A 72089-nucleotide genomic window follows, 5' to 3' on the forward strand; every position below is an offset into this window, starting at 1 on the left:
ATGCAATAATTAAGTAAATTATCCACTTTGTAAATGTGATTGGTTGAGGATTGATGAGAAAAGTCAAGATCTCAGTGATAAGTGGTGTATAATTTGATTCATACGTGGCTAAGAGTAAATTTAGAAATCATTGCTTAACCAAGTTTGTATTAAATGTTATGGTCAAGGTATATGGTTGCTAGTAGTGAAATATTCCCAAAGGACGATTTTGGCATACCAAAAAAAAGGTGAAATAGATATGTTGAAATTAATGTTCTGATAGAGTATGTGAGATAGAAAGCTAGTTTTGCAAATTGTGGTTTTCATGATCATGAAATATATGAACGTTATCAATATTTAGGCATATACTTTAAGTCGCATATTTTCTAATTCACATGCATCATGTGGAAGGAGATATCCCATAGAAGGATTTAGCTTAATTAGTGGTTACATGACTATAAGCTTGGCATGAGATTGAGAATGCCCTAACATGTATGAGGAGTGTGTTGTGAAAGGCCAAAAGTCATTAAGATGAACGATGGGTAGTGAGGATGGAGGCACATGATGCCATGACATTATAAAATGATAATTTGGCACAAATATAGACCATATGAGGTAAATTATGGAACTTGGGAAGGACGAATTCTTGATTTAATAAGTATTGTGAGTATAAAGTATGGAAAAAGATGAACTATTTTCATGATCTTGCACTATAAGTCACTAAACTATTTGAGTTACAAGACAAGAAAGACAATTAGTTATGGATAATAAAAATTGAGGGATGCCACAAATAATGAAGAATTATGTGTGTGGTGATATATATATATATATATTGTGAATTCATTACACAATATGGATAGGATGACCTAAGGTGGGACTTATTGATTGATGACAAGTGTTAAAGGATAATATGAGTTGAAAGCATTGACTTGGCCTAGTGCATATGATGAGCAAAGAGAAGATACACATGTTTATGGAAATTGTGGTATAGGCTTACAAGAAAACCATTTGGTTGAGAATGATTAGTGTAGTAGCCTTAAAAGTAGAAGAATTGCTTTCATAAAGTAAATTCCAGCAGTTGCAAAGTTACGAATCAGACTGCCCAACGTTGCAAGTCTAAGAACCTTTCATAGCTAGAAAGCGTTGGTCCCAACTAAATGTGCTAGAGTGGGGGTGAATAACACTTTTTGGCTCTTACTAAACTCGACTTCTAATTGGGGATAAATCAAGATAAAAAAAAATTTAAAGATGAATGAAAAACTAAAAACAGAGCAGACAATCACACAAGAATTTATAGGGGTTCGGTTGAAGACCTACATCCATTACCTTAATTATTCAACCAAGGATTTTCCAAACCAATCCATTATGAATGGTGAAATTCACAAGCTTTCACCAAGGTTTTACAATGGCTTTTACCAGGCTCAGCCAAAACCTCTCATAATGGTTTTTATCGGGATCAACCAAAACCCAACAACTAACTTTTCTAGGCTAAGTTAGAACCTGTACACCTAATCAAGCAATCCAAGCTTGAATAAATCCCTTAGAGTGTCTCACGCACTCTAAGTATACAAGGAGAAAAGAAATAAAGATGTACCTATGATCACTGACTTGATCTAAGTGGTACAAAGTGAAGTGCTTGAATCTTTTATAAGCATAAAAGTGAAGTGCAGAAAGTATGCTGAAGATTTTTGTAATTTTTGAGCTCTTTTGTTTTGGACTTGGAAGCCTTCATTACATTTTCTAGCTGTTGGGAGCCTCTTAAATATTTGAAAAATCAGGTTTGATAGGTGTTAAGTAGTTTTTGATCGTTGGAAACAGTTTAGTGGCTGTTCTGGCTATTAAATTTATCTTCTAGTGCTCAATTTAAATTTTCTGACAAAATGATCCTAGTTGACTAATAGCGCTTTTAGTCGACTAAGTTGTTTTTGTCTTTTGATCCCAGTTTCTGGTAGTGAGTACTTAGTCGACTAACTTTCTTCTTTGTCGATTAGGTTGTTTCTATCTTGAAGTCCAAATTTCTGGTAGTAGGCTCTTAGTTGACTAACTTACTTCTTGGTTGATTAAGTCTTCTTTGTCTCTCAAACCTCTTAAACCTGCCAACTTCTAATTTGAATTTTAGCTAACTAATACTCTTCATTATCCAACTAAGAGGCTTCTGTTTTATTGATTAATTGTAGCTCCCTTATTCATATAATTTTTTATATGTGCCTTTGAATGATTTATTTATTCTTGGCATATAATTTTTGTCTAGCACTCTTAAGGAGAGATATTAGACACAAATGAATGAGAATGTTTTATTATCATCAAAAACTATTCCTTGATTAACAGCATAGTGTCTATTTGTTCCTTTTTGTTATGCAAAAAATGAAGGTTTTCCTCCCTAAGTGTGTGCATATTTTATTATTCATTTCAGTAGGTTTTTGCTCATGTCATACAAAAAATGGCATGTATGGATTCAAACTTATGACAAAATATGTTTATGCAGACATATAGAATGATCAACAATAGGTGACTGGTTGACAAAATATCATCAATATTTCAGTTAATCGTCTGCCATCAGCATATTGTTTTCATATTTTATTTGAGCCATTTATCGTTCAACAGATATAGTAGAATCAACATCCATATACATTTTCAACCAAATTCCATTCACAATATCATAAAAAAAATTAATTATTAGCATAACAGCCTAATATCAGCACAAAAACTTTAAACAGCAGCAGTCAAAAATACCATAAACATCAAGAACAAATTTAAATGATTAACCAGTAGCAACTAAATAATATAAGCAGCTTAATAGCATCCCATTTCAACACAATAATATAAAAAACAAAGTTAAATTTAGATGTTCAACTGTCAACATAACAAAAACATCAGAAAAACAATAGTCATTATTTTATTCCTAAATTACCCCTAGATATTTCTACCCTCTATCTCTCTTAAGTTTTCTATAATTCTCCCCCTTTTTGTCATCATCAAATTCAAGGGTGCTCAATCAGCTTTTGAAGAGGCTGAAGGGGTAGATTCATCCGTGCCATAAAAATATTAAGGGGCTCAAGAGATGGTTCCGGAGGTGATTTCTATGGTGAGGGTTCAGGGGATAATTTATCAGAAATTTCAAGGGTGTCTTAAGGAGAAGAGATGGTTGATGGTCTAGATTTTTCGACTATTCGAGAGGATTTCCTTCTCTTGAGGAATTTAGTCTTGGTTGCCATTGTCTTCTTGTCTTTACCAGATGGTTTAGGCTTGGCTTGTGGAGCTGCAGCAACTTTTTCTTTTCCTTTCCCAAATTGTTCCTCTATAGCATAAACTAGTTCAGGGGATTCTCTTAGAGATACTGATTTTGGTGCTTTCCCTTTAGCTGCTTCCTTTTTAGCTTGTTCTTCTTTGACTATTTGGTGGAAGACATCCATTATTGAGATTTCCTATGAATTGGGGGAAGATGGCTGATCTTGCTACGGTTCATGATGAGATGGGGACTTTTCAAATGAGCCTAGTACTTTAATACCTTAATCTGATTCATCTTTATTCTAAGGCTTAGGAGTTGGAGATTTCCTTGGTTAATCAACTTCTGGTTCAGGACCCTCGGCTTGAATGACAAGACTTGCAGCCTGAAAAGTTGAACCTTATGCTTGGAAGGTAGGGCTTTCAACAGCCTGTCTTACTGATGCTGAGATATCTGCAACAATAGGCTCAAAAGTTGATTTCCCTTTTCCTTTTATCATATTTTCAAGTTCTTCCAACTTTTCTTCTATTTTTTGCATTCTCACAGCTTGGTCTATAAGCTTTCCATCAATTTGCATCGGTAAATTCAAAACCATCTCATTTAAGAACTGAGATGAGGGTGCTTCAAATTGAGCAGGGAGAGAAGATTTTTGTTCTGAAGTGACTTTTGGGGTTTTAACAAATATTTCTCCATCCATTTTACACCCTATCTTAGGCAGACTACCAAGATATATAACTTGATCCCTAGTTTTCACTAAATCCATTTCATACTTAGAATTCCATATTCCCTTCTTACTAACCAGTGAGGTGATCACATTTCCATATGGTAGATTTACCTTGTCAACTCTATAGGCTCCCCTCATTCTCTCTATCATGAATCGGCCTAGATTGAATGGAGCACCATTGAAAGCATGCTCTATCAGCCATAAGTCCTGAAGACTAACATAGCTGAAGCTGCCATTTCTTCCATGAATGTTTGCAACAACAAAGTAATGCAAAATTCTAATTTGGGGGCTTGTAATGAGAGTAGCATTACTTTTGGAAGAGTATATTTCTTTCTTTCCTATTATAATCTCTCATAGAGATGATGGATTGTAATTCTCAAGCATTTCAAAATCTCCCTCTTCATATTCAATTTTAAGCAAACTTCGTAAGTCTGTAGTAGTCACAACAAATTCCTTTCCATTTATGCAAACATTCATACCATCCTTAACAAAATCTTTAGGATCCTCCTGTTCATTTTCATCGACAGTTATGCTAGTATAAAATTCTCTTACTACGCTAAGACTGTAAGATCGGTTCTTGAAAGTGCTAAATTTTTTCAGTTTCATTTCCTTAAAGTAATCTGACAAAACTACTGGAATCTCAAGATTTTCATCGAAGCTCTTTCAGTCAATAAATTTTCAACAAGTAATCGGAGCATTATCGATGTTTTTAAACCCATCCTCATGGATTTTATTTTTGAACTTTGAGGATAGAACCTTACCTTGCTTGAAGGATTTTTCTTTTTCTTTCTTTTTCTCTGCTCTATGTTCCTTATCTTTTTGCTTTTTCTTAGTTTTCTCAACCTTAGAGGCAGACACAATCTTCTTTTTCTTTTTTTGAATTTTTTCTTATGGACTTTCCTCCATTGGCCTTTTGGCCTTCTTCTTTTCCAGAATTTCTTTTAACAGAGGGGATTTTGCCATTTGGTTTTTAGATGTTTCTGACTTAAGGTTTGAGGATTGGGAAGAAATAGGGTTTTCGTTTTGCAATGTATGGGTTTTTGGTAGGAGAAAATGGAGGATGTGGATGAGAAGTTATGAGAAACCGTCTAACTCCCCCTTAAATGCTGTCAATTTTTCTTCTTTTCAAAATTTAAAACTTTGTCTTTCATTTTTTATTTTTCAGTTAGGCAGCATTTGCTGCCCATTTTCTTCACCCGGTAGACTGTACCTTTTTATTATTTTATTCATTCTCTTTTTAACTGACTGAGTCTTATTATTTAAAGAGACAGAACACTTTTATGAAACCTCGACCTTCATAGATGTGTAACTCGAGGTGGAACTTATGTTTAAAGGTTTAATTTGAGCTAATGATGCTAGTTTTACGTTACTTATAATTATTTTATGTCGTTATAGGAGTAGGATCAAAAATAAATTTAATTGGTGAAGAAAGGTGCCTAATGAACAGTAGTGCTATTTGCATATGTTTCGGTTTTTCAAGTATATCTCCCACTATAGAAATTAAAATAACACGATTTTGGAATTATTAGAAAGTTAAGAGGCAAGGCTACAACTTTGGTGTTTACCACTTTGCCTAGTTTTGATGAGAAAGTTGTCAAAATCTTGTTGAAGTGAAAGGATAGTGCCAAAAAAACCAAAATTGGCAAAATGTTTGAGCGCCGTGGTGCTAGAAATTGAGAGTCGCGGCCCTCATCGTAAATTCTACAAATAACAAGATTTTGGGGTTTTTAAAGCTATGACTTTTGGGGGCTACTTAAGGGACCTCTTTCAGAGGATTTTGGACCTTTCCCTAGTGTCAAAAGAGTAAAAGATTTCACAAGAACAAGAGGAAGACAAGTGGCATTGCTAAGGGAATTATTGTAATTTTATGAACAATTGGATAAGTTTTAACTATAAATATCTTCATTCTCTAACACCTTCCTCAAATTTCCAGCACTTCATCTTCTTTTTCTTTCTCCCATCCCACATTTCTTGACCTTCCATGGGAGTACTCTTCAAGCTTCCATAACTCTCTCAAGTTAGCCTTCATATTCATGGTTTTGTGCATTTTTTTTATAGAACCTCTTATGCTCTTTCACTCTTTCACCTTAAAACCCTTGAAATGTCTTAGATCAATACTTTCTCTCACTAACTAGGGTTTTAGAGAGAGAAAGAAAAACCTTATATAATAGTTTAGGAATTCTTGAGGAGATATTCAGTTGTAAATCTAGTAAGGTGAGCATTGAAATTGAGTTGATATTTTAGTTGTTGAGAATGATTAATAGTTAGATTTATGAGTTTATTCATTTTGGTGCAATTATAATAGCGCAAATAAATAGCCACTTTATTGTAGTTGGAAGCTAGTTATGAATAACTAGTGGAACATGATTTAGGAGATAGCTTTTAGAATTATGGTTATGTGATTGAGTTGATTGTGATGCTAATGTGTGATAGGCTCCACTGAAACCCCACATCACCATTCGGGGCATTAGTGGAAGTTGGAGATACTTTAAGAATCAACAAAGACAAGTGAGTGAACTTGCATTTCAAAACTGTTTTGGGATATGTGAATATATTTGGACAAATATTTTAAATGATTTATCCAATTCTTCTTCAAAAAAAAAAAGTGCCTGGGAACAAGCCCTCACGAAATATCTTTATGTTGTGAAATGGAAAGTGTGATGAATCCATGTGTTTCGGTATAATGTTAATATATATATATATATATGTATAGTACATTGGTAGATAATATTGTGTAATGGATATAATTGTGTGTGTGCACGATGTAGGGTGATGCACATACCGGTAATGACGGTGGTGAGGTAAGCGAATGATGATATTACCCGTGTGCACAATGTTGGGGGATCTACACGACGGCATTAGATGTGCACGATGTGGGGGGATGCACATGAGCTGGGAGGCGCTAGATGTATATATGGACATATATGTTTGCATATGTTCACATGTATTAATGAAATAAAGATTTTATGAATAACATGTGTAACTATAATGTATGTGGAATTTTGCTTGCTAAACCTTGAGCATTTTTTCTAGTGTTCCAAATTGATTTGCATTGTAGTGAAATGGTTTATTTGGGATGAAAGGAAGTCTTTCTTATTGCTTTGTTTCTCGCTGCAGCGAGAATGAAACTTTCTGTTTCGCTTATCATTTGGTGGGTTTTTGCTATATTTTCCATTTCTCCAATTTCCTGTTGAATATGAATTATTTATCGTCACATGATTTATCAACCAAGGGTTCAATTGAGGGTTTTAATAAGGACTTAAGCTAAAGTGCATCGTTTTCAAATAAGTGCATTATGATTTCAAACTTTTCCTTACTATATTGCTTGTTCCCTTCATATGTTCACTCATTGGGTTTATGCTCATCGTTTTCAACTTCATGTTTTCATATCAAGAGGCAGCTGTTAACTAGGTCGAGGTGTCTTTGTATATTCAACCCTTAGTAGGAGTCTCGGCATTCAGCAGCTGTACATTCGTCTGAGTCTCTCCACTAAAAATTGAGTCTTCTTTTAATATGTATAGACAAACCTAATGTAAATTGTTAAGACATATATTTTAGACAATGTATGTATATTTGGATTGGTATGCCACTAAGAGTCGGAAATGGTTAGCATTATTTTGGTTCAAAATTACGAAATGTGACTTTAGTAACTTTGATGGAATAATGAGCAGGATAATATAGATAGGCTTGCTTGGGCTTAATGGACTATGTCCATTGAGTCCATGCGCCAGTCACGGCTTGGAAATCGGGTCGTGACAACTTTTAGTTAACTAAGAAATTCTTAATCAACCAAGTCCCTACTGTTTTGTGAATGGAAAATTCAAAAATTTTCTTACAGCTCCTACACATTAATCATCCCTAAATTTCTCCTACTTTCACAAACTCTATCCTCGTTTAGGGGTTTTGTCATGACCCAGAACCTCCCTCGGGCCCATGACAACTGCTGCGACGTCCCGATTGACACTCATTATCTAGAATGCCAATCGAAACCCCGTAAGGCTAACGAATCAGTTTCTTGCCTTTCCTGTAAGCAATTGTTGTTAAATATCGAGTTTTAAGAAAATATAAACTACTTTAGATCAAAAACAATCAAAATAAAATTTTCACCACATAGGGGTATTTTGGTCATTTTAACCAAAAAATTTTGAAACTTGATAAAAATACAACGTGTGGTAGAAAATATCCACTGTCGATTTAAAATAAATTTTTGTAATCTAAATCATCCATTTAGAGTGAAAAGTTGGCTAACTAGACTAAATAAAAATATTTGATAATATATTTCAGTTTCTTATAAACACAATTTTTATAGAACTATACATAAATAATTTTTGTAGTGTGAGAACAAAATAAATTCATACATACTATAATTTACAAAGTTATAATGTACAATAATAATTACAATGACAAGTGGCCCATGAATACCCCAAGTACTGGTGATAGTAACCTACTGTCTGTGAGTTAGAGATGTCAACTGGAATCCTCAACAAAATAGGGTATCTACAAGCTACCACAGGCCTAAAATGTTTGGAAAGGAGGTGGGTGAGATTTTGCAATCCCAATGAGTAAACAGCTATTATCATAAATATCTAAAGGTGAGTAAAATGGAGGTAAGTTTAAACAACAAACCACAAACCATTTCATAAGGTTTTCAATTTCTTTCTTAAACCATAAAACATTTGTAATTTACCAAAACAGTTGTCAAGGCTTATAACCTTTATTAAAAACATGGCTCAAGCCAAAATCTAGTCCTCGGGGATACCTTGGCTGAGGCATCTAATCGAGTCTGCCAAGATTGTTAAGATATTTATATGTTAAACACATTATAGTTTTGAAAACAAGTCGTTCCTTGCCGTTGGCCGAGTTACACATTCACGTGGGAGTTCGACATGAAGTGAACTCTAACACTACCCCGGAAGTTACCCTTCTTGCCTCTACAACCGGAGTAACTATGAAATCGGATTTACCGTGCCCCTCTAATAGGCAGTCCACGGAAACCCGTCACTGCAGTGACTAAACCCACCAATTTTAATAAAATTTCGATAGTATAACGTGGCTTTTACTTATGTACCCAGCCTGCATAATAAAAACAGCTTACATAGATTCCCAATGCAATTTATCAAATATGGCCACCTATAGTCATATTTTATAAGCTACTCATAGGAAAATATATATTTCAAAATAATTGTGAGCCTCCAAGTACTCAATTTCATAGTGAACACAATATATTTTTTATTTGTCATATTTATTTCTAAAACATCAAAAATCCCGTTTTAATCTCATTTTCATTTCATAAAATACATAAAGAGCATTTAAAAATAAACTCTAGATAATTTACAATAATAATAAGTTTACTCACCATTTGTACAGATGAAATGCTTCCTAGGTGCCCCGATCACTGTTGGTCGGGTACGACTTCCTAGTCTTTACCGGAAGGCTCTCCTCCTAGACACATTGCAAAATTTACCTAATTCACCACATTGATGCTAAATCACTATATAATTGACTTAAATCCTATATTAATGCATGGTATGAAATGCAATAGCCTAAAACGGCTTAAACGTGTTATTAACCTATTTTTGGCACTTTACCCGATAAATTGCTAACGCGCTCCATTTTAGCTCTAAATCGTCCCATTCTCTCTCCAACATTTCTAACCATTAAATATCAGCCAATAACCTTCTAAAATCACCAAAATCAGTTCACTTTCCTCCTTGGAGAAATTTGGCCAAAAATGGGACATTAACTCGGTAAATTTTCTACTTTGTTTTTCTATCACATTTAACCATTTTTCATCATTTTCTCTTCATTGCTCTTAGAATAAAAATCAGATCATCATCATTGTACCTCATTGCAGATTCACCCAAAGGTGGGTATTGTGAAAATTTAATGCTTTCTTGCCCAATTTAATTTCTAAACACATTTAACGAACTAAAACTATAAATTTAACTAAAAATCAAAACCTAAAAATTTTAATTTCTCCCCCCTTGAAATTAGTCCAGCCCTTGATGTCACTTTTAGATCTCTCTCCTCAAGCATGCTAAATGGAAACAAAGGCATAGGAAAGGTATAAATCAAGCTAAAGTCGAAAAATCTTACCGTTAGATGCGTAAACGGGCGAAAAACGCGAATTCCCCTTTGAATTTTCTTGTTTCTCTTTGGTTTTTCTTTTTTTCTTCCTTTCCTCTCTATTTTCGCTCTTGTTCTCCCTTATGGCCGGCCATCACTTAAAATGGAGTTTAAATGGGCTGACATTTCATTAAAATAATATTAAATCATTAAAATGTGCCATGTGTCACTTTCTCATTGGCCCATTTTTAAAATTTCATCCATTTGTTTTCAAATTTTCACCATATACTTGTCCCACATATCCATAGCTTAGATAAAATTCTCAGACTTATCCAAAGTCTTGGTGGAGAAATTTTTGAAATTTACACTTTTACCCCCGAAAAAGTGAAAAATTACATTGTTGCCCAAAAACTGAAAAATTGCCCATAGACATATTTTTCATCCCTTATGCTCATACCATTCCCCAATTTGTCAAATTTGGTCTAAATTCTCTCAAAATCTCAAATTTTGTCCACGGGTGGTAAAATTACGATTTTACCCCTAAACATCAAAATTTCCAATTTTATCCCAAATGAACCCTCGAACTCCGAACAATCATTTTTAGTCATTCCTATTCTATAAAATATTAAATTTCATCCTACAATTCCTATTTGAACTAGTTCGAGGTTAAATCAACTCAAGTGTACCGTTAGGTACGATACCAGGTTTCGTCTATTCTTAAGTGCTTTCCTAGCATAATAACATGCTACTCAGTGCATGTATGTCATGACATGTATTTATAGGGTCGGGTTTTACAATTCTACCCCCCTTAAAATAAAATTTTGACCTTAAAATTTCTCTTACCAGATTCGACAAATAGATGCGGGTATTGGTTCCTCATCTGATGCTCTACTTCGCATGTCATTTCCTCCATTCGAGCACTTTTCCACAACACTTTGACCATTGAAATACTCTTGTTCCTTAGTACTCGATCCTTTCGATCCAAGATACTCACAGGTTACACCTCAAACTTCAAATCGTCATGCAACTAGATCGGAGGTGCTTCGAGGATGTGAGAGGGATCTGGTACATATTTCTTAAGCATGGAGACATGGAAAACGTTGTGGATCCGATCTAACTCCGAAGGTAATTCTAACCTATAAGCCACTGGTCCAATTTTCTCAATGATTCGGAATGGTCCAATATACCTAAGGTTAAGCTTTCCTCGCTTTGTAAATCGAATTACACCTTTCATTATCCAACAAGATATCATAATTTACCATAATAATATAATCAAATAAAACTTAATACCACAAAGCATTCAAATTATTACCTTTCGAAAGGAGACACCTTAAGAAAAACTCTATCATCGACCTCAAACTCCAAGTCTTTTCTCCGTTTATCTGCATAGCTCTTCTGCCTATCCTGGGCTACCTTTAGCCTCTCTCGTATAACCTTGATCTTGTCATTAGTTAGCTCAATCAATTCCACACTAACTCACTTTCTTTCACCCACTTCATCCCAACAAAGTGGAGTACAACATTTCCTTCCATATAAAGCTTCGTACGGTGCCAAACCGATGCTAGATTGGAAGCTGTTGTTGTAAGCAAATTTCACTAACGGCAAGTGTCTATCCCAACTTCCAAGAAAATCCATGACACAAGCCCTCAACATATCCTCCATAGTCTAGATGGTCCTCTCTGACTGACCATCCATCTGTGGGTGAAAAGCAGTGCTAAATTTGAATTTGGTTTCGAAAGCTTCTTGAAATTTCAGCTAGAATCGAGAAGTGAATCGAGGATCTCGATCTGACACTATAGAAACGGGAACTCCATGTAGCCTCACAATCTCATCTATATAGAGCTAAGCTAGCTTCTCAATAGAGTATGTACTATGGACAGCTAAAACGTGAGCAGTCTTAGTCAACTGATCTACGATCACCCAAATTGCATCCTTTCCCCTCTGTGTCCGCGGTAGTCCCAAAACAAAATCCATAGTTACATGCTCCCATTTCCACTCGGGAACAGGTAAAGATTGAAGTGTACCTGCTGGCCTCTGATGCTCCGCCTTAACTTGCTAACATACGAGACACTTTGCTACGAATTCTGCTATCTCTCGCTTCATACCCGGCCACCAATAATTCTCCTTGATAGTCCTATACATCTTGGTGCCTCTAGGATGTAATGCATAGGCAGATGAATGGGCTTCTTCCACGATCGCCTGTCTTAGCTGGTTTCCCTTAGAAACACAAACGTGGTCTCTAAACATCAAGACGTTATCCTCTCTGAGTCTAAACTCACTAACTTTCCCATCGGTCAATTTTTGAATTTATTTTCTTAACTCATCATCAGACCTCTGAATGTCCTTGATTTGCTCAAGTAACGAAGGTTGCACTATGAAGCTTGCTAATAAGGATCCATCCTCACCATTTCTCAATTGGACCCTAAGAGATTTTATCTCTAATAATGTTGGAAAATAATAACTCTAAAGTGCGGCTAAAGATGATGAAGAGTTACGACTTAAGGCATCAGCTACAACATTCGCCTTTCTCAGATGATAGTCTATCACCAAGTCATAATCTTTTATCAACTCCAACCATCGCCTTTGCCTCAAATTAAGCTCTTTTTGAGTGAGCAAATATTTTAAACTCTTGTGATCTGTAAATATCCGACAATGCTCACCATACAAGTAATGCCTCTAAATTTTTAAAGCAAACACCACTGCTGCTAACTCTAAATCATGGGTAGGGTAATTTGCTTCATGCCTCTTTAGCTGTCTAGAAGCATAAGCCACAACTTTTTCATCTTGCATCAATATGCACCCCAACCTCAACTTTGAGGCATCACTATATACTACAAATCCCTTACCATTAACAGAAAGTGCTAAAACGGGAGCGAAGGTTAACCGGTTCTTTAGCTCCTGAAATCGATTCTCACAAACATCATCCCACTTAAACTTAACTCCCTTACGAGTTAGACGGGTCAAAGGAGCTGCTATTAAGGAAAACCCTTGAACAAACCTCCGATAATAACCGACTAGTCCGAGAAAACTACGAATATCCGTCATTGTCTTAGGTTGCTCCCATTGTAAAATTGCCTCTATCTTCTTGGGATCAACATATATTCCAGCTCTCGATGCTACGTGTCCCAAGAATACCACTTCCTATAACCAAAACTCACACTTAGAAAACTTTGCATACAATTGTCTTTCCCACAAAGTTTGTAATACTATACGCAAGTGGTTAGCATGCTCATCATTATCTCTCGCGTAAACTAGGATGTCATCAATGAACACAATAACAAACTTGTCCACGTAAGGGTGGAATACCCTGCTCATGAGATCCATAAAAGCTGCTGGTGCGTTAGTTAACCCAAAAGGCATGACCAAGAACTCATAATGACTATACCGAGTTCTGAACGCTGTCTTGGGTACATCCTGTTATTTAATCCTCAACTGATGATACCCAGACCTCAGATCAACCTTAGAAAACACTGTAGCTCCCTGTAATTGATCGAAAAGATCATCAATCCTCGGTAACGGATACTTGTTTTTAATGGTCATTCTGTTAAGCTGTCAGTAATCTATACATAATCGAAGTGTACTGTCTTTCTTTTTCACAAATAAAATCGATGCTTCCGACGGAGATATACTAAGGCGTATAAAACCCTTGTCCACTAACTCTTGCAATTGTACTTTCAACTCCTTCAACTCTACCGGAGCCATTCTATATGGAGGAATAGAGATAGGGGCAGTACCCGAAATTAAGTCAATGGTGAATTGAAACTCACGAGCGGGAGGAAGTCTCGATAATTCATCAGGAAATACATCAAGGAACTCACTTACTACGGGGACATTCTCTAACTTTGGTTCCTCCCTCGATATATCAATCACATGAGCCAAATATGTCGGATATCCCTTTTGCACCAATTTCAAAGCTTTGAAGGCCGAGATTACACAAAATGGTAATACTCGACGCTCCCCCGTAAATACAACTTCTGCTCCCTCTAAACTCTGGAGAATCACTTCTTTCTTAAAACAATCCACCTTTGCTTGATGAGTGGACAACCAATCCATACCCAAGATCAAATCAAAGTCCCAAATCTCCAAAGGGATTAAATCACCCATAAATTCTTCTTTCCCAACTTTAATACCACAATCCCTATAATAAGTATTTCTTACTAACCGCTCACATAGAGGAGTATGCACTACAATTTCTTCCTCTAATGGTGATAGGTTCCTATCTGAGAATGATGCAAATGATATGCTAACGTATGATCTATCAGAACCCGAATCTATCAAAACATGTGCGTCTTTATCAAACACAATCATAGTACTTGTCACTGTGCTAGGTCAAACTCGGGCTTCATCCTCAGTCACTGCAAAGACCCTGGTCAAAATCTAAGGCTACGATTTGGAAGATGGCTGCTCTGGGGTATTACTCCCCATGCCTGACCGTATCACTAGGCCCTATCTAGACTGTGATCTCGAAGTGTCTCTCCTCGGTATATTAGGACGAGTCGGAGGAGTAGAAGTAATTACTGTACCCAGTCTCAACTGAGGACAATCTCTCCTGATCTACCCTTGTTGGTCGCAATGAAAACACTTTACAAGTTGTTTACATGACCCAACATGAAATCCTTCGCAATTACGGCATCTGTCCAATGCTCCTGAAGTCCCCCCTTGTCTACTCATCATTGGCCGATTAAAGCTAGAAGATCTCAGCTGTGACTGCTGAGATGGAGGTCTAGTGGATACCACAGACGCTGAGGTAGTACTTCCTACAGTAGATGTCAAATCTCTGCCTCTCTTTGAAGACTGACCCGAGAACGTAGGGGGATTCCTTCTCTTTGCAAACTCAGCTCGGATCTGTCTATTCTCAGCCCATAAGGCCATCTGCAAGACTTCCTTATGTGGCTCCCTACCAGTCACTATCATCTATTCCCTGATCTCATTACGGAGCCCTTCCTCGAAATAATTGGCCTGATCTTGCTCAGATTTCACTAGATCCGGCACATATAACATCAACTCGTTAAAACGAGTCTCACACTCCTCTACAGTTAGATTTCCTTGTTTCAAGCTCAGAAATTTTCTTTTTTTTTCTTTCTGATGAAAGTAAGTAAAATGCTGACCATCAAATTCTCTAAGGAAGTCAGACCATGTCTGAGGAGTAGTGGAACGGGACTTCACCGAATTCCACCATGTACGAGCCCTCTTCTCTAGTAATCTAGTAGCCACCATTAACTTTATATCGTCATTTAATGTCATATCAGAAAGAGTCTCCAAAACTTGATTAACCCAATCCTTAGCTGCGGTCACATCCAATTCACCAGTAAACGAGATGCAACCCAATTGTCTAGCTTCCTTCAATTTCTTAGAAATGGAGACATTCGGTGTCTGGGGTGGAATAGGAGGTGGTGGTATTGGGATTGTTACAGGGGAATCAGCGGGTGGAACTGGACCAGCCTGAGCCTGGCCGGTAAGAGTAGTGAGAAAAGTCGTTAATGCTTGAGTTACCTCGGGTGACATGGCAAGTACCCTGGAGCAGCAACAGGTGATGGAAGAGGTACAGGAATGTCCGTAGACTCAGCAGTAGGAACTGCTCTAAAATAAGATACAGTGGACTCCTCTTCTATGGAATCCGATCGACTCTGTCTAAGGTGACCTCTTCCCCTACCGGTAGATCTAGTGATAGGTGGTAGCTCACATCGAGGAGGCATAATGATCTACAAGAAGAACGGAATTGGTTCAAACTACTTAAGACTCTATATGCAATTACATGCAACTAACTAATCTTAACTGGCCAAACTTACATTGTAAATTATTTTAAAATAACTTTAAATCCAAGAACTTTAAAAATCAAAAACTTCTTTCAAAACCATAAGTTTTAAACCAAAAGCTCTGATACCAACTGAATTGTCATGACCCGGAACCTCCCTCCGGCCCATGACAAACGCTGCAACGTCCCGATTAACACTTATTATCCGGAATGCCAATCGGAACCCCGCAAGGCTAACGAATCAGTTTCTTACCTTTCCTGTAAGCAATCGTTGTTAAATATAGAGTTTTAAGAAAATATAAACTATTTTAGATCGAAAACAATCAAAATAAAATTTTTGCCACATAGAGGTATTTTGGTCATTTTTACCAAAAAATTTTGAAACCTGATAAAATTACAAGATATGGTAGCAAATATCCACTACCGATTTAAAATAAATTTTTGTAATCTAAATCATCCATTTAGAGTGAAAAGTTGGGTAACTAGACTAAATAAAAATATTTGATAATATATTTTATTTTCTTATAAAACAATTTTTATAGAACTATACATAAATAAATTTTGTAGCGTGAGAACAAAATAAATTCATACATACTACAATTTACAAAGTTATAATGTACAATAATAATTACAATGACAAGTGGCCCATGAATACACCAAGTACTAGTTATAGTAACCTACTGTCTGTGAGGTAGAGATGTCAACTGGAATCCTCGACAAAATAGGGTATCTATAAGCTACCACAGGCTTAAAATGTTTGGAAAGGAGGTGGGTGAGCTTTTGCAATCCCAATGAGTAAATAGACATTATCATAAATATCTAAAGGCGAGTAAAATGGAGGCAAGTTTAAACAACAAATAACAAACCATTTCATAAAGTTTTCAATTTCTTTCTTAAACCATAAAAAATTTGTAATTTACCAAAACAGTTGTCAAAGCTTATAACCTTTATTAAAAACATGGCTCAAGCCAAAATCTAGTCCTATGGGATACCTTGGCAGAGGCATCTAACCGAGTCCGCCAAGGTTGTTAAGATATTTATATGTTAAACACATTCTAATTTTGAAAACGAGTCGTTCCTTAGCGTTAGCCGAGTTACACATTCATTTTGGGGTTCGACGTGAAGTGAACTCTAACACTACTCCGGGAGTTACCCTCCTCGCCTCTACAACCGGAGTAACTATGAAACCGGGTTTACCGTGCCACTTTAATAGGTAGTCCACGAAAACCCGTCACTGCAGTGATAAACCCACCAATTTTAATAAAATTTTGACAATATAACGTGGCTTTTATTTATTTACCCAGCCTGCATAATAAAAATAGCTTACATAAATTTCCAATGCAATTTATCAAATATAGCCACCTATACTCATATTTCATAAGCTATTCATAGGAAAATATATATTACAAAATAATTGTCAGCCTCCAATTACTCAATTTCTTAATCAACACAATATATTTTTTATTTGTCACATTTATTTCTAAAACATCAAAAATCCCATTTTAATCTCGTTTTCATTTCATAAAATACATAAAGAGCATTTAAAAATAAACTCTAGATAATTTACAATAATAATAAGTTTACTCACCGTTTGTACAGATGAAATGCTTCCTAGGTGCCCCGATCACTGTTGGTCGGGTACGACTTCCTTACCTTTACCGGAAGGTTCTTCTCCTAGACACATTGCAAAATTTACCCAATTCACCACATTGATGCTAAATCACTATATAATTGACTTAAATCCTATACTAATGCATGGTATGAAATACAATAGCCTAAAACGACTTAAACACGGTATTAACCTATTTTTGGCACTTTACCCGATAAATTGCTAACATGCTCCATTTTAACTCTAAATCGTCCCATTCTCTCTCCAACATTTCTAACCATTAAATATCAGCCAATAACCTTCCAAAATCAACAAAATCAGTTCACTTTCCTCTTTGGAAAATTCAGCCAAAAATGGGACATTAACTCTGTAAATTTTTTACTTTGTTTTTCTATCACATTTAACCATTTTTCATCATTTTCTCTTCATTTCTCTTAGAATAAAAATCAGATCATCATCATTGTACCTCATTGCAGATTCGGCCAAGGGTGGGTATTATGAAAATTTAATGCTTTCTTGCCCAATTTAATTTCTAAACACATTTAACTAACTAAAACTATCAATTTAACTAAAAATCCAAACCTAAAAATTTCAATTTTTCCCCCCTTGAAATTCGTCCAGCCCTTGATGTCACTTTTAGATCTCTCTCCTCAAGCATGCTAAATGGAAACAAAGGCATAGGAAAGGTAGAACTCAAGCTAAAGTAAAAAAATATTACCGTTAGATGCGTAAACAGGCAAAAAACGCGAATTCCCCTTTGAATTTTCTTGTTTCTCTTTGGTTTTTCTTTTTTTCTTCCTTTCCTCTCTATTTTCTCTCTTGTTCTCCCTTATGGCCAGCCATCACTTAAAATGGAGTTTAAATGGGCTGACTTTTCATTAAAATAATACTAAATCATTAAAAAGTGCCATGTGTCACTTTCCCATTGGCCTATTTTTAAAATTTCATCCATTTGTTTCCAAATTTTGACCATACACTTGTCCCACATATCCATAGCTTAGATAAAATTCTCAGACTTATCCAAAGTCTTGGTAGAGAAATTTTTGAAATTTTCACTTTTACCCCAGTAAAAGTGAAAAATTACATTTTTGCCCAAAAATTGAAAAACTGCCCATAGACATATTTTTCATCCCTTATACTCATACCATTCCCCAATTTGTCAAATTTGATCTAAATTCTCTCAAAATCTCAAATTTTGTCCGCGGGTGGCAAAATTACGATTTGACCCCTAAACATCAAAATTTCCAATTTTACCCCAAATGAACCCTCAAACTTCGAACAATCATATTTAGTCATTCCTAGACTATAAAATATTAAATTTCATCCTACAATTCCTATTTGAACTAGTTCGAGGTTAAATCAACTCAAATGTACCGTTAGGTACGATACCGGGTTTCGTCTATTCTTAAGTGCTTTCCTAGCATAATAACATGCTACTCAGTGCATGTATGTCATGACATGTATTTATAGGGTCGGGTTTTACAGGTTTAGTGAATACATCAGCTAATTGTTTCATGGTGCTAACAAACTCAATTTTAATGTCTCATTTAATTACATGATCTCTAATGAAGTGGTGTCTAATCCCAATATGCTTGGTCCTAGAGTGCTGTACAGGATTCTTTGAGATGTTGATGGCCCTTGTATTATCCCAGAATATTGGTACATTATGCAAGATTATTCCAAAGTCTTTTAATTGTTGTTTGATCCATAAAATCTGAGCACAACAACTACCTAAAGAAATATATTCAACTTCAGCTGTGGAGAGTGCAACTACGTTTTGGTTTTTACTCAACCAGGATACAAGCTTATCTCTTTGAAACTGACATGTTCCACCAGTGCTCCTTCTATCTATTTTGCTTCCAGCAAAGCTTGCATCTGAATATCCAATAAGATTGAAAGATGTTCCTCTAGGATACCACAATCCTAAATTTTGTGTGTCTATAAGGTACCTAAAGATTCTTTTTACTACAGTCAAGTGTGACTCTTTAGGTTGTGATTGAAATCGTGCACACAAACACACACTAAATTAAATATCAGGCCGGCTAGCAGTTAAGTACAGTAGGGATCCAATCATACCTCTATAGAGCTTTTGATCAACACTTTTTCCTTTTTCATCAGCATCAAGTTTGTTGGATAGACTCATTGGTGTACTAAAGGATTTTAGCTTCAGCATATCAAACTTTTTTAGCATGTCTTGAATGTATATTTCTTGGCTGATGAAGATTCCTTCCTCACTTTGTTTGATTTGAAGGCCAAGAAAGAATTTCAGCTCACCCATCATGCTCATTTCGAATTCACCCTACATCTCTTTAGCAAAGTTCTTGCAAAAAGCCTCATTAGTTGCACCAAACACAGTATCATCCACATAGATCTGAACAATAATTAAATCATTCAAGCATTTTTTGACAAATAGTGTAGTATCAATGTTTCCTCTACTATATCCTTTCTTAACTAGAAACCTAGAGAGTCTTTCATGCCAAGTTCTTGGAGCTTGTTTTAGTCCACACAAAGCCTTATGAAGTTTGAACACATAATCTGGTTTTTCATAGTCCTCAAATCCGGGGGGTTGTTCAACATATACTTAATTTTGAATGAAACCATTTAAAAATGCACTTTTTACATTCATTTGGAATAATTTAAAGTTCATGAAACAAGCAAATGCAAGCAACAATCTTATAGCTTCTATCCTAGCAACAGGTGCAAAGGTTTCATCATAGTTAATTCCTTTCTCTTGGTTTTACCTTTAAGCCATTAACCTAACTTTATTCCTAATAACATTTCCTTGCTCATCTACCTTATTTCTAAATACCCATTTTGTCCCAACAATGGGATGATTTAGTGGCTAGAAACTAGAGTCCATACTCAGTTTCTCTCAAATTGATCAAGCTCTTCTTGCATGGCCAATATCCAGCTTTCTTCTTTTTTTGCTTCCTCAAAGCTTTTAGGCTCAATTTGCGAGATGAAAGCTGCGAATTCATATGTTTCTCTAGTAACTCTTGTAGTCTTGACTTTTTGAGAAATATCACTTATGATTTGCTCTTGTGGATGATCCTTGATATACCTCTAACTCTTTGGAAGATCATTGTGTTAATTTTTAATCCTTTGCAAGGTTTATAAGGGTGGAGGTTCTGTTTCTGTTCTTGGGGAATTTTCTTCACTGTTTTTCTTGTCATCTAAGCTCATTTCTTGCATTTGTCTTCAAGCTCATTCGTATCATCTTCATCAGTAGGAAATTCCTTTTGCAAGGCATTGGATTCATCAAAAACTACATGGATTGACTCCTCAATGGTTAAAGATCTTTTGTTAAACACTCTATAAGCTTTTGAGTTCAATGCATATCCTAGAAATAGAGCCCCATCACTCTTAGCATCAAACTTTCCTAGAGGATGTTTTCCATTGTTCAACACAAAACATTTGAAGCCAAAGCTTCTAAGGTGAGAGATATTTGGTTTTTTACCTTTGTATAGTTCATATGGGGTCTTTGATATCATGGCTCTTATTCACACTCTATTAAAGATGTAAGCTACTGTGTTTACAACTTTTTCCCAAAAGTACTTTGGTAAATTGTTTTCATAAAGCATAGTTCAAGCCATCTTTTTTAAGGTTCGGTTTTTCCTTTCTACAACTCCATTTTGCTGGGGTGTTCTAGGTGCAGAAAAATTATGATCCAACCCCTTTTCATTGCAAAAGTTTTCAAATTCATCTCCCTTAAACTCACTTCCGTGATCACTCCTAATGCTTACTATGACAAGTCCTTTTTCATTTTCAACCTTCATACAATGATTTATAAATGCTGGTAGTGCATCATTCTTATGAGCAAGGAAGTAAACCCAAGTATACCTAGAGTAGTCATTAACTATCACAAAGCTATATGATTTTCCTCCTAGATTGGTTGTGCTAATTGGCCCAAATAGATCAATGTGCAACAATTCTAGTGGTCTAGATGTTGACACATTCTTCTTGCTTTTGAAAGATGTTCTAACTTGTTTTCCTAGTTGGCATGCATCACAAATTTGATCATATTCAAATTTAAGCTCAAATAATCCTATAACCAAATTTTTTCTTATCAATTTTGAAATGGTATGCATGCTTACATGACCAAGTCTCCTATGCCATAACTGGCCATCATTTTCAACATTTGCTATAAGACATGTTTCACAATTCACCTCAAGATCTTAAAGAAATATAACATACATATTCTTAATTCTTTTTCCTATAAATGAAACTTTGTTAGTACTTATATCTATCACTTCACATTTACTTGAGTCAAAGCATACCTTACAACCTTTATCACATAATTGGCTGATACTTAATAAATTGTGTTTCAAACCTTTAACCAGCAACACATGACTAATTCGAGCTTGAGAGTTCTTACCAATGGTTCCTCTACCATAAATTCTACCTTTTGAATCATCACCAAAAGAAACTGTACCTCCTTTTTTCTTGTCTAGTTGAGCAAACAACATTTCATTACTAGTTATGTGCCTTGAGCAACCACTGTCCATAAACCATGGTTCCTTCTCCTTTAGTTGAGCTCTTGAACATGTGTCTTTTAGGTTCGGCTCAACCTGCAAAATAAATTTTCAATTTTTCTTAATAGGTACTCATACCTTGATGGGTCTTTAAAGATTAGCTGCAATATAGGATCCTTTTGGAACCCAATTTTTTCTTGTTTTCTGCATGCTTCTATTTCTATAATAGTCATAAGATAAATGTCCAAGTTTTCCACAATTATAACATCTAGATGAAGCATTATCAGAATTTTTCTTATTACATGTGTTCCTTCTTGATGTTTTTTTCCTCAAACATTTAAGATTAGCATTTTCTTCAACTGCCTTTTGTAAAGCTTCTATACTATTTTCCAATTCAAATTTTAGAGTTTCAAAATCTCTTTTTAAATGCTCTAATTTGATTTGCAGAAAATTTCTTTGCTCAAAAACAGAATTGAAGTCATATTTTATCTTTTGCAAATCAGTCTCAAAAGATGCAATATTTCTTTTCAAAGTTTTATATTTTGATGCAAGTTTCTCAAATTCATCATAAAGACATTCATACTCCTCTTGTAATTCATCAATTGAAATATCACAAGGTGATGAAGATACCTCGGATTCATCATCCCTTGCCATCAGACATAAATTTGATCTTCCTTCAGCTTTTACTTCTTCATCATCAGAACTTGAAGTATCACTATTTGACCAAGTAGCAGCCACCATTGCCTTCTTTGATATTCTATTTTGCTTTGGAGTTTCCTCTTTCAACATGGGGCATTCAGACCTGAAATGTCCAAGCTTCTTGTATTCAAAGCATATAAGCTCTTCCTTCTTGTTGGACTCGATTTTATTTTTGGTTCTCCATGAAGAACCTTGATCTCTTCTATGCCCTCTCTTAGCCAATCTCCGGTTTCTTTGGCCCACAAGCTTCCTGAACCTTCTTGCAACCATAGCCAGTTCCTCATCATCATCACAAGATAGACTATCCAATTCTTCTTCTAGGATGCTTGTTTTTAAGGCAATCCTTTTCTTCTTTTCCTTTGCTTCTCTTTTGTCTTATTCTTCCTCTTCCTTGAGTTCTAACTCGCAAGTAAGAAGAGAACCACAAATTTCATCTAGAGTTATAACATTTAAGTCCTTGGCTTCAAGGATGGCAGTCACCTTTGGCTTCCAATTTTTGGGTAGGCTTCTAAGGAGTCTTTTAACAATTTCATGCTTATGAATTGGTTTGCCTAGCTGACTTAATTTATTTGTGATGTTTGTGCATTTATCTAGCATGCTGGTGATATCTTCACCAGGTTCCATCTTAAACATCTCATAATTGTGAGTTAAAAGAGCTATCTTAAACTCCTTGACTTGTGAAGTCCCTTCATGAATAATCCTTTATCCCACACTTGTTTAGTCATGGTACAGCTTGACACTTTGTTGAATCCAATGGGAGTTAAAGCACAATGCAGTGTATTGATTGCCTTAAAGTTTGTTTGGACTCTTTTGGTTTCAACTTCAGTCCATTCAGACCTTGGCGTAGGAGTAATCTCATTGGTTACAACATTTAAGGTTGAAGGAATAAAGGGACCATCAGTGATGACATCCCACATCTCATAATCTATTGCTCTAATGTATATTTTCATCATAGTACTCCAATATGGTTAATTTGAGCCATCAAAAAGAGGTGGTCTGTTTGTGGACTGTCCCTTAGCAACTACTGATTTTTGAAGAGCCATTTGGATCTTCCCAAAAGGTGTTAGATCTTAAGAACGGGGAACTTGCTCTGATACCACTTGTTGGTCCCAAGTAAATGTGTTAGAGGGGGGGTGAATAGCACTTTTTGGCTCTTACTGAAATTAACTTCTAATTAAGGACAAATGCAAGATAAAAACAAATTAAAGATGAATGAAAAACTAAAAACAGAGCAGACAATCACACAAGAATTTATAATGGTTCGATCCAAGACCTACATCGACTATCTTGATTATTCAACCAAGGATTTTCCAAACCAATACACTATCAACGGTGAAATTCACAAGCTTTCACTAAGCTTTTTCAATGGCTTTTACCAGGCTCAGCCAAAACCTTTCACAATGGTTTTTACTGGGATCAACCAGAACCCAACAACTAACTTTTCTAGGCTAAGTTAGAACCTGTACACCCATTCAAGCAATCCAAGCAGGAATAAATCCCTTAAAGTGTCTCGCACACTCTAAGTATACAAGGAGAAGAGAAATAAAGGTGTACCTATGATCACTGACTTGATTTAAGTGGTACAAAGTGAAGTGCTTGAATCTTTTACAAGGATAGGAGTGAAGTTCTCACAGCCCAATTTTCGGGCCATGACCGGCGCATGGACCCAATGGGCATAGCCCACTAAGCCCAAGCATGCCTATTTATTTTGTTATGTTGGAAGTTCTCCTAGGGCCCAACTACCTTGTAATTATTTTATTAATAATCAAAAAGTTAAGTACAAAGGGGAAGGGGACCGAAACCTTACCTCCAGAATTACATGAGCATATGACAGAATTGAAAAAACATTAAAAGTAGGGAAATCTAATTTACGTGCATAACTAGTGATGCTACAGTAAAATAGAGATCACCCACTATTACAAAAAAATAAGGAATTAAAATAACAAGAAAAATAAATAAGGAGTACTACTCTTTTACAATTATCTAAATCGAACATAAGGTAAATTCAGTCTATCTAACTTAAGCATACCATGCAATTCACCTTGTGCTTCAGTAATTACACAAAGATTCGGATGTGTGTATCCTTGGTTTGATAGGAAATCTGTAGCTTGGTTACCTTCTCGAAAAATGTGCAAGATTCTATAAGAAATACTACTCAGGCACTTTCTAATGGACGCCAACAAATATCGTATATCGTGGGACCCTTTCTGATATTGGTGGATCATCTGAGTCACCACCAACGCATCCATTTCTATCCATAGCCTCTCAATATGACATTCTTTACATATGAGTAATCCTCGGAGCGATGCACGTAGTTCTGCCTACAAAGAATTACAACGACCTATATTCTTTGAGAAACCAAAGACAAGCTTACCTATATGATCTCGGAGCAATCCCCCATTTGTTGCACTCTGACGATTCAAGGAACTACCATCTACATTCAATTTATATTCTCCTGTAAATGGTTTTACCCAATGAATAATTTGAGGAGTTGTACCATGTTTATGAGGAAACAGGAAACCCCATATAGCTGCTATATCTTTGTCTCTTTTCCACTGCCACTATTTCAAAATGGAACCATCATGTAACTGCCTTAGCAATTTCATAGTCTTCCACACCACTCTGTCCGGATACATGCCCACATGCCTGTGCTTAGCATCATTTCTTTCCAACCATAAAAACCAACATATGAATAAAGGAATTAAGATGTGGATATGACTTTTTTTTACATAATCACCAGAATAATACCATGCCCATATAATCTGAGAAATATGTTGAGGAGTCGAAACATAGATTTGAAAAAATTTTACAAAAAAATTCCAAACCTATTTCGCTATCGGATTATCCCAAAGAACATGAATTAGTGATTCCTTAGAAATACAGCATATGCATTTAGAAGCCAAATGAAAACCTTTTTCCTTCAGCCGAAGTTCAATCGGGAACCAATTGTTTAATGCTCTCCACAGGAAAAAGGAAATAGATAGTGGAATGCTTCTGTGCCAAATTAAGGATCCCACCACATTAGGGGATTTGTGCTGTCTTACTACCTCCCAAGCACTCCAAGTAGAGAATTCTCCATTCGAAGTAAAAACCCAGTAAGCAACATCCTCCTGTGATCTATCGAATGGAATCTGTAAAATCTCATCAACTAAATTCATAGGCAGGTATAATTTCAATTTATCCACGTCCCCAGTATCACCCATATAAAATTTGTTAACATAGGACATATAATTCTAGAATGAAGGGAAAGATGTTACCAAAGGATGGTCTCCCATCCAACAATCGTGCTAGAAAAGAAGCTCCCCTTTTCCTAACCTCCATCGAATATTTTGCAATGTCACAATTTGACCTCCGACCATCCATTTCCACATTTGAGAGTCATGTAATTTTGGTTGTATATAGTGAGGTATTCAGCCCTTACAGCATTTTGTTCTCAGAAACTATGTCCATAGGCTATTACCTGTTTGGAATCTCCACCATAATTTTAATGTAAAAGCCTCACATACATCATTCAGATTTCGAATATCAGGTCCCCCTTCAGAACATGGAAAAGTAGTTTTAGACCAAGCCACCCAATGCATTTTCTTGCTCTCAACAGAATCACCCCATAGGAAGCTATTGAAAAGTCACTATATTTTTGCAATCACTGTCGTCGGTGGTTTGAGGACTTGCAGTAAATACATAAGAAGCAAAAAGAGAACGCTTCTAAGCAATGTGATACAGCCTCCTAAAGATAAAACCTTATTCTCCCAACTAGAAATACGATCTCGAATCTTAGTAATTAAAAAAAAAAAACATTACCTTTTTCCATCCTTTGCATAGAGGAGCTCCAAGATAAGTAACAGGGAGTGTTTTATGCTGAAAACTAGTTGTATGAGATATGATTTACCTCCTGGAGAGTGGACAACTATTAGCTGTGATAAAGTAGCTTTTTTGATGATTAATCTACTACCAGGATACCTGTTCATATTCTTGTAAGAAACTCAAAACTTTCTACAAGGCTGAACGACATCCATAAGTGAAAAGCACAATATCAGCAGCAAACGCAAGGTGAGTAATGGGCATCAAGCATCTCGATAAATAATGCAATGAATTATATCGATTGAATAAATGATTAAGTCCCCTGGATAGATAATCTGCAGCCAAAATAAATAAAAAAAGGGAAACAGAATCACCTTGCCTTAGCCCCCTCTCAAACTTGAAATAACCCACCAGATTACCATTAATAATTAAGGATAACCAACAGTTAGAAATGCATGCCTTAATCATACTTATCCAATGTGCATTAAAACCAAAATGCTCCATCATTAAGTAAAGAAAGTCCTAATTCAAACGATCATATGCCTTGGCCATATCCAATTTTAAGACCACATTACTTCCCCTTGATTTTGCATCAATCCTACCATTTAGTTCTTGTGCAAGCAAGATATTGTCACTTATAAGCCAGCCATTGATGAAACCACTCTGATTTTCTGAAATGATGGATTGGAGAATTTTGGCTAGTCGATTCCCCAATAGTTTAGTTACTATTTTATTTAAGACAGTACATAAACTAATGGGATGAAAATCACTCCATTGACAGGCATTTGGCTTTTTCGGCAGTAGAACTAAGGTTGTTGAAGTAACACCACGTGGAAAGGAAGGATTGTTGACAAAATCTAGCACTGTGTCAAGAAGATCTTACTTGATTACATCCCAACAATGCTGATAAAATAATGACGAAAAACCATATGAACTAGCAACATTGTCCTTATTAATACTAAAATTGCATTCTTGACTTCCTGGAGAGATGGAACTGCACACAATAACTCATTATCAGTGGTGGAGATCATTCGAGGAATGAGAAATGAGTCGAACCTGGAAATATCGCAAGGTTATACCTTTAACAGATTTTGGAAAAAATCATTGGCAGAATGTTGGATTAAGTGTGGGTCTTCAAATACATTTCCATCCAAATCTTGGATCTGAAATATATTACTTCTCACTCTCTTTTTTCGCATCCTCATATGAAAGAATTTAGTATTATGTTCCACTTCAACCAGCCATTTCACTCCAGATTTTTGTTGCCAAAGGCTCCTCAATACTTAACTGACGCTTGAGTTTGGCATAAGCTTTGTGCATGAGATTTCTATTCAATGATGATGGATCCTATTGAAAAATTGTTTCTCTCATTTCTGCCTCTGCTTCCGCCAGCTTTAGCTTTTCAAAAATGTCTCCAAAAATCTGCTTATTCCACCACTTTAAATCCTATTTCAACCACTGTTGTTTGAACCAAAAAGCCATTAAACATGAACCTTGTAAAGGGGTTTGCCAATTTCTTTCAACAAAAGGCAGAAAATCATGGTGTTTTGTCCAAGCATGTAGGAAGCGAAGTGTAGATGGACCCTTTGGACATGTAGTAGAACAGGAAATTAAAAGGGGGCAATGATCGAACCTATTGCGATTCAAATGCTGCACTCGAGTACGTGAAAAACATTATGCCCATTTCGGGTTGTAAACCACCCTATTCAGCCTTTGGAACATATGATTGTTGGTCTAGGTAAAATTTTTCCCTTCAAAACCCGCATCAAGTAACCCACAATCAAGTAACATAGTAGCAAAGTCTTCCATTGACCCACCATAAGGAGGGGCACCATTCAACCTTTCAGCAACGCTCACAATGGCATTAAAGTCACCACCCACCATCCATGGTCCCTGCATATCCAAAGACAATAACCGTAGACTATTCCACAGCTCCATTTTCTCTTGTCTAGTACACTTAGCATATATAAAAGAGGTAAATACAGGGTGAGGCAGCCAAGGCAAAGATAATTTCACATGCAAGCATTGAAAATGATCCAGCAGCACTTCACAGCAAACTTCTACAGAAGAAAAAACCCATATTTTATGTGAACAATTACTAACTACGTTGCCAAAATCGAGTCTCCTTCTAACATATTCAGCTTTACTTATATTTACCATAGGCTCCAAGATTACCAGCAGTTTAACATTGTGCATCATTTTTTACTTTTTCAAACGTCGTTGAAAGTATGCCTATTTATATAACCTGTTCATCATTCTATCAAATGTTCCTAAAGTCACATTTCATAATTCCAACCTATAAGTACTTTAATAATATGCTACAGCAATCAAATACTTGCAATTATATTAACCCAAAATAATGTTAACCATTGCCAACTCATAGTGGCATTACTAATCAAAATATACATATATTGTCCAAGACATATATCTTAGTAATTTAGATCACGTTTATCTATACACAACAAAAAGACACTCGACTTCTAGGGGAGCAACCTTAGCGAGGTACAGCTATTGAATGTCGAGATACCTACCAAGGAGAAGAATCTACGTGGAGACCTTAACCTAAGTTTCAATTGCCTCCTGATCTGAAAACATGAAGTTGAAAACAGTGAGTATAAACCCAATGAGTGAACATAAGAAGGGAACAAGCAAACGATACGAAGAGATTTTGAAAACATGATGCATTTTAGTTACAAACAATGTACTTTAGTTTAATTTCTTGTAAAGCATTTTAATTCAACCCTTGATTATTTAATTCCTTAGCATTAAAAATCCATGATAAACCATAAAGTTGAAAAGAATGAAAATTTTAGCAAATGTCCACGTAAGACAAACAAAACAGAGGGTTTCTCGCTGCAGCGAAAAGAGATTCTCGCTGCAATGAAATTTGGACCAAAATTTCAAACCACCCGAGAGTTTCTCACTATAGTGAAAACAGAGCCAGTGCACACCCTCCCTCAACCCAAGACTTTCTCGTTGTAGCAAGATTCATTTTCGCTGCAAAGAGAATCTGGCTAGATGACGTTAGGGGAAATTTTCACTGCTACATAAATCCAATCTTGTTGCAACGAAAATCAGCTTAAACACATTTGACAATAATCAAGTTTCAACAATCAACACAATCACATATTAATTCCAAAACTCTCTATATAGTAAATATATATATATATAAGCATATACACCACCACCGCCTCACCCAGCTCATGTGCAATCCCACACCGCACATAGCCGAAGTCATTGTGTGCATCCCCCACATTGTGCACAGCTAACACAATCGTGTGCATCCCCCACATCGTGCACAGGTAATATCATCATCCACACTCCCGCACCCGTCATAACCAACATGTGCTCCCCCACATCGCACACATGTACGGCTATATTTATTACACAATATCACCTCTCAATGCACAACACATATATGTTTATGTCAACATAACAATGGAGTACATGGATTCATCACAGTCACATTTCATAGCACAACACCAAAAAAACGTTTCATCAAAGGCCTGTTCCCATGTGCATTTTGAATAATTATCAATTAAAATATTTCAAGTGATTCATTCAAACATATATACATTTACCCAAAACATTTTAATGCAAGTTCACTCATTTGTTTTTGTTAATGCTTTTGGATCAACTCCAACTTTAACTAATGCTCCAAATGAAGGTGTGGGGCCTCGTTAGAACTTATCACATACAATAATATCACAACCAACTCAATTTACATAAGTGTTACTCCAAAAGCTATTTTATAATTCAAACTTTACTGGTTATTCCTAACTAACTTCCAATTACCATTTGACTAGCTATCTATTCTCCCTACTCTGGTAACACTAGAAATAAATAAACAAACCTAAAAAAAATAAAATAACTCTCCAAAACAAAATAGCCCACAAATCAATTATTGACCTTCATCAACAATTTAGAAATAAACCGTAACTCATTACTCACCTTAGGGTTTCTTTGTAGTTGAATTCCTTTTCAAAAGCTTTCAAACTATTATGAAAAATCTCTCTTTTTCGTTGTAGAACATCCAACAAGTGAGAGAAAGTATTAAGGATAGGCTTTTGAGAGTTCTTGAGGTGTAGAAGTGGAAGAGCATGAAAACCCTATGAAAAAGTGTAGAAAAACATGAGAAATGGAGCTAATTTGAGAAAGTTATAAAGGTTTCAAGGAAGGCTTCCATGGAAGGTGCAAAGAAACATGAAATGGAGAGAAGAATGGAAAGAAGAAAAAGAGCTACTAGAAAAATGAGAAGAAGCTGTTGGAAAGTTAGCTATCTATGCCTAAAGTTTATCCAATTTCTCACGTAAATTACTAAAATGCTCTTAACAAGGTCACTTTGTCTTCCCCTTACCTTTATACAATCCTTTTACTTCTTTGACACTGAGACAAAATCCATAATAGTCTAGAAAAACTCGGGTTCATGAAAATGTAAAAATTTAAACTCGAGATGAAAAATGACCATTTTGCCTCTACCATGGAAATTATCGTTATTTCTATTTTCTTCATTTATTTCACTATTGTATGCATCACTCATTTATTCCTTTGGCCTACTTAGGTTTTAATAATATTAGAAAAGCCACTTCTCGGAGCTCACTAAGGAAAATGACAAAATTACCCTTAGTCCATGTTATCGCATCTACTTCTAGTTACGTATCTATGGAGGTCAAGGTTTCACATTCTCCCCCACTAAAAAAAATTCGACCCCCGAATTTAAATCTAATTATGAGGTAGCGTACCTTTATGTATTAAAGAGATGTGGATACTTTGTTCTCATCTTCTCTTCGGCTTCCCATGTTACCTCTTCACTTGTGTGGTTTTGCCACAACACTTTCACTGAGGCTACATCCTCTGAATAGAGCTTTTTGACTTGCCTATCAAGGATAGCCATCGGTTGCTCTTCATAGGTTAAGTCATCTCTCAACTGAATGGTTTCATACCGTATTATATGAGATGGATCCGGGTTATACTTCCTAAGCATTGACACATGAAACACTGGATGGATATTCGAGAGGTTTGGTGGTAGTGCTAAATGGTATGCTACTGCTCCAATCTTTTATAAGATCTTAAAGGGTCTTATATACCGAGGGCTTAATTTTCCTTTCTTGGCGAACCTCAATACCTTTTTTGTTGGTGAGACCTTAAAAAATACATGATCCCCACTCGAAACTCTAAGTCTCTCCACCTGTTATCAGCATATGACTTTTGTCTACTTTGTGCTGATAACATCCTCTGATGAATCACGCGTATTTTCTCGATGGCATCCTGTACTAATTTTGGCCCTAAGAGTTTCCTTTCTCCCACCTTTAGCCACCCAATGGGTGATCTGCACTTCTGTCCATATAATGCCTCAAATGGTGCCATTTGGATGTTAGCTTGGAAGCTATTGTTGTAAGCAAACTCCACTACGAGTAGATACTGATCCCACCTAACTCCAAGGTCTATTACACATGCCTTCAGCATATCTTCCAATGTTTGTATTGTTCATCCAGATTGCCCATCAGTCTGAGGGTGGAAAACTGTGTTGAAATCCAACTTAGTGCCCAACACTTTCTACAACTTTCCCCAGAACCTATTGGTGAACTGTGCTTCTTTGTCAGATACTATAGAAATGGGGATACCATGCAGTCGTACTATCTTATTCACATAAACTAGAGCGTACTAGCTAGCCCCGTAAGTAGTCTTAACTAGAAGAAAATGAGTTGACTTCGTTAACTGGTATACTATGATCCAAATCGAGCCATAACCCCTACTAGTTCGAGGCAAACCCGTTATAAAGTCCATTGTTACATGCTCCAATTTCCATTCGGGCACCAGCAATGGTTGTAGTAGCCTTATAGGCCTTTGGTGCTCGGCCTTCACCTACTGACACACCAAGCACTTGGAGACAAACTTTGCTACATCTTTCTTAAGTCTTTCCCACTAGTATACTTCCCTAAAATCTTGATACATCTTTGTAGCTTTTGGATGCACCACGTATGCTGCCATATGCACCTCCTCTAATATTTTTCTCCTTAATCCATCAGTATTAGGCACATAAAGTTTGGTTCCATACCTTAATACTCCATCTGTGCCTTTAGTAAATATTTTTCCTTTCCCTCCCTAAGGGTCCTCCAAGGCCTTGCCTATGAACTCATCTTTACTTTGGGCTTCCTTAATCTGGTCTATTAAGATAGGTTTAACTCTAAAATGTGCTAACAATGCATTTGCCTCTGAAACTTCAAAATGCACACCCATATGTCCTAATCCCTACATCTTCTGAATCAAAGACCTCCTATCCACAGATATATGTGCTAGACTCGCCATCGATTTCCAACTTAAGGCATCCGCCACTACATTAGCCTAACCAGGATGATAAAGATGTTAGTATAAGCCCTACAAGCCAATCTGTGGTTGTATGGGAATTGTAATTTTGAGATATTCATGTATGATATTTTGTTATTCATAATAACATTGAGGTAGTTCTTTATCAATAAGTTTGTGATTTAATTACTTTTTGTACTTATGTAGATAAAGCCCATGGAATATATATGCCTTACAAAGAAATTGTATTGGGATACAATTATGAGATCCTTATGCATTAAAGCATTGTTCCTAAAAGTTCCTGATCATTGTATTATTGAGACAAGGCATCAATAATGCTCAAAGGTTGGCACATGTTATGTTCCTTACTTGTGAAGTAAGCAATCATTCTCATAGGTTGAAGTATAGAGATACTTGGAACTAGCATGTGGGTGCTTGCCATAGGAGAGCGAGTTCACTGAACATGACCTGCCATGAGAAGTGCATTTAGTATTTCACTCAAGTGTTTATGCAATACTTCTCATGTGTCAGTTGTGTAAATACCCCCTAAACTTGAGATACCAGGTTGTCTTATGTGTGGAGTGCTATGCTTTGATTTCATCCCTTTGGGTGCCTAACCAAAGATGTCAAAACAGGATGCTTTTGGGTATAACATGAAGCATGTGAAGGCAAATGAGTGGTTAAGATAGGAATCATCACCCGAAGTGATTCAAGGGGAAATATCTCATTAGTTCTTAGTTGATATTAGCTTAATCAAATCCTTGGCCAAGTTGATTAGGAGATTATGAAATGAGTTTCATAAGTCTCCATAAAGCTAATGATCTAACTGCAAGAACAAATATGGAGATCAATAAGAGTAGGCACTACACCAAGCTCTTATCATCTTCGAGATATATGATGAGGGAATGAATTACACTGAAAAACTGTAGACTGAAAGGTTGTCAAAGAATCCTTTGACTCTCCTAACAATTGGGTGGCCATGATGCATTGCTAGATGCCAATCATGGTCTATGGAATTGAATTAGTTAATTTAAAATTGAATATGATTCATTTAAATTAATTAATTAATAATATTATAATTCAATTTCATTGCCCACATGTTAGGAACCTAATGGGTCACACACAAAGGTTGCAATTTGGATTAAATTGAGAGTGTGATGATTTAAGTTAGACTTAAATCAAATTCTAGGTTTTAACTATTAAGGACCTAATTAAAAGAGTTTATTTAGGTATTGGTTAACTATTATAATTTTTATAATATTAAGGACTTATTTTGCAAATTTTAATAAGTTAAACCTAGATATAAATATCACATTATAGCCACTCTTTTTTTTTTAGTGGAGAAGGATTTTTCTCTTGAGTGCTGCCACTTTTGAGACGTTTATTTTCTTTTGAAAAACTTCTCCTTTGATTCTTTGCTTAAAATCAAAGAAGAAAAGAGGACAAATCGTTGTCCACTTGCTAGCACAAGCCCGTGGCATAAAGCTCTCTCCTTGAGAAGGATTCGTTGCAATCGTGTGTGCATCATTGGAGGCCAAGCGATTGACTGGCTGGGATTCTTTTACACCAAAGGTGTTCTTGTTTTGTCACCAAAAGGAATCCATTTGATTATGATATCACTTGGAAAGGTACATTCTTTTTCTGATTTTTTGTGGTACATAATTTTGCATTAAACAACCAAGGTGATCCAAAGGTAGTAGGCATGGTTTTATTTTATTTCGCTGCGTTGATGCTCTAATCATGTCATTCCTAGCAAAAGAATGGTGCAGTTATAATCTTTAAGCAACTCCATCCATCCACGTTGCCGCAAGTTAAGATCCCTCTGTTGAAATATGTATTTTAAGCTCTTGTGGTCTATATAAATTTCACAAGTCTCACCATACAAATAATGTCTCCAAATCTTTAAGGCAAACACAATTGTTGCCATCTCCATATCGTGTGTGGGCTAATTTTGCACATGTCTTTTAAGTTGTCTTGATGCATATGCAATCACCTTCCCATGCTGCATTAATATACACACTAAACCAACCCCGTGATGCATCCCAAAATACTGTAAAACCCCCTGTGCTTTGCTGTAGGCTTAATATAGGAACTGTGGTGAGACAAGCCTTAAGCTTCTCAAAGCTATCCTCACAAGCATCCGACCATACAAATTTTGTATCCTTATGTGTCAGCTTAGTCAGAGGAGCAGTTATCTTAGAGAAATCCTTCACAAAATGACGATAATAGCTGGCCAAACCCAAAAAGCTTATAATTTCTGTAACTGAGGTTGGCCTTGGCCACTTTTCTACTACCCCAACTTTCTTTAGGTCAACTTGTACCCCATTCTTAAAGACCACATGTCCTAAGAATGCAACACTTTTGAGCCAGAATTCACACTTGAAAAACTTGGCATATAATTGATGTTCTCTTAAAGTTTGGAGCACTATCTTAAGGTGTTGCTCGTGTTCCACCCGGCTCGTCGAGTATATCAAGATGTCATCAATAAATACCACAACAAACTTGTCCAAATAAGGCTTGAACACTCGGTTCATTAAATCCATAAATGCTGTAGGGGCGTTTGTAAATCCAAATGACATCTGAAATACCCCATACTTTGATATGGTGATAAATAAAGTTGATCGAATGCAAATTGAGGTCAATTAAAATGTTTAGAAGTGATAAAAGACGAAAGGAGTAGTTTAGGATAAAATATTTCGCAAGTGAGAAAATAATAATAAAATAATAATAATTTTATCAGAGGAGAATTTGTGAGATAAAAGGTGATTTGGAAGTCAAGTGAGGCATAATAAGGTATTTTGGGTACCAAGGAGACAAGATAAAATTTTTAAAATAAAATAATATTTTATTAATAAAATAATATTAAAATATTAATATTTAGCCGGATGTCGAAGTCAATCAAGAAGAAGGATCATATGGTTGATCCAAGTGGGGGAGAAGATGACAAGCCCGACTCTACAAAAATATTTGTCATGACATACATGTGGTGGATAGCATGTTTGCATGCTAAGAGAGTCTTGAAAAATTTACAAAAGTTAGTATTGTACCTAAAGGTACAATAAAGTTGATTTAAGCCTTGAACTAGATCAAATAGAGAATTTACGATGAAATTAAGAATTTTAAAGTCCCAAAATGGTTTAATATGGTGATTCGGAGTTCGAGGATCAATTTAGAGTCAAACCGAAATTTTCACTATCTATGGGCAAAATGGTCATTTACCACCTGGGGACAAAATGAGAATTTTAGAAAAGATTTTTTTTGGCCCCATTTGACTTATTGGAGTATAATTTGACTCATTGGAGTAAGATTTGAGGTTTAGAAGTGAAAAATTTTAATTTCGGTATAATTTGGAGTAAAAGGGTAAAGTAGTAATTTTGCCACCCCAGGGGCAAAATTGTAATTTTCCACCACCAGGACATTTTTCCAGCACATGGTCTTCCTTTATCCTCATTTTGACCATTGACTAATTGTGTGGTGGAGATAAAAGGGATTAAAATTTTAAAAACGGGCCAATGACATGATGCCACGTGTCATGCCTTTATTAATTTATTATTTTCCTTTTTAAAAGGCACAAAATCAGCCCATCTTCCACCCCATGGCCGGCCAAACTAGCAAGAAGAGAGAGAAAATAAAAACAAAACCCTAGAGAGAGAAAATGAAAGAAAAGTGTGAATTTTCAAGGAAATTAAGTGAAAAAGGTGAGATTTTTTCTATTAAGCTTGAGTTTTCTTATTCCCAAGCATTTCTCTTTATTTTCCATGATTAAATTACATGTTTTCATGATGAATTCAATTCTGAAAAAATGGGTTAGGAGAGAGAAACTTGTTAGATTAATTTGATTTTAAGTTATGTTAGTGTTTTAAGTTAGTTTAGCATATTTAGAAACAAAACAACAAGAAAAGAACTTATTTTCTCCCACAATCATTAATGGCCGAATTTATCATGTGTTGAGTGAGGATAAATTTGATTTTCATTTTAGGAGAATTGGTTAAGAAATGATGAATTATGAACCTAGAAAAATAATGGAAATTTTCGGAGCAAAATTACGATTTTTACCCACTAGGGGTATTTTCATAATTTGCTACCGAGACTGATAAATTGAATCTCATGCACAGTCATGGAGGTAATTTAGTTATAATTAGAGTGTAGAAAGTGAGAAGAATTGATTTGGAGTTAAATTGGAGATAATAGGCCGAATTAGGTCAACACCGCATTTAAGCAGTAGTCGAATAAGTTGAATATCATATCATGCATATATACCGAGCCTAAATTGATTTTATAATAGTCAAGTATTGATGTGGTGAATTATGTATTGTACATTGTGGATAGGTGGTGAGCAAAGTACACTGGTAAAAGTACAGAGATTGTGCTTGGAGACTGGGATTAGGAGTACATCGACTCCTAGAACAGTGAGTGAACTTATTATCGTCTTAGTTATCTAGAGTAGTTTTATACAACTGTGTGATTTTATGGAAAATTGGTTTAAATGGTAAATTGCTATGTTTGAAGAGAAATTGTGATTTTATAAAATAATTTTATAAATTTTCTGGAAAATCGAATATTGGTTTTGAAAATATAGTAATTGGAGACTATTTGCTTGTGTTGCAAATTTATGGTTTTGAATTGAATGGCTTATGACAATAAATGAGCATGAATGGCTAAACTGATTTTGGTGTTATAATTATTTATACTGTGTATTCAACCTTGAGAGGCTAGGTTGCGATAAATTGCCATGTCATGCTAGAATGAATGTTATTGATTGGTGGATTATATATTAATTATTTACTGCAGAGGGGGGTTCCGTGGACCAGCCTATTAGAGGGGCACGATAAACTCCATTATATTATTACCTCGAACGAAGAGGCGCGTAGGATATCTCCTGGGGTAAAGCTTAGGGTTCACTTCATGCCAAACCACCACGTGAAGGGGAACTCAGCCAACGCCAAGGAAAGGCTGTGTTTTTCTCAAACTAAAAATATATTTTAAGTGTATACAAAATTTTAACAACCTTGGCGGACTTAGTTAGATGCCCTGTGCAAGGTATCACCGAGTATGAGTTTTGGCACGAGCCAAAGTTTTAAGAAATTCATAAGCCAAGTTGATTACTCAATTTTTATGGATTGATTTTATTTGGTTGAAATGAACTGAAAGGTAATGAAATTACAGTATGATGACTTATTTTAATTGTCTACATTTACTCGACTTTAGATAGTTTAGATGGTATCTGTTTACTCACTGAGATTTTATAATCTCACCACCCTCATTTGCTCACATTTCAGGCTCAGGAAATTCCATAGTTAGCTGACTTTGACAAGGACTTTCATTTGGACTCGAATCGGTAAAAGCTGTAGGTTTCCAGCTTCCGATGCATTTTGGATAGATGTGGGCCCACGTGTCACTGTAAAAGAAATTTTATGCTTTGGTTATTTGCTTTATAGTATATATGAATATAGTTATCTTTTATGCTATAAGAATTATGTACCGATAGTTTTATGAAAATTATTTTACAAGAAAATAGTTTATTTTGTTGAATATTTTTATTATATTCAAATGGTCAAATTTTCACTTCAAATGAACGTTTTAGATACTTAATTTTTTTAAATCATTAAATATATATTTTCGACGTACCTACTATATTTTTAGCAAGTTTCGAGGTTTTCGACAAAAATGACAAAAATGCCCCTGTGAGCCAAAAAAAAATATTATGTTATGATTTGAAAATGATTTGTAATCCTTCGTATTTTGATTATTTGATAACTATTGCTTACCGGGGAAGTGCGAAAGCTAATACGAGAGCCCTGCAAGGTTTCAATCGACATTCGGGGTGAAGAATGTTTGTCGAGGCTTCGCGGAGGTTGTCACGGGCTCGATGGAGAGTTTCGGGTCGTGACAACATCACTAAAAATTCATAAAGCCCATATCTTGTTCGAAATGCGATCTTGAGTATGTCCTCATTCCTGATCCTTAATTGATGGTACCCAGATTGTAGATCGATTTTTGAGAAACATTGTGCTCCTTGTAGTTGGTCAAATAAATCATCTATTCTCGGAAGAGGGTACTTATTCTTCACCGTCACTTTATTAAGCTGTCGGTAGTCAATACACAACCTAAGTGATCCATCTTTCTTCTTTACAAATAGCACCAATGCTCCCCATGGTGAGATGCTGGGGTGAATAAACCTTTATCCAACAAATCTTCTAGTTGATCCTTCAGTTCCTTGAGCTCCACAGGTGCCATTCTGTATAGTGGTATGGATATGGGTCTAGTATCTGGAATCAGGTCTATATAAAATTCAATCTCCCGCTTGAGAGGCAAACCTAGTAGTTCATCTAGAAATACATCTATAAACTCATTCACTACCGACACTTGGTTTATATCCCCGACCTCTGCTTGGGTATTTCTCACAATAACCAAGAAACCTGGACAACCCTGTCTTAATAGCCTTTTAGTAGACATAATTGATATAAAATTTGTCCGAGCATTACTGTTATTCCCCTGAATACTAAATGATAGCTCGCTCGGAAAATCAAATCTAACCAATTTACGGTAACAGTCCATGCTGGCATGGCAGGGCGATAACTAATCCATTCCCAAGATTACGTCAAAATCTAAGGTTTTTAATACCACAAGGTTTACCAAAGTGTCTTTGTCATTGACCCAAACTACACAGGACCTATATTCCCATTCTGCCACAAATACATCCCTTAAAGGGGTAGACACCACTAATTGTTCTTCTCTCATAACACGATCTTTACCCAAGCGAGATGCAAAACATGGAGAAATAAAAGAGTGGGTAGTACCAGGATCAAATAATATCCGAACATTCATATTACAAACTGAAAGAATACTTGAGACCACTACATTGGATGTTTGGGCCTATTGTGGTGTTAAAGTAAATACCCTTGTGTGACCCCTACCAGCAAAATTCTGACACCTAGACCCAGACTACTTACTCTGAGAGGAAGTACCAACACCTCTACCTCTTGATCAGCTAGCCTCCCGATCAGATGGGGTAGCTATTAAAGGAGCAGACGAAGCTAGCTGAGTAGAGTTATGAGCAGAATCTTGTAATTGATGAGCCATCGGGCAACCCCTCCATAGATGTCCAAGTTGACCACACTCATAACAAACTCTCATAGTACAGAAACATCTTCCTCTATGTCGTCCCCCACAAGTACTGCAATGACTGATAGCTTGACTACCCTGCCTTGAATCTTGCTACCTCCCCACACTAAAAGTTTTCTGTCCTGATCGAACGCTGGCACTAGTCAAGTCACTCCCCTATTGGGGTAACGATGAGTCCCTCTATGAGCCCTGATGACTAGAAGATGAAATACCACTACTGAAGTCTCTGCGACCTTGATGGCCCTTTATCTTGGCCCTCTTCACTCTATCCCTTGCAGTCATACTCTCACTACTCCTTATCTCAATCTGTTGAGTGCAATCTGTTGGGTAAGGGCTAATCATGCATCAAATGCAAATAAAATGCAGCGAAAATAAATTTAAAAAATTAAATTTACGCCTCACCCTCCTAGGATCTCTTTCATGCTAAATTGAGTACTAAATTAAATTAAAAATAAAAGTATATGATCATATCACTTTACCTAATATAACAAAGGTTGATGAATCCTTTGTTAAACCACCAATTCAGCCTTCGAAAAGCTCAACCACCTCAGTCCGGTTGTTGCAAACCAAAGTTGTCCAAGGAATCCTTGTGCAGCCTCTAATGGTGATCCACACCAATGAATAAGAAAATCCTTCTGTAAGGATTAGGAATGCTAAGCCTTGACAATGTGCTAGCAAAGATGAGTTTCATAAACTCAAAATCCACACAAAATTTGTGGGGCTAAACACACAAAACATATGAAGTGAATGAAAAACTATTTTTCTTCACAAAATGAATGGCAAGACAAAAAAAATTTCTAAAGTGCTGTTCACTCTTTTTTTTTTTCAGCTGTTTTCCATCCCCTTGTTTGGAGGCTATAGCAAGGTATTTATACTTTGGATTAATTTTAAACCCTAATTACAAAATTATTTTGTAATTACCAATTAATCCAATAATTTCATTAAATAATTTAATTAAGTCCTTAAGAAGCCCAATTAACTTAATTGTTTAATTTAATCAATTAGGCCCAATAACTTAAGTAAATAATTTAATTAATTAAGCCCAACAATTTAATGAAACAATTTTAATCAAGTTGGCCTAATGACTTAATTAAACAAATTCAATCAATTAGGCCCAATAACTTAATTATTTAATTTAATTAATTAGGCCCAATGACTTAATTAAACAATTTAATTAATTAGGCCTAATGATTTAATTAAACAATTTAGTTAATTAGGCACAACTTAATTAAACAATTTTAATCAAGTCCTTGAGAAGGTCATAACTTCTAATATGATTAAGTCTAACTTAATCACCTCTCTCATTTTATTTTCAACATTCATTTTAGGTGTGTGACCCATTAGGCTTCTAACATGTTGGCAATGAACTCAACATATAATTCTTAAGTTCAACTTAGAATTAGATAAATTTAAACCATTTTAAATTTATCATTAATCAAGTTAACTACCTAGAGTTCATAGACCAAGATTGGGATCTAGCAATTTATCATGGCCACCCAAATGTTAGAAGAGTCAAGATGGTTTGACTCAACCTTTCAGTGATCAGCCTTTCAACGTGACTCATTCCCTCATCATATATTCCAGAGATGATAAGAGTATGGTGCAGTGTCTACTCTTATTGATCTCCATATTCGTTCTTAAAGTTTGATCATCAGCTTTATAAAGACTTATGAAACTCCTTTCATAAACTTTAAGTCGCCTTGGCCAAGGACTTCTATAAGCTAATATCAACCAAGAATAGCGAGGATATGTCCCCTGCATCACTTGGGGTGATGATTCCTATCTTGACCACTCATTTGCCTTCACATGCTTCATGCTATACCCAAAAGCATCCTATTTAGGCATCCTTGGTTAGGCACCCATAGGGATGAAATCAAAGCATAGCACTCCACACATAAGACAACCTGGTGTCTCAAGTCTAGGGAGTATTTACACAACTGACACATGAGAAGTATTGCATAGACACTTAGTGAAATACCAAATGCACTTCTCTTGGCGGGTCATGTTCAGTGAACTTGCTCTCTTAGGCAAACACCTACATTCTAGTTCCAAGTATCTCTATACTTCAACCTATGAGATCGGTTGCTTACTTTTCAAGTAAAGAACATAAAATGTACTAGTCTCTAAGTATCATTGATGTCTAGTCTCAATGATACATTGACCAAGAACATTTTGAGATTATGCTTTGATGCATAAGGATCTCATAACTGCAACCCATTATAGTTCCCTTGCAAGGCATATTAATCTCATGGACTTCATCCAATTAGACTTATAACTTGTTATAATTGATGTCTTATTGATGAAGGAAAACCTTTAATCATTCAACATGAATGATGTTGTTGCATGATTGGAATTAAGCCTTAACCAATCCCAATTGGCTGTAGGGCTCATCCCAACATAATCCACGACTGCAGAGTAGGTATCAAAATCCTTGGATGCTACAACCCTAAACAATGGCTCCATTAGCCCATGCACAAATCTTTGAATTTTCATCTCCTCTGTAAAAACTAAATAAGGCGCATACTAAGGCAACTATGTGAATTTGATGTCATATTCTGACACCGTCATACTTCGGGTCTGTACTAGTACTTCAAACTCCCTAGCTCTTGCATTTTATACATTGCTGGGTAAGAATCGATTCAGGAACGTTGTACTGAACTCTTTCAAGTCAACGGTGTTGCATTTGCCAACCTACTATGACACTACTACCCTTGTATAGAAGTCAATATGACCTTATGAACGAGACAAAGGGTCAATGGATGCTGATTTGAGTGCCAAAGGATGAAGACGAGTGGAAAGAGTATTTTAAGAGAAAATATTCTGCGTGCAGAAAACTAAAAATAAAATAATAATATTTTTACCAAAGAAAAATTTTTGAGATAAAAGGTGATTCGGTGTGAATCGGATCAAAGTAAGATGTTTTGGAGTCCTAGAAGGCTAGTGGAAAATTTTGGAATAAAATAATAATAAAATATTAATATGTTATTTGAAGTTGAAATTTTTTATGAAGGAGAAATATATGGTCAATCTAAGTGGGGAGAAGAAGAAGGAGAAAATTTTGGAGATAAATGACATTAATGGGGCTCACGTGTCTTTATTAAATAAAGCTAGCGACGGTAAGTAAATATTTAAATATTTCGGTGAAATCGCGTTGGAGCATAAACTTGATATTTTATTGGTACAAGTGTTAAGGAAGAAAAATGGAAAGAAATTAGAATTAAAAGATTGTGGGAGGATACAATTAAAAAGGGTGAAAACCTTGGAGGGCAAAATGGTAATTTTACCATTTGCTTGGTCAAAACTTTCCAAGGAAGCTTTGACTCTTTTCTTTTCAGCCATGACCGTCCTTATCCTCTCCCACCAGATATTTTCTTCATCTTCCTCATCCTTCCCATGCCATTTATATTCCACTTCCATGAAAATCAAATTTTTCATGTGATTTTCCTTGTTTTTTTTTTCTTAATTGAGGGATGGGGGATTCGAACCTTACTCTTTAGGCAGGAGGATTATGCACCAACCAATGAGACAAATGCTCTGGTGCGTGATTTTCCTTGTTTTCTTTTCATTTTTTTTTTCTTACTCCTTTCTTCTCCAAACTTCTTGGGCAATAAGCCTACAACTTCTAACCCCAATTTACAACACTTCTAAACCCTATGAGAGAGAAAGAAAAATCTCTCTTTCTTTCCTTTATTTTCTATTTCTACTCCACTTTCAACAATACTTAGATTTTTGGCTTCAAATCTTCATTTTTAAGGCTAAAAGGTATATATTTCCAACTTTTTAAATTTTTGAATTTATGGTTATATTTTCGGATTTTATTTCCTAATTTTTTCATGTTATTTTTCTTGAAAATATTAGGTTTTTGTTGATCTTCATGCCTTCAAGCTCACCAAGGTAAAGAATCTTTACATTTGGAATAGTTGATATGATGGGTTTGAGAATTAGACTAGAAATTTAGGCTAACTGTTAGATTAGAGGGTAGATTGCCTAATGTAAATTTATTAGACTTATTGGATTTAATTTATGACTTGATTGAGGTTGTTATGGTTTATTGGTAAATATAGGTTTTAATGGTATTTCAGGATTGCCAGGATTAAGACTTTGTGGACATTAGTCTTGTGAGTTACCATTATTGAGGTGCGTGAACTTGCATTTAAATGTTTTGGGATATCAGCATGTGTGTTGAATGAATCACATGAAAGAATTTATTTATCTTTTCTTAAAAACATGCATGGGAACAAGCCCTTGATGAAATGTTTCTACGTTGTGAAATGTGACTGTGACGAATCCATGTGCTATTGTGTTATGTTGGTATATATATATATATGCTATGTGTTGATATTTATGACCATGCATGTGCGGTGTGGGAGTGCACATGCCGGTGATAACTGGGTGAGGGAGTGTGGATGATTGCCTATGTGCGCGATGTGGGGGGAGCACATGATGGCATTAGTTGTGCGCGATGTTGGGGTGCACACGATGATGATGATATATGCCATGTGCATGATGTGGGGGGAGCACATGATGGCAGTAGTTGTGCGTAATGTGGGGGTGTACACGATGACTTCGGCTCTGTGCGGTGTGGAGTGCACATGAGCTAGGTGAGGTGGTGGTTGTATACATGTTTGTATATATATATATGCTATAAATATGTTTTTATATGCTATAGAAAAGGTTGTGAAAATAATATATGCTTGTATTGAATGTTGAAAAATTGATTATTGTCAAATGTGTTCAATTTGTTTTTTGTTGCATCAGGAACGAATTTTTAATACAGCAAAAATCCCCCTAATTCCACTTGCCCTGAATTTCACTATAGCAAAATTCCATTTTCGCTGCGGTGAGAAATTTTTGAGTGTGGTAGACACTATTCTTGCTACAGCGAAATTCCATTTGCACCGCGACGAGAAACTTTCTATTTTGTGTGGATATTTGCAGTAATTTTCACTTTCCAACTTCATGGTTGATCATGGATTTTTTTTTTCAACATTAAAGGACTAAATAATCAAAAGGTAAATTATGGGATTTTAACAAGAAATTAAACTAAATTGCATTGGCTTTTAAAATAAGTGCATCATGTTTTCTAAACTTTATGTACTGCTTGCTTGTTCCCTTCTTATGTTCACTCACTAGTTTTATACTCACGTTTTTAAACTTCATGTTTTAGGTTTTCTGAGTTAAAGGTTACTGGGTCCTAGGACGAGGTGCTCCTCTCTATCCATTGCTCGGTAGGTTTACCATGACACTAAATGTTAGCAACCGTGCCCAAAGTCACTCCGCTGACGATCAAGGTCTAATTATGTGTATATGAATACTTGATGTGAAATACTAAGACTCATTTGTCAAGCTATATATGTATATTATGGTTGATGATGCCATTATGAATACATAATTGGGTCATATTAATAGTTTTCAAAGGAATTATATTTGAACATTACGAATTTTGAATTTTAAAGACATATGGAATAATGCAGAAGATTATATAATTAGGCTTGTTTGGGCTTGGTGGGCTAAGCCCATTGGACCCTTGCATTGATCATGGCCCGAAAATTAGGCTATAACAAACTTGGTATCAGAGCTCTAGGTTTAGTTGAATTCTAGGGATTCCTATGTTGTTAGTGGAGTTGTTGGAGTCCGTGTAGAGTCTTGTCCTTGGATTGTGGGTGCGCAACACAAGTGAAGGACGGGAGGCTACATAGGCCCTTAATTCTTTATAAACCTACATATTCTTATGGTGTATAAATGGCTAAGTGATTAATGCTTGGTTGCATATAGATTTGGAGGTGCGCCTGTTACATACGCCACGTCTAGAAGAGACGGTTGTCCCGATACCCCTCACAGTGCTAGCAAGGGATCGCTAGATTTCACTGCTAGGAGCCAATGATGCCTTGATCCAGGGAGTCAGGGAAGTGGCCAGTCTCGGATTCCTGTTACATGGATTCCATCTAAATCGGAAAAATTGTTTTGCAGTAAGGACAGTGTCAAAAGTAGTGAAAGCCTTGAAAGCAAAGATAGCTCTAATACTCAGAAAGGTGTGAACAAATTACTTGAGGTATGGTACAAGGAAAAGATGAAAGAGGCAATTGCAAAGGGAGATATCTGTCCTAGGAAAGTATCCGTAGTTCGACACTTTTCTCCTGGCTGTGAAATAGGTGCTGCATCTGTGAGAAGTGAGGAATGCAGAAGAATACAGTAAGCTTGGATTAAGGATAAAATGGAAAAATCTCAGGAGATACAAGAGGACTCGGAGGAGGATTGTCACGACCCAAATTCTAGGCCATGACCGATGCATGGGCCTAATGGATGTAGCTCACTAAGCCCAAGCAAGCCTCTTTACGTAATCTCGTTCACTATGCCATCAATTTTTCATCACCATTACTAGGCCACCATTTGTAATTTGCAACTAGACATATTTTCATAATACAACATAAATACCAAAAATTTACATTTGTATGATATCAAAATAAGGTTATTCATAGCCATCTCATAATGGCACCATCATTCCAAACTATACATGCATCGTTAGCAAAGTGATTCTTAGCAATTTACATTTAATGTACATGTACTCAGATAAAAGACTTCTGATGACCAGCGGAGTGACTTTGGTGAGGGTACAGCTATCGAATGCCATGATACCTACCAAGAGTGAATGTAAGTGAATGCCTTAGTCTCGGTCCCAACTATCTACGAATCTGAAAACATGCAATTTAAAAGAGTGAGTATAAAGTCAGTGACTGAACATAAGAAGGGAACAAGCAACGACAAGAAATGTTTTAGAAAACATAATGCACTTACGATAAACCATGCAATTTAGTCTAATTTTTTTGGTTAAAACCCCTCATTTCAAACTTTGAATGTTTAATCCCTTAATGTTACAAGATCCATGATGAACCATAAAGTTGAATAGAATGAAAATTTTAGCAATGATCCAAGCAAGACAAACAAACAAAGGGTTTTCTCGCTGCAGCAACAAGGCATTCTTAGTTTGCATATGCTTCGGTTTTTTCAAAAATATCTCCCACTACAGAAGTCTAATTGACATGATTTTTTAGTCATTAGAAAGCTAAGAGGCTGGGCTACAACTTTTATGTTTACCACTTTGCCCAGTTCTGATCGAAAGGTGGTCAAAATCTTTGTCAAAATGAAAGCACTACACTAGAATTTTGGAACCACCTGTGAGTTTCTCACTGCAGCGAAAAGCTTCAGGAAATTTCTCACTGAAGCGAGAACCAGGCCAGTGTAACCCCCGCACCCAAGACTTTCTCGCTGTAGCGAGATTCATTCTCTTATTAATTTAGTTTAAGACATTGCCAGTCAAAATATACATATATTGTCTAAGACATATATCTTAGTAATTTACATCGCGTTTATCTGTACACAACAAAAAGACACTCGACTTCCAGCGGAGTGACCTTGGCAAAGGTGCAGCTATTGAATGCTGAGATACCTACCAAGGAGATGAATCTACATGGATACCTTGACCTAGGATCCAACTGCCTCCAGATCTGAAAACATGAAGTTGAAAACAGTGAGTATAAACCCAGTGAGTGAACATACGAAGGGAACAAGCAAATGATATGAAGAGATTTTGAAAACATGATGCACTTTAGTTACAAACAATGCAATTTAGTTTAACTTCTTGTAAAGCCTCTTAATTCAACCCTTGGTTATTTAATTCCTTAGCATTGAAAATCTATGATAAACCATGAAGTTGAAAAGAATGAAAATTTCAAAAAATGTCCACGCAAGATAAGCAAAACAGAGGGTTTCTTGCTACAGCGGAAAGACATTCTTGTTGCAGCAAAATTGAAACCAAAATTTTGAACCACCCGAGAGTTTCTCGCTACAGCGAAAACAGAGCCAGTGCACACCCTCCCCCAACCCGAGACTTTCTTGCTACAATGAGATTCATTTTCGCTGCAGCGAGAATCTAGTAGGATGAAGTTAGGGGAAATTTTCACTACTACATAAATCCAATCCTGTTGCAACGAAAATCAGCTTAAACACATTTGACAATAATCAAGTTCCAACAGTCAATGCAGTCACATATTAATTCAAAACCTCTCTGTATAGTAAATATATATATAAGTTTATACACCACCACCGCCTCACCCTGCTCATGTGCACTCCCACACCGCACATAGCCAAAGTCATCATGTGCATCCCCCACATCGTGCACAGCTACTACCATCGTGTGCATCTCCCACATCGCACATAGGCAATATCGTCATCCACATTCCCACACCCGTCATCACCAGCATGTGCTCCCCCACACAGCGCACATCCACGACTATATTTATTACACAATATGAACTCTCAATGCAAAACACATATATGTTTATATCAACATAATAAAGGAGTACATGGATTCATCACAGTCACATTTCACAGCACAACACAAAAAAACCATGTTTCATCAAGAGCTTGTTCCTGTGTGCATTTTGAAGAAAATTCAATTAAAATATTTCAAGTGATTCATTTAAACATATATACATTTACCCAAAACATTTTAATGCAAGTTCATTCACTTGTTTTTGTTAATGCTTTGGGATCGACTCCAACTTCAACTAATGCTCCGAGTGAAGGTGTGGGGCCTCGTTGGAACCTATCACACACAATAATATCACAACCAACTAAATTTACATAAATGTTACTCCAAAAGCTATTTTCTAATTCAAACTTTACTGGTTATTCCTAACTAACTTCTAATTACCATTTGACTGGCTATCTATTCTCGTTACTCTAGTAACACTAGTAATAAATAAACAAACCTAAAAAAATTAAAACAATTGACAAATTAAATTATTGACCTTTATCAACAATTTAGAAATAAACCCTAACTCATTACTCACCTTAGGGTTTCTTTGTTGTTGAATTCCTTTTCAAAAGCTTTCAAACTATTGTGAAAAATCTCTCTTTCTCTCTCTAGAACATCCAACTAGTGAGAGAAAGTATTAAGGAAAGGCTTTTGAGGGTTCTTGAGGTGTAGAAGTGGAAGAGCATGAAAACCCTATGAACAGGTGTAGAAAAACATGAGAAATGGAGCTAATTTGGGAAAGTTATAAAGGTTTCAAGGAAGGCTTCCATGGAAGGTGCTAAGAAACATGAAATAGAGAGAAAGATGGAATGAAGAAGAAGAGTTGCTAGAAAAATGAAAAGAAGCTGCTGAAGAGTTAGATATTTATGCCTAAAGTTTATCCAATTTTTCACATAAATTACCAAAATGCCCTTAACAAGGTCACTTTGTCTTCCCGTTACCTTTATACAATCTTTTTACTTCTTTGACATTGAGACAAAGTCCATAATAGTCTAGAAATACTTGGGTTCACAAAAACGTAAAAATTTAAACTCAAGATGAAAAATGACCCATTTTCCCCTATCGTGAAAATTATCGTTATTTCTATTTTCTTCACTTATTTCATCATTGTATGCACCACTCATTTATTTCTTAGGCTTACTTAGGCCTTAATAATATCATATTAAGTTGACTAATGTCATGACCCAATTTTCGGGCCATGACCGGTGCATGGGCCTAATGGGCATAGCCCACCAAGCCCAAGCAAGCCTATTATATAATCTTGCTCAACTATTCTCAAGTCACCTTTCATAAGTCCAACTTATAATCACTTTAATAATGGGCTATAGCAATCAAGAATTTCATTAATATAAACCCAAAATGATGTTAACATTTCAACTCATTGTGGCATTAATAGTTAAAATATACATATTTTGTCTAGGACACGTATCTTAGTACTTTACGTCACATGAACGTATTCATAAAACAAAATGACTCCTGACTTCCAGCGGAGTGACGATAGTGAAGGTGCGGCTATTAAATGCCAAAATACCTACCAAAGAGACGAAACTACGTGGACACCTCGACCTAGGTTATAACTGCCTCCTGATCTGAAAACATGAAATTGAAAACAGTGAGTACAAACTCAGTGAGTGAACATAAGAAGGGAACTAGCAATCGATAGGAAGAATTTGGAAATCATGATGCATTTGTTTAAAAAACAATGCAATTGATTTAATTTCTTACTAAAAACCCCTACTTTCAAACTTTGACTAATAACCTCATAGTGTTGCAAAAAACCCATGATCAATCCATGAAATTAAATGGGTGAAAAATATGTCAAAATCAAGCAAGGTAGCGAGCATGGCAGCAAGTTTCTCGCTGCAGCGAGAAATAGTGTCAGTGTGTATGTGTTTTAGTTTTTCTATCATATCTCCCACTACAAAAGTCCAATTGACCTGATTTTTGAACCATTAGAAATATAAGAGGAAGGGCTACAACTTTTACGTTTACCACTTTTCTCAGTTCGGATGGGAATGTAGTCAAAATCTTCACTGAAGTGAAAGTACTACACCAAAACCTAAGAGTTTTTCGCTGCAGCGAGTTGTTGGCTGCCAAAACAGAAGTTTTCTTGCTGCAGTGAGAAGCAGGGCACCTAAGTGTAAAAAGAACCTCCTTTTTCACTAAAAATCCATTCGGTGTTGCAATAAAAATCAATTTGCAAGAAAATGGGAAATTCTCAAGATTCATCATGCCAAATTTCACATGCATTACAATCACATTTTTCAATCACACACATTCTATCACATATCTATAGATATAATCATATATAACACCTACACCACCCCGCCTTCCTCAGCTCTTGTGCACTCCCTACACGCACAAGAGAATACCACCATATGTGCACTCCCTACTCGCACATTTCAATGTCATCATGTGTGCACTCCCTACTCGCATACCTCATTATCATCATACAACATTATTTATCATTGCACAACATACATTCAAATATGTATACCAACACAATATAGGAGCACATGAATTCATCCTCTTTACACATTTCACACCTTTTACAACATCAAAGCATTTACCAAGGGCTTGTTCCCAGGCACCCATTTTTAATGAAAAGTTGGATAAAATCATGCAAATAATTTATCTCAACACAATTCTATTTTCCAAAACAATTTTGAAATGCAAGTTCACTCACTGGTATTGTTGAACCTCTAATTGACTTTAACCTCCACTAATGGTTCAAATGGGGTGTGTGGGGCCTCGTTGGAACCTATCACGCCCAAAAACATCACAACCAATCCAATTTACATTAATATCACTCCAAAGGCTAGTTCTAATTCAAGTTCTACTAGTCATTCTTAATTGGCTTCCAACTATATCAAATGGCTATTCCTTACACTACTCTAATCACACTAAAAATGAATAAACAACCTCAACAATAAAACAGCTCATAATCCCAATTACTAGCCATTATCAACAACTTAAAACCAAGCCTAGTTCGTCACTCACCTTATGGTTTCTTTGTAGCTTAATTCTCTTCTAATAGCTTCCAAACAAATGTGGGAAGTCTCTCTCTCTCTCTTTCTCTCTAGAATGTCTAACTAGTGAGAGAGTGTAGTAAGGAAAGATTTTTGAGGGTTTTATGGTGAAAAAGTAAACGAGCACAAAGAACTTTGTGAAAGGGTGCACAAAAACATGAAAATCGAGGTTAACTCGAGGAAATATATGGAAGTTTCAAAGCAAGCTTCCATGAGAGGTGTAAAAATGTGGGAAAGGAAGAAGAAGAAGAAGAAGTGCTGGAAATTTGAAGAACATCCTAGAAACTTAGATATTTATGCTTTATAATTATCCATTTTTCATGAAATTACCAAAATGCCCTTAACAAGGTCATTTTGTCTTTCCATTGCCTTTAAACAATCTTTTTACTTCCTTGACACTGAGACAAGGTCCATAAGGGTATAGAAATGCTCGAGTTCATGAAAACCTAAAAACTTCATCTCGAGATGCAAAATGACCGTTTTACCCCTATTGTGAAAATTATCGTTATTTCTATCTTCTTCATTATCTTACCCTCATTCATTCATTCCTTAGGTCTACTTGGACCTTAATAACATTATAAAACTACTTTTATGCGCTCACTAGGAAAAATGACGAAATTACCCCTTATCCGTATTATCCCGTCTACTTTTAGTTACGGGTTTCCAGAGGTCGAGATCTCACAACTAACTTCCTTCTTAGTCGATTAAGTTATTTTTGTCTTGAAGTCTAGATTTTTGGCAATAGGCTCTCAGTGGACTAACTTACTTTCTTGGTCGACCAAGTCTTCTTTGTCTCTCAAACCTCTTGAACCCGCCAACTTCTAATTTGAATTTTAGCTGACTAATACTCTTCATTATCCAACTAAAAGGCTTCTGTTTTGTTCATCAATTGTAGCTCCCTTATTCATATAATTTTTTATATGTGCCTTTGAATGATTTATTTATTCTTGGCATACAATTTTTGTCCTGCACACTAAAGTCGAGATTTTAGACACAAATGACTGGGAATATTTTATTATCATCAAAAACTAATGGAGCCAATAAAAAGCACGAGCAAATTGTGAAGGAAAGGGATTAGTAACAACACAAGGTCAATTATGTGGCATGCTAGAAGCCCATGAAGATAAATTGAAGTATGAATAGGTGAGCATGCATTTAAATATCTTGGTGAATAAGTGCATGCCTTTTTGAAATGATATGCTTGGAATGTTAAAGAGCAGATAAGTGGTTAAGCGTTTCAAGAATGCATGAACATCTTTGAGAAGGAATTACCAATCATATACGGTGAGATACAAGTTTAAGGTAGGTATCCATAAGGAAATACTCAAGAGGAATTCTGCTATGAATCTTGTGAAAACAAGCATTAAGTTATGTGGTTACAAAAGGGAAGCTATAAGTTGAAAGTGATATTCGCATTGACATTGAAAAGTACTTGAGAAGAACCCTGTTTCAAGTCTTGCGATTTCCAATACAAATTGTGAATTGGCTAAGGAAGAATGATGTTATATTAGTATAAAAGATGATTGAAGGTAACCTTGATAATGAAGTCGGATAATGAAAACCTCCTAATGTATTATGAAAATTGGAATTCGAATATGCATGAGGAATGCATGATTTGAATGAGTCTAAGTCTTAAGTGACAAATTAATATCCAAATGCAATGAAGATATAATATATATGTTAGAGGCATGAAAGATAATTGAGAAAAAAAGATAACTGTTAGGGATGGTGGTATTGCATAAGATGCAATGATCAAGTAAAAGATGAATCTTTGAAGGATCAACGAGATTATAAAGCATATACGCATACTGGATTACAATTCAATGAAAATGACATTTAGCAAGTGAGATGTGACTAATGACATTGTGATGCAAGAATACATATAGTACAATGAAACTTAACCATATAATTGGAAATGATAAGAAAAAAGTATAAACAAGTAAATGATGTGAAGTTGTGCATAGGTATAATGAGAATTCGTATGAATTACGTAAAATATAACTTATGATAAGACACAAGTGGAATGATAATTTAAATATCTAAAAAGGGCAATCTAAAATTGATTGTGCCCCAATGTTCGTAGATTAAATATGAGAATTATTATATTGAATCTTGGTTATGGATGGGAATGAACAAAAAGAAATTAGTCTAAAGGCACTTGAACACAAGGATCCTTATTGTGAGACCATGTCAAGCTCGATTAAAAGACGGTATTGTACCGAGTGGTACAACTAAGTTAAATCGAGCCTTGAACTAGTTCAAATAGAAATTCTAAGAGAAATTTGAAAATTTTAAAACTCACAGAATGGTTTAGAATAGTGATTTGGAGTTCAAGGTCCAGTTTTGAGTCCATCAGAAAAATTGATCAATTAGGGACAAAACGGTCATTTTACCATTTGATGATAAAATAGAGATTTTTAGCCAAGATTTGATCGTATTTGACCAAGAATAATTATATGAGATATAATTATGATTATTGGAGTATAAAATGATGTTTAGTAGTGAAAAATTATGATTCTCGATATTTTTGGAGCACAAGGGTAAAATGGTAATTTTACCACTAGAGGACTAAACAGAATTTTTATAAAACGATTTTTGCCCCATTTGCTTAATATTGATCAATATTAGTGTTATTTGAGGTTGAAAAGTAGAAATAATGTGATTCCGGTACATTTCAGAGTATAGGGGCAAAATCGTAATTTTTTTATCCTAGGGGCAAATCGATAAATTTTTCGCCCCAGCACTTGTCAAGACCAAGTGATTTTAATTGTGGTAGGATTGGATAAGTACCAGAATATTTGTGGTGGAAAATTAAGAAGGAAAAGTTAAAAAGTTAAAAAAATTAGGCCAATAAGCATGTGGCACGTGGCACGCTAGATAAGAAATCAGCCCATTAAATCCCCAATTCCCTCACCATATTCGGCCTAGGCATCCAGCAACAAGAAAAAAGGAAGAACAAAAGGAAAAACAAGAAAACCTAAGTGGAAATTCAAAGAAAAAGTGAAGAAATCAAGGAAACAAGCTAGGTAAGTTAAAATTTCTTTAATTCTCCTTGATACCTAGCTTACCCATGCTTTTGTTCTTGATTTCCATGGTTGAATATTGAGTTATCATGATGAATTCAATTCTGAAAAATGGGTATGGAAGAGGAATTGTTGTTGGAATAATTTGATTTTAGACTATGTTTGTGTTTAGGGATAGTTAAGTATGGTTATGAACAAAAACACAAAAGAAATATTCAATTTCTCTAGGGTTCCTTGTTGGTCGAACCATGTGGGCTGAATATCAATGGGGGATTGTTTTTATTTCAAGGAAAATGGCTTGGAAATATGATGAATTAAGGTGAAACGGTTATGTAGAAAAATTTCGGTGGTAGTGCACCAAATGATCAAATTTTTCTATAAGAAACTGTAAGGGTTCTGATGCTGAGTTTGGCTTTATTTAAATGGTATGTGGCAAACTAAGGTATTAGAGGAGAAATGGATTAATTTGGAAGTGATTTGGACATAATCGCCAATTAATCGGGTGATCGGTCGAATTTAATCGATATCGCGATTAACCGGTAATCAGACGTATTTTTGCATTTATGTATCAAGCATTAGTAATTTAAATTAGTTTATAGCAATTTAAGGACAATATAGTAAATTTCTCGACTCTGTTATTTGTCAAGGTAGTGAGACATCCGAAAGAGACAAAGGAATTACGCCTGAGGGCTATTAGTCCGAGTGCACCCGAAATCTGGATTTTCGATACCGGTGAGTGGACTTGCATTTCAAACTTGTTTTGGGGAATATGAAAGATTCTATCCAACTTGTCTTAGAAAATGTACCTTGGGAACAAGCTTTTAGTAAAATGATTTTATATTGTGAAAATGTGCTATACAATGGTTTATGTGTTATCACAATATGACAAAATGCATGATATGCATTGGATGCTTCTTTACATGTTGATTTGAACCCGGCTATGTGCGAGTAGGAGTGCACATAAGTCGTTGCTGACTTGGCTATGTGTGAGTGGGAGTGCACATAAGCCGTTGTTGCCTCCGTAGCGAAGGGGGGGATGCTCCGTGATCTTCCACCCCTCCGCCCAGAAGCTTGGAAGATGAGGGAAGGGACTGCTCCCGTTGCTTAGTGATCTAGAGCGAAATGCACCTCTTGCCGGGTGAAGGGGGGGATGCTTTGTGATCTCCCACCCCCTAGTGACAATAGCATAAGTCGTTGCATATGAGATGATGATGATGGGATGATGTGCATGATGATGATGATGGGATGGTGTGCATGTTGATGATGGGTATATGGTTGTAAATGCAAATATGTAAGCATTTGTTTTGTGAAAATTTGGAAGTTTACATGTGTTACATGTTGCTATTGTTATTTTAGCAAGATGGCTTGTTTTAAGGGAAAAAGGAGACTTTTTCCTTGATGTTCTGGTTCTCGTTGCAGCAAGAATGAAGTTCGCTATAGCGAGAAACTTTCTGTCCATTTTGCTAACTTATGGGTTTTTGCCATATTTCCCATTTCTTTGGTACCATAGTTGAGCATGGATTTTCGTAAAGTGATTTACTCATGTGGAGTTTACATGAGAAGTTTAAAGGAGCTAAAACAATTGCATGGTTTTGAGAAAACGAATGCATCATGATTTCGATAAACATTCCTTATGGTATGCTTGTTCCCTTCTTGTTCACTCACTGAGTATTGTACTCACGTTTAATAAAAATTCATGTTTTCAGATCAGGTGACTGTTGGACCCTAGATCAAGGAGTCCCTATAGTGCATCTCTTGGGTATGTGTCTAGCATTCGATAGTAATCCCTTTTATTGTAAATGTCTCCGCTGGAAGTCATGGGTCCTTTTGTATTGTGAATACAATCTAACAATGTGAATATGTGTATGCAATGTAAATTGCTAAATACATGACTGGTATAGTGCATGTATATTATTATCGATAATGCCATTGTGTTTTGGTATGTTCACACTCGGGAAAAGGTGTGTGTGTGTATGCATGATATGATAAATTTGTTAAGCAAAGGTAAATGGATAGGCTTGCTTGGGCTTAGTGAGCTATGCTCATTGAGCTCATGTGCTGGTCATAGCCCGAGAATCTGGGTCGTGACACTTACACATAATGAGGAATGTGGACATTTAAATGTGCATGTACATACATATGTGTGAAGTTGATAATGTGACGAACTGAAGTGAAGAATTGCTCTTAGTGATTCGAGATTTGAACTCAATATATTTGATGAGTTGTATAGATAATACAATACAAAAATCCCATCAGAAGTTGATCTATGTTGATATAAGAAAATTTGGAGAAATAGCCAAAGAAATTATGTCAAGGAAATGAAATCTATAGCATGATTAAGCCATACAAGATGGACAAATATGATTAAGAAGATTTAAGCTGCATAAATACGAGATAAATATGAAGAATAAGGGAATGGTTGAAAGATTCAACTCCCCATAATGTTGGAAATATGCGTAGGAATGAATAGGGCATGTTTATGATGCCATAAGTTTTGTGATAGTGTATGAGGATAAGGTGAATGAATGTCGAGAAGTTTGACAAGAATCGAAATAAAGATATGTTTAAGGTTAGTAATGGAATTAAAGGCATCCTTGGGATCATAATAATAAAAAAGAACAATTGTGAAGGGTATCGTGGTTTTGACTTAAAGATGATAATAGATATAAGTTACGTACCCTGACCTTGTAAAGTGTTCTAGTCGAACTGAAAGTAACGAGGTGCATAAATCAAAACTTCCTACGAAGAAGGAAATAAAATAAGATCATTGAGTGAGATTAACAACCTGATGTTGAGGTGAATTCGAAGACGAATTCTTTTAAGTGGGGGAAACTGTGATACCCCATACCCTCGTATAGAAGTCAATAAAGCCTTATCTACAAGATGAAGGGTCAATTGACATGGATATAAGTGTCAAAGAAGCGGTGATGGGTGAAAGGAATATTCTAGAGTAAAATATTTTGTACGTGAAGAAATAATAATTAAATAATAATATTTTTATTGAGGATAAATTAGCGTGATAAAAAGTGATTCGAAAGTGAATCGGGGCATAATAAGACATTTTGGGTTCCAAGGAGATAAGTGAAAAATCTTGGAATAAAATAATATTAAAATATTAATATTTTATTTGATGTGGAAATTAGTCCTGAAGGAGGAGTATATGGTTAATCTAAGTAGGGGAGAAGAAACAAGGAAGAATTTCGAAGAAAAAAGACTATAGTTGTGCTCGCGTGTCTTATTTAAAAAGAGCTAGAGCGAATAAGTAAATATTTGAATATTATGGTCATACCGCATTGAAGTGCAAACTTTATATTTTGTTTGGACACATGTAATGGAAGAAACTGTCACGACCCAAATTTCGGGCCATGACCGGTGCATGGGTCCAATGGACGTAGTCCATTAAGCCCAAGCAAGCCTAATAGTCCGACGTGTTCATCATTCCATCATAAATTGCTAAGTCATTTTTTTAAAACTTAAAATCAAAATAGTAATAGACGCTGCCAACTCGTATTGGCGTTTCTCATTTTATTATATACATACATTGTCTACAACATGTATTCCAATAATGTACATTAGGTTCACCTATACATCTCAAAAAGAAGACTTGACTTCCAGCGGAGGGACTCGAATGAATATACAGCTACTGACTGCTGAGACACCTATCAAAAGATGGACATAGGTCTACAAGGATACCTCATCCTAGTTACCGGCTGCCTCTTGATCTGAAAACATGAATTTGAAATGATGAGTATAAACCCAGTGAGTGAACAAAGAAGGGAACAAGCAACAACAAAGGAAAATTTAAAATCATGATGCACTAGTTTCAAAACAATGCAATTTGGTTCATTCCTAATAAAACCCCTTATCGAGCCCTTAAGTGATTAATCATTTGAAAATCATGAACCCATACATAGCAAATCATTTGAAGAATGAAAGCTTTAATATTGCACAAGCAAGTCAAATACAACAACGGATCTTCGTTGCAGCGGAAAGGCATTCTCGCTGCAGCTATGATGGATGAATTTTCGTTGCAGCGACGTTGGAATCTAGTTATTAACCGAACGAGGGTTTCTCAACTGGCTGAGGGTTTCTCACTAAACCTCCTCATTTTCAACTTAACTCATTTAATCCTTAATGTTGGAAGTCCATGCTCTGATATGGTAGCAAAGAAGTGAAAGATAGGATGGCAATTGAACAATATAGGAGACCAAACAGAAAGTTTTTCGCTGCAGTGAAATTTCTACCCAGAAACAAAATGTTTCTCTCTGCAGCGAGATTGGATCTCGCTGCAGCGAAATTGCAACCCAGAAAACAGAAAGTTTCTCACTGCAGCGAAATACAGGGCATCAATGCAAAATTTACCTTTCTCCCAAAGGAAAAACCACCCTGCCAAAAGGTCCAAACCAACATGAAAACACATAACAATTTCTCAATGTTTAACATGTCAAGTTTCACATGCATTACAACCATAACCCATTATCCATCAATTTCCTATAACACACATATTTACATATATATATATATATACATATATATACATATATACCCAACATCATCATCATCACACCATCTTATCATCATCACCAGCTCATGTGCACTCCCTACTCGCACATGGCTGGGTCATCACCGGGTTATGCGCACTCCCTACTCGCACATAACCGGGCCATCCTCGGCTTATGCGCACTCCCTACTCACACATAGCCGAGTCAATATAATTACACAACATTATACTCAAGCATATATGTATATCAACACAATGCAGCCACATAGAAATCCATAATAATCACATTTCATAACATAAATCTTTTCTCAAAAGCTTGTTCCCAAGGCATTCATTTTCATGAAAAATTGTATAAAATCATTCAAACACTTTGTCAAATCCATCATATTCCCAAAATCAGTTTTGAAGGTAGTGCACTCACCAATTGATTGTAGAACCTTTAGTTGACTCAAAATCCCCTAATGATCCCATTGGAATGATGGTGCTTCCTTAAAAACCTAAGATCACATTAACATAAACAATAGATCAATTTACACACTAAGAACTCTAAAAGCTATCTCTTAGCTAGTTTTCAATTGCCACTTTAAATGTCTATCTATGTTCACTATCTTAATCACTAAAAAGTAATGAACATACTAAACAATAAAATAGCTCATAAATCACAATTACTAGCCATTTTCTGTAACTAAAAATCAAACTTGGTGCATCACTCACCCTAGGGTTCCTTTGTAGTTGGATTCTCTTCCAATAGCTTCCAAATCAATGGAGTGATTCTCTCTTTTTCTCTCTAGAATGCCCAACTAGTGAGAGAAAGTATGAAAACAAGATATTTCAAGGTTTTTGAAGTGAAAAGATGAAATAGCACAAGGGTTTATGGAAAGGTGCACCAAAAGCATGAAAATTAGAGCTAGAGAGAAAAAGTTATGAAAGATTGAAAATCAAGCTTCCATGGAGTTTGAAGAAACGTGAGAGAGGAGAAGGGAAGAAGAAGACCAGTTGCTGGAAAATTCAAGAAGTTGCTGGAAATTCAAGGTATTTATATGCAATCTTATCATTTCCTTTAAAATTACGAAAATGCCCCTCCACCAATCAACTTACTCTCCTCCAATCTTTTATGCAATCTTTTTGCTCTTTTAACACTGGGACAATATCCATAATGTTCTAAACATGCTCGGGTTCATAACAACTTAAAATTTTAACTCGAGGTGAAAAATGATCATTTTGCCCTTATTATGAAAATTATTGAAACTTCTAGTTTTCTTCGTGTTTTCATCAGCACACATCATTTATACTGTCTTATGCCTATTTAGGCCTTAAAATATCATAAAACTTTCTTCTGGAAGCTTATTAAAGAGAATGATAAAACTACCCCTTGCTCATATTATTATGTTTATACTTAGTTACAAGCCTATAGAAGTTAGGGTATCATAGAAACATAGAGGGAAATTGGAATTAAAAGACTATTGAGAGGACTAAATTAAAAAGGGGAGAAACTTGGAGGGCAAAACGATAATTTTTCCATGAGCTTGGTCCAAGGTTCCAAAGAAAACTTTGACTATTTTCTTCCTTATCCATGGCTGATCCGTATCTTCTCCATAAGGCATTTTCTTCTTCTCCTCCAACCAAACGCCATTTTCTCCCTTGGAACAAAAACCGATCTATTTTCTTTTTCTGTCTTTCTTTTCATTTTTCATTCCCCTTTTGATTCTTCATTCTTCTATCTTCTCCTTGTTCATCAATCCACCATTCTCCACCCCATTTTCATGACAAACGGGCCTTGGGAGAGAGAAAATAAATTTTTTTTTCTTTTTTTTCCTTCATTTTTCCATTATAATCCACTTTCATCACTACCTAAGCTTTTTAGCTTCAAATCTACGTTTTAAAGCCAAAAGTTATATATTTTCAACTCTTGGATTTTGAAATTTATGGATTTATATATATTTAGATTTTATTTCCTAATTTTCTTGAAATTTCTTTTCTTGGAAATATTAGGTTTCTATTGATCTATATACCTTCAAGCTCATCCAAGTAAAGAAATTTTAAATTGGAGTAGTTGGTCTAATGGGTTGTGAATTAGACTAGAATTTTAGGTTAAATGTTAGATTAGAGTATAGATTGTCTAGTGTAAATTTATTAGAATTATTAAATTCGATTTATGACATTATTGAGATTGTTATGGTTTATTGGTAAATATAGGTCCTAATGGTACTTCAGGACTTACTTGGATTAGGACCTTGTTGGTGCTAATTTTGTAAGGTGAGTGAACTTGCATTTAAAAGGTTTTGAACAAATGCATATGTGTTGAATGAAATGCTAGAATATCATTGGTTGACTCTTTTCAAATTTATGCACAGGAACAAGCTTTTTCACAAGTGATACTTTTACGTTTTTAAACATATAATGTGATGAATTACGTATTTGAAATATTATGTTGAATTGCCAATTGATTTGTGGCATGTGATGTATTGTTATGCAAACATTCTTGTTACTTGTTGTTATGTGTGCCATGCATTGAAATGTAATGTTGAATGATAATTATAACCGTACGTGTGCAGTGTGGGAGTGCACATGATGGTGCTGGTAGGGTGCAGTGTGGGAGAGCACGCGCTGATGATAAATGCCATGTGCGGTGTTGAAGAGCACATGATAATGATATATGCCATGTGTGGTGTGGGAGTGCACATGAGGATATTAGCTATGTGCGGTGTGGGAGTGCACATGTGCTAAGTTGAGGTTGGCAGGTGTATGTGAGGAGCCATGGTGACTAGTGTGGGGATGACCTTGGTGTATGTTTGAGTTATCTATATATTTATATATACATAATGTATACGTGAGTTTTTACATGTATGTGAACTTGTCCTGTAGAGTAGAGATTTTTGAAAAATGTAATGTGATTGAATTGTATATTGAAAGTTGATATTCTTAAATGTTTTCAAAATGAGTTAAAAAATAGCATGGCATCAAGTTTTGTTAATGATATACAAATTGCATGGTTTCAATACAAGTGCATCGTGTTTTCTGAAAAATCTTTCGTATTGTTTGCTCGTTCCCTTCTTATGTTCACTCATTGGGTTTATACTCACTTTTTGTAGCTTCATGTTTTAGTTTTTAGGATCGAAGGTATTTGGATCCTAGGTTGAGGTGCTTCCTTCTATTCATCTTTTGGTAGGTTCACTACGACCCTCAATGAAAGCACCCACACCCAGAGTCACTTCGCTGGTTGTCAAGGGTTTGTTGTATGTTTACAAGTGATGGTTTAATTTAAATTGTGAGATTTGTTGTGAACTTTGTATGTACTTGATTTTCACGATTTAAATTTGAAGAGATTGTTATTAAAAATCACAAGTCTTAGATCCTAAAGAAAAATAAGTGATAAACGGACTACTGATGGGTTTACATAGAGAGGCTTACTTGGGCTTGGTGGGCTATGCCTATTGGGCCCATGCGTCGATCATGGCTCGGGTTTTGGGCTGTGACACTTCTGTTTCGTAGCTCAATTGTAGCTCCTTACTCTTATGAGTTTTGATATTTGCTTTTGAGTGATTAATTTATTATTGACATACATTTTTGTCCTGCACACTCAAGCAGTAAAGTTAGATATAAATGAGTGGGAATGTTTTATTATTATCAAAAACTAATGGAGCCAACAAACCCATACCTTAGAAACTAGATTGCACTAGTCTTAGCTCCAAATTCTTCAATCCAAGCCAAAAAGGGAAAGGTACCAAATGTAGAAAAAAGTCAGATTCAAAGTTATTAACTGCTTAAATAGGAAAATAATCGATAAAAATGCTAAATCTTACCTCTAGAATGGTTTCTCAAGCTCCAAATAGCTTCAAATCACTTCAAAAATCCGTTTGGAGCTTTAAGGTTTCGAGTTTCTAAAGAGAGAAATGGAGAGAAAGAGCTGAGAGAAAAAAATGGGCGAAATGGCCTAACGCCCCTTTTTTCTTTTTGAGGCAATGAATCGATACATTTCAAGCAGAACATCCTTGGGTGTATTCTACTTCAAATGTATCGATACATTTGGACAATGTATCAATACATGTTCATCTTTGGCATAATCTATCGATACATGCCCTTTTATTGTTCATCTTGCCATGAATGCATTGATACATCTAGGGTATGTATCGATACTTTCACCTTTGTAGGCAGTCCTAAGCTTCTAAAACTTCCAAAATCCAAGTTTAACACCCCAAAATCATTCTTTGTTAATATCACACCTCAAATCATTCACTTAACTTAATCTCATGCATATAAATTCACAAACATAACATTAAACTTAGATCCAAAACCTCAAATTATGGGATTTATCACATATTTCCTCAATGTTTTGCCTAAATGTCAATATGTACACTTTTAAACACTAGGCATACATATCATATCATCAAAGTCCTCAAGACTCCACATATTTCGTAAATCATTCTTCGTTTACATAAAAAATTGGGAGTGTTACATTCTCCCCTCTTTATAGGAAATCCGTCCCCGAATTTCAAATCATGTAACTCAAGGTAAATTACATATTTCAAACCTTAAAAAGGTAGGGATAGTTCTCTTACATCTCCTCCTCGAGTTCCCATGTGGTTTCCTTAATCGAATGGCTTTGCCATAGTACTTTCACCGTAGCAATGTTCTTAGAGCGAAGCCATTTGACTTGCCGATCCCATATGGCTACAGGTTGTTCCTCATAGCTAAGTCCATTTTGCATTTGCACTTCATCATATTGTATCACATGCGATGGATCTGGGACATACTTCCTAAGCATGGACACATAAAAAATCAAATGAACATCGAACAAATTAGGTAGTAATGCCAAACGATATGCAACTTGCCCTACACACCTTAATACCTCAAATGGTCCAATGTATCTAGGGCTCAATTTCCCTTTCTTTTCAAATATCTTAACTCTTTTGGTTGGTGAAATCTTCAAAAACATATGGTCGCCAACTCCAAATTCTAAAGGCCTTTTCCTGTTATCACCATAAGACTTTTGGCAACTTTGAGCTACGAGCATCCTCTCTTGATTTGCTTGAACACCTCAATTAGCTTCTTGGACCATCTCTAGTCCTAAGAGCTTTTATTACTTGACTTCATACCAACCAACAGGCGATCTACATCTGTGCCCATACAAAGCCTCATACGGAGCCATAATAATCGTGGCTTGATAACTATTGTTATAAGCAATCTCAGCCAAAGGCAAATAATAGTTTTAAGAGACTCCAAAGTCAAGCACGATCACTCCTAACATATCCTCGAGCGTCTAAATGGTGCGCTAGGATTGGTCATCCATCTATGGATGGAAGGCCATACTAAAATCCAATCTCGTGCCTATGGCCTTTTGTAATTTCCTCTAAAATAGGCTCATGAATTGTGGTCTTTTGTTAGACATTATCGTTATCGGAATACCATGGAGCTTCACAATCTCATTAATATATATTTAGGCATATCGAGCTGCTTCATACTTAGTCTTGATGGGCAAAAAATGAGCTAACTTAGTTAGCCGATCAATTATCACCCAAATGGCATCATAACCAGCTCTTGCTCGCAGTAAACTTGTCACAAAGTGTAGTGCTACATGTTTCCATTTCCATGAGGGCATCAGTAACGGTTGCAACAGTCTTGGTGGCCTTTGATGTTTAGCTTTCACTTGCTGGCACATCAAACATTAGAGACATACTCAGCCACGTCTCTCTTCTTGGCCACTAATACACAAACTTCAAGACATGATACATCTTAGTGGCCTTTTCAAAAATCTCATTCCTTAACTTATCCATATTCGACATATAGACTCGTGATCTATATCTCATCAAACCATTTGTGTCGTACACAAAGTCTTGAGTTCTATCCTCTCTCATATCCCCAAATATTCATCTTGATCTTGGGCAACTTTAATTTGATCTAATATCATTGGTCAAACTCTGAAGTGCACCAACGAGGCGCTTAAGTGATTAACCTCCAAATGCACTCCCATATTGTCCATATTATATAAACTCTATGCCAAGGATCGTCTCTCCATAGTTACATGTGCCAAACTCCCCATCGATTTTCAACTTAAAGCATCTGCTACCACATTTGCCTTGCCAAGATGGTAAAGTATGGTACAGTCATAATCTTTTAATAACTCTAATCACCTACACTGCCTTAAATTTTAATTCCTCTATTGAAATATATACTTCAAGCTCTTGTGGTCTGTATATATTTTACAAGTCTCACCATACAAATAATGTCTCCAAATCTTTAAGGCGAATACGATTGCTGCCATCTCTAGATCATGCATAGGGGAATTCTACTCATGCCTCTTTAATTGTCGTGAGGTGTATGCTATAACCTTCCCATGTTGCATTAACACACAACCTAATCCAACCTGTGATGCATTTCAATACATGGTTTAGCCTCTGACTCCACACAGTAGGCTTAACACAGGTGCAAAAGTAAGACAAGATTTAAGCCTTTGAAAACTAATCTCACAAACATCAGACCAATTAAATTTAATTCCTTTTTGAGTCAGTCTTGTCAAAGAGGATGCAATCTTAGAAAAATCTTGCACAAAACATCTGTAATACCCGACTAGGCCTAAGAAACTTCTAACTTCAGTTACAAACTTTTGGCCAGTTTTCCACAACTTCTACTTTACAAGGATCCACTTGCACCCCTTGTTCAGACACAACGTGTCCCAAGAAACTAACTTTACTTAGCCAAAACTCACATTTTGAAAACTTAGCATATAATCGATGCTCTTTCAAGGTTTGTAGCATAATTCTTAAATGTTATGCATGTTCCTCCAAGCTCTTAGAGTACACCAATATGTCATCTATGAATAAGACCACAAATTTATCCAAATATGCTCAACAGACCCTATTCATTAAATCCATAAACATCGCAAGTGCATTAGTGAGTCCAAATGACATCACTAAAAATTCATAATGTCCATATCGTGTGTGAAACGCTATATTGGGAATATCACATTTTCTTATTCTCAACTGGTAATACCCTGAATGTAAGTCAAACTTAGAGAAGCGCATGCTGTAACAACCAGTTCCTAGATCGCTATCGGCATTCAAGTCTTGTAGGAGAACTCGCCAAGTCTCAAACAAGCCTTAATTGAAACTTTTTTTAATACTTGTTATTCATTCCACCAATCTATGTAATTGCTTTGAATCATATAACTCTTTATAGTATGATTTGAACAAAAGTCCTCATAAATCAACTTAACTTTTATTCCACATAATTGTAAAAAAAATACATCAAGGTTTATAATCTCCAAATGTACATTTGCATTAACACTAGTGTTTATTCACAAACAAAATGCGTTATGAACAACTCGACCTCTAATAGCGGACGACTCGAAATAAAGTGCTATGAGATGCCTTTACCTATTCACAATGGACAATATGTGTCGATGAATGCATGTTAGGCCGATCACTATCTACAAAAAAGGAGACAAAGGGGTGAGTCTTACAAACTCAGTGATCATCAGCTCCGTGAGTAGGGCGTAGATGGGAAACAAGGTTAAAGTAGATAATTTGAAGGATAAAACCAGAATATAAAATGATATCCTTATAAAACCAAATAACAAATAAGGTATTTGCTCCTTGTAAAAATAATGCTATAAAAATCATAGTGCAATACTTTCCTTGGAAAACAATGCCGAATTCAAAGCACAGTAATATAGATTTCAATCGTCGAAATCATTTATTTCCTTCGTAAATACAAATGGCCATACAAAAACATGCACGCTCCCAAATCGTGTGGCATGTAAAAATAAGCGAGTACATCCATATACATCAATTCATGATCAACATATAAGGCACTAAAAGCTTTCAATTAAAAAAGGGAGCTGCAGAAAAACAATATCTCTCCACCATGCGAAAGAGTAAGAGTCTAAAAACTCTCAAGGCTCTCGAGTAGGTGATCATATATAATTAACCCGTGGACCCTCATCCACGTAATAATAATCTAGGAGAGCCCCCTCCACTAGATTCCCAAAGCCATGACAGTCTCTACGATGTTGGCCGACATCGAAGAAATCATGTGGTCGCAACCACGTATATCAACTCATGGCCTGGCCACGTATAACAACTAGTGGCCTTGCCACATATAATCACAAACTGTGGCCTAGCCATGTCTAACAGTCTATCGGTAACCCCAAAAGTTCTTTAGCTAGAGCTTAATTGTGCATAAGGGTCACACTATCTTGATGTGACATTCGACCTACTCTCGATGCTCTCAGTTTGTCAAAATTATTGTCAAAACCAAATCAAGGTTTTCAAGAGTTTTTCTTTAAAACATTTGGAAACAAGGCTCGACAACCTTTCAAAATTGTTTTTCACATTAAAATGCATGGTGTAAACATTTGCATAAAGTTCGGACTAAAACTGACTCACAAGAAATTGCATTTAAGTCATTTATCAGGTGCAATTAACTATGCATGTCATATAAAGATACAAGGTACAGATTTAATGCAAAACATTGCGAAAGGGCTTGTTTCCTGGTTTCTAAAACACTTTACATATATCATATATATATAGTATACACAAAACACCTTCAGACTCAATTGGCATTCACAAATGCCTATTGTTTCTACCAGCTCATGCTTTTCACAAAAGCAGTGTATAAATCATTCCAAACCATATATTTAAGTCACTTATCATTTTCTAGCAACTCATGCTTTTCACTAAGGCATTGAATACTACTATTCATAGACATCGATATAGCATAGAATCTTTTAAAATTGACACCCCATACTCACCTCACTTGGCGGGATATTACTTCACCAATTTAAATTCTTTGCATTCTTAATCGATCAATATCACTTGTCATTTAACTGTTATCCTTCTTGATTTACATGCACGGCATTATCCTTTACTTGTCAATTTCTTGGCAACAATTAAATTCAAAATACTTAGCAACTTTACCAATTATTCTATCCCACAATTACTACCTACACTTAGCTTTATGCTTTTATATACCATTCCATTCTCTTTCTCATTCAACAGCTCAAATCATGCTAAAATCACCATTCTTCCTCAATTAGCTTTTTCATATTCATATGCATATTGACATATTTTTACTAGAAGAATTCATATCTTTGACATGCATTATTCTCTATATTACATGTACTGGCAACTTATTTATAACATTAAGTGCCCATTTCAACCTTTCCAAGCAACATTCATCATAGTCCATCTTATATTTTCATAGCATTAACCACATATATGGCAGCAACAATCAATCCAATTTCATTCAATTATTTCCATGCTTGCATGCATAATTTGTCTATCTAACTTTCAATGCTTTATTTCCTAATCTTCCCTCCACATTTTTCATCCTTATTTCTTTCAAACAACATAGCAAGCTGTTGGGCTAAGCCCTGCAGCCAATTGGGATTAGTTAAGGCTTGATTCCAATCATGCAACAGTATCATTCATGTTGAATGATTAGAGGTTGTCCTTCATCAATAAGACATCAATTATAATGAGTTATAAGTCTAATTGGATGAAACCCATGAGATTAATATGTCTTGCAAGGAAACTGTAATGGGTTGCAGTTATGAGATTCCTATGCATTAAAGAATAATCTCAAAATTTTCCTCGTCAATGTATCATTGAGACTGAACATCAATGATGCTTAAAGACTGGTATATTCTATGTTCCTTACTTTGGAAGTAAGCAATCAATCTCATAGATTAAAGTATAGAGATACTTGGAACTAAAATATAGGTGCTTGCTTGAGAGAGCAAGTTCACTAAACATGACCCTCCATGAGAAATGTATTTCGTAATACACTCTAGTGTCTATGCAACACTTCCCATGTGTCAGTCATGTAAATACTCCCTAGACTTGAGACACCAAGTTGTCTTTTATGTGGAGTGCTATACTTTGATTTCATCCTTATGGGTGCCTAACCAAGGATGCTAAAACAGGTTGCTTTTGGGTATAGTACGAAGCATGTGAAGACAAATGAGTGGTCAACATAGGAATCATCACCTCAAGTGTTTTAGAGGACATATCTTGGTTAACATTAGCTCATTGAAGTCCTTGGCCAAGGCGACATGGAGATTATGAAAAAGGTTTCATAATTCTCTATAAAGCTAATGCTATAATCGCAGGAGCAAATATAGAGGTCAAAAAGAGTAGACATTGTACCAAGCTCTTATCATCTCTAGAATATATGATGAGAGAATGAATTACACTGATAGACTGTACACTGAAAGGTTGTCAAAGAACCTTTTGACTATCCCAACAACTGGGTGGCCATGATGCATTGCTAGATGCCAATCTTGGTCTATGGAATTGATTATAGATTAATTTATTAAAATTTATATTAATCAATTAAGTCATTAATCAATTCCATTGCTAACATGTTGGGAACCTAATGGGTACACACAATGATTGCATTTGAATTAAATTGGGAGAGTGATGATTTAAGTTAGACTTAAATCACATGCTAGGTAATTAACTTCAATAAACTTAATTAAAAGAGTTTAATTAAGTTTTAGGCATAATTATAAATAGTTATAATTATAAGGCCTTGATTGCAAAATATAAAAGAAATTAATTTTGATTTTAATTTCCAAGGACATAAGTAAAAGAGTTTAATTAAGTAATGGCCCCAATATTATAATGTGTTATAATATTGAAGGTTAAATGGCAAAAATGAAGTTATTTTAACCAAACTATATAAGTCACCTTTTAACTATTTTTCATATGAGAGTTTTTCACAATTGAAGAAAACGTAGTTTTTGTCAGAAAAAGAAAAACGTTTTCTTTCTTTGCCACCACTCCCTTTGTGTGAAAGAGAAAATTGCTTATGAAGCAATTTTCGAGAAAGGTTTGGCTAAGATTGTGAAAAAGAAGAAAAGGACAATTGTTGTCCTCTTTTTTAGCACAAAGTATAGTTAAAAACTCCTTCCTTTGTTATAGGTTCAAGTGCAATCGTGTGTACTACCATTGGAGGCCAAGCACTTGATTGGCTAGGGTTTTTGCTCCTTGTGGTGTTCGCGGGATTGCTTTGAAAAGTGCCATCGTGATTACGAAATTACATGGCAAGGTAACTTTCTAAACAATAATTTATTTTGTGCTTTTATGTGTTAAATATCACCAAGGTGATCCATGGGTGGAGGCATGTTTTGCTGTTTAATTATAAAGTTTTTAATTTTCTTTCCACTGTGTATTTGAGCATGCCATCCATAGCCAAACCCATCACAAGCAACCTTAACATTCCTAACTAGCTCATGGACTTTTAGATCTATCCAACAATCATCATTCTTCACAACGTGTCTTTCAAACTTTCAGTCAACATAACAATAGCAATTTTCTCAAAATCTTCTAACCATACTTAAAGCATTATACATTTTTACCTTTGACGTTGCTTGAGACTCACATGCACTCCATTATTCTTCCAAGTTTCAATCATTAAGCTGCCAACATTATTCACAAATTATTTTCTTAACAATTCTACCAACCGTAGGCCTTAAAATACAATACCATTCTTACCGTTTCTTTTTCACTTTGAATCCATCATGCATCGAAGATTTTGATGGCTTGCATGCCACTAAATCCTCTCCAATAAAGCTTTTCTTAGCTGCCACAATACATTTCTTATGGTTATCAATCGATTGTCAAAACAAATCAAACCAAAACCACAATGCTTACCCTTGTTTCTCTTGAAAATTTAGAACTAAGCTTTCCTTTTTCCTCAAGCTCCACGGTTCCTTTCTTATATGTTGAAGATTCCTTATTGGGTGATGAAATGCTAAAATGAAGAGCAAGGAACCCACGGTTTCCTTGAATCCTCATAAACTCAAGCCTTCCCCACTTTCTTTCTTTCTTCCTCTCTTTTCTTTTCTCCTCGGGTGAAACCTTTCCAGACCTAATTTCCTCTTTCTTTTCCTCTTTTTTTGTTCTTTCTGGGTCAAACTCCTCAAGAACCAAGCTTTTTCTCTATTCTCTCACAATGGCCGGTTCTCACAAGCTTTCCAAGGCCAATTCTCATTTCTTTTACACTTTGAAATTTTGCTATTTATTTGGCCACCCACTTATCCAATCAAATTGCATGCACACATTTGCCTTTTTATTCTATTTGGCCACCTTGCCAACCTATAAGATTTCGTGCATCCAATTTCCATCTATTTTAATTGGTTGAATATCTACTTCCATTATCCATTCATTCTTTAATCTATCTTCATGCATTCTTAATGCATTTCTATTTCATCCACCTTACTTATGTCCAATAGCCTTGTGAGACCCTGTCAAGCTCGATTAAAAGACGGTATTATACCGAGTGGTACAACTAAGTTAAATCGAGCCTTGAACTAGTTCAAATAGAAATTCTAAGAGGAATTTGAAAATTTTAAAATCAACAGAATGGCTTAGAATAGTGATCTGGAGTTCAAGGTCCAGTTTGGAGTCCATCAGAAAATTGACCAATTAGGGATAAAACGGTCATTTTACGATTTGATGATAAAATTGAGATTTTTAGCCAAGATTTGATCACATTTGACCAAGAACAATTATATGAAATATAATTATAATTATTGGAGTATAAAATGATGTTTAGTAGTGAAAAATTGTGATTCTCGGTATTTATGGAGCACAAGGGCAAAATGGTAATTTTGCCACTAAAGGACTAAACGAAAATTTTTTTAAACAATTTTTGCCCCATTTGGTTAATATTGATCAATATTAGTGTTATTTTAGGTTGAAAAGTAGAAATAATGAGATTCCGGTACATTTCGGAGTAAAAGGGCAAAATAGTAATTTTTTCGCCCCAGGGGCAAATCGGTAAATTTTCACCCCAGCACTTGTCAAGACCAAGGGATTTTAATTGTGGTAGGATTGGATAAATACCAGAATATTTGTGGTGGAAAATTAAGAAGAAAAAGTCAAAAAGTTAAAAATTGGGCCAATAAGCATGTGACACATGGCATGCTTGATTATTTTATTATTTTCTATGGAAATCAGCCCATTAAATCCCCAATTCCCTCACCATATTCGGCCTAGACATCCAGCAACAAGAAAAAAGGAAGAACAAAAGGAAAAACAAGAAAACCTAGGTGGAAATTCAAAGAAAAAGTTAAGAAATCAAGGAAACAAGCTAGGTAAGTTAAAATTTTTTTAATTCTCCTTGATACCTAGCTTACCCATGCTTTTGTTCTTGATTTCCATGGTTGAATATTGAGTTATCATGATGAATTCAATTCTGAAAAATGGGTATGGAAGAGGAATTGTTGTTGGAATAATTTGATTTTAGACTATGTTAGTGTTTAGGGATAGTTAAGCATGGTTATGAACAAAAACACAAAAGAAATATTCAATTTCTCTAGGGTTCCTTGTTGGCCGAACCATGAGGGCTGAATATCAATGGGGGATTGTTTTTATTTCTAGGAAAATGGCATGGAAAATGATGAATTAAGGTGAAACGGTTATGTAGAAAAAAATTCGATGCTAGTGCACCAA

At 35.7% G+C, this 72089-nt stretch overlaps 2 protein-coding genes across 2 annotated transcripts; both read right to left on the reverse strand.

Moving 5' to 3' along the window:
* Window positions 1-28065: 28065 nt before the first annotated feature.
* Window positions 28066-31797, reverse strand: LOC108661563 (uncharacterized). The gene is made up of 4 exons (XM_018118993.2): window positions 31457-31797; window positions 31136-31307; window positions 28863-28916; window positions 28066-28224 (listed from the first exon to the last, which is right to left on the reverse strand). Exons 1-4 carry the CDS (start codon window positions 31795-31797, stop codon window positions 28066-28068), a joined length of 726 nt encoding a protein of 241 aa, XP_017974482.2.
* Window positions 31798-39942: 8145 nt separating this feature from the next.
* On the reverse strand, window positions 39943-63781 carry LOC148763117 (uncharacterized). The gene is made up of 4 exons (XM_088805741.1): window positions 63717-63781; window positions 63474-63602; window positions 63192-63389; window positions 39943-40096 (listed from the first exon to the last, which is right to left on the reverse strand). Exons 1-4 carry the CDS (start codon window positions 63779-63781, stop codon window positions 39943-39945), a joined length of 546 nt encoding a protein of 181 aa, XP_088661867.1.
* Window positions 63782-72089: the final 8308 nt, after the last annotated feature.

Source organism: Theobroma cacao, chromosome 4, assembly GCF_053813885.1.
Source record: "Theobroma cacao isolate CCN51 chromosome 4, ASM5381388v1, whole genome shotgun sequence".
NCBI lineage: Eukaryota > Viridiplantae > Streptophyta > Magnoliopsida > Malvales > Malvaceae > Theobroma > Theobroma cacao.

Bases quoted from the DNA above. Each gene is read 5' to 3' on its own strand.
- LOC148763117 (XM_088805741.1), bottom strand. From the start codon at position 63,781: ATGGCTCCGTATGAGGCTTTGTATGGGCACAGATGTAGATCGCCTGTT. The intron at 63,390-63,473 runs GTGTGTAGGGCA...GTCCATGCTTAG, and splicing joins GGACCATTTGAGGTATTAAG to GAAGTATGTCCCAGATCCAT. The intron at 40,097-63,191 runs GTAAGAGAACTA...ATGCATGATTAG, and splicing joins TGGGAACTCGAGGAGGAGAT to CCCTTACCCAACAGATTGCA.
- LOC108661563 (XM_018118993.2), bottom strand. From the start codon at position 31,797: ATGCTGAAGGCATGTGTAATAGACCTTGGAGTTAGGTGGGATCAGTAT. The intron at 31,308-31,456 runs GTATTGAGGTTC...GTCAATGCTTAG, and splicing joins AGGTCTCACCAACAAAAAAG to GAAGTATAACCCGGATCCAT. The intron at 28,225-28,862 runs GTAGGTATCTCG...TTGGATATGCAG, and splicing joins CACGTAGATTCTTCTCCTTG to GGACCATGGATGGTGGGTGG.